Source organism: Falco rusticolus, chromosome 3 (assembly GCF_015220075.1).
Source record: "Falco rusticolus isolate bFalRus1 chromosome 3, bFalRus1.pri, whole genome shotgun sequence".
NCBI classification, from domain to species: domain Eukaryota; kingdom Metazoa; phylum Chordata; class Aves; order Falconiformes; family Falconidae; genus Falco; species Falco rusticolus.
Genome location: NC_051189.1, coordinates 69982407 through 70054495, shown reverse-complemented (window position 1 = coordinate 70054495; position 72089 = coordinate 69982407). Strand labels below are relative to the sequence as shown.

Genomic DNA, 72089 nt, shown 5'->3' with positions numbered 1-72089 from the left:
CGTTTGCCCTGCAGGAGCATGGATCAGGATCCCTTTCTACTAGACATCCTGCAAAGAGCACATCCATCTGCAGAGCGTGTTGCTACCACCACAGCTTGCATGTGATGCAGGCGAGTGGGGAAGGCTAGTACGCCGGACGGGTCTATATTGCATAAGTAGAATTGAGGAGAGAGGATTTGCTTTTGAAGCTTTGGTAGTTCACAGCTACTGTACAGTACAGATAGCGCCTGGAACCATAAGGGCCCTGAGATATGGGCAGCAGAGGCTCACACCAGCCTGCTCACTCATCCAAGTAACGAAACATATAGATAATCCATCTAGGACAGAATGATCCATCTAAGACTGCTCAACCTACCTGCAGTAAATAGTTTATCTAGCTGCTTATCTGCAGCCACCAAAGGCAATAGAAATCTCTCCATTATTTATTGTTAGTACCTCATGATTTGACATTTAATTTAAGTCTTCCACTGTGTCTTGCCCAGCAGCTTTTGCATTATAAAAGGGGAAACTCTTTCCCATTTAAGAACTAGGCACAAAGATTCAGATCTGCTTGATGAACCTTTTCATAAGGCTTGCATTATGTTGTCATAAAGGGGTGATGGTCAGAAGCTTACAGGGTCTTCTGTTATAAGGAAAGTTACCTAATTGCTGAAGGTGCTATTGCTTCAAGGCATCTATCCATGTCCAGCCTTCATGGTCAGACACATTTCTCTCAATACTGTAGAGATGAGGAAGTCGTTTCTTTTGTTTACAGCTGCAAACTTCTTCACAAACAGATTTTTTTGAGAAATTTTATTTCCTTTCTGTTATGAAATTTTATTTTCTTTCTGTTACAAAAGCTTGAACAGCACTTGGGATAGCAGGCATTTTGACACAGATGGCAGTCAGGCTGGCCACAGACAATATGCCCTTGGCACATCTGTGTTGAGTATTGCTGATGGCTTTCTCACGCTTCACGTGCTTAGGTATGGATGCCAAGAGGACATGCTCCATCATCTTTCCAGGGAGGGCTTTCACTGTATGCTTTTCTCACTGTACTTCATCCTTACTCATGCTGCTATAATTGTCTACCCTTTACAATATCTCAGATGCTGTATTACATTTATTTGTAACAACAGTAAGCAGACTCACCAGCTTCAATCTGATGGCACTCAGTCTCCAGCATATCAGTGTAAGTCATATAAACACGTAGCCTGCATTCTCAAAACAGAAAAGTCTAATGCCAAATCCAAACATCCTTCAGATGCAAAAACTTAACAAGAAAGATAAAATAAGAGGTTTTTCCTCATTGAAACAGGCTGTTAGGGCCTAGAAGCGTCTAAAAGAACCAGCCACTCTTAGTGCTCTTCCAAGGAAACCTCTTGGTCCTTTGTAAGCATGGCCTGAAACCTATCCACATATCTTGCAGCTGGAGCTGAGAAGTAAATCAGGCCATCTGGTCTTCATACCCCTTGTTCATGTAACAGATTGGCCATTTTGTCATTAATTGCGTTACAAAGCACCTGTAAAAACACTTCCAGCACTTACGCTTTCATAAGTACTCACTTGTATTAGCATTTGAAACCTCTTTATCTACATTAGATGTTTACATTATGCTTATTACCATAGTGCCTGAGTGGTATAATGTATGTGGCCTCAGAAATCTGGCAAGAGGAAAATAATACTATCTTCAATCTACAGGCAAGGAGTGGTCCATATGTTTTAAGCTCTCTTTCATCTTCTGGTAAGACTTGCCCTTTCATTTCTGAAAACAGGACTTTGTTTCAGTTCCTTGGACCCTGCAGTGCTGACAACAGACACACACGATTAGAGTGCACCCCTTGCATGCAGAAGCTGCAGTAAGGGTCTCCCTTCTTCTTGCTTTTCGTGAGGAAGACAGCTGACAACCCACATAGCAGAGGCCGCTACTGAATTCATGTCCTCTGTCTCGTGCTATAGATGGTAGGCATCACAGCCTGCTTTTCTGCCAGCTGCTTCTCTGTGGAACCAGATCCAGCAGCCCTGCCACAGGAGCATCTGCTGGATCAGGTTTCCTGGCTGAGGGAGCAGCAGCCCTGAGGAACCTGAGCCATTCTGAACTGCTCAGCACTTACCTTGGAGCACATACTGTGCCATGGGCTTATCCATGGGGCACCCATGAACTAAAAAAGGTTCCTATGCTTATATATACTTACTTAATGTTTGTAGATGGTGTATTTTGAAAAGGCTTTATTAAGCCAGCAATTGTGATTACATTTGAATAGCAGTGGGAGCTCAGTGTTGTTAAAAATAGCACTGTGACCATTAATTCCATTTCTTCATATTTTATTTTTGTTTCCACCTCATTTCTTCCAGGGGAAAAAAAAAAGCATCTTACATTCTCTTAAGGGAGAGGTACAACCAATTAGTGGCTTATATACTTGGTCTGTTGCCTTCATGAATCTGCTTCCTAGGTTCCAGAAAGACTAACAATTTTCCTTTATGTCTATACCTCTTGAAGACTGCATGAACTGATTAATACTCTTTTCCTTACTACAGTCTAGAGTAGTCTATATTCCCATAGTCTGAGGTTTTGTCAATATAACCATACATGGGAACACTGCAACCTTAAGATCAAATGGAACTTTTATTCAGCAGATGAGACAGTTCTACCACTTAACTATGTGTTTCTTTTACAGAATAATATATAAGGGAACAATTAGTCTTTATCTTTACCTCCATGTTCAGGCTCGAAGAATAAAAGACCACACTGCTGACATTTATTTGTCAGCTGAAGTAACTTTCCATGCTTTGGAAAATAAGACTTCTAGCCCTAAGGAAAGGATCCTTCAGTGCAGGAATAATGGCTTTTGTTAAATGTCTTTGGGATAAAACATCACTTCACTAAGAACATTAAGCACCAGCTATTCCATGACATATTTCAAGTATCACTCTCCTTGCAGCAGAAACTAACAACCTTGAGAATGATGCCCAGGCTTCCATTTTGGTGTCTCAAAAGCATGTGATAGAAATGAAAGGATCAGTGGAAAGCCCAATGAAATAACGAAGACTTCTTCGGAGACAGAGGACAAATGGGAACATGACTCCATGGCTGAGTGATGCTTCTACTCCTAGTTCCTATGGCGCTACTCTCAAAGGGCTGAATCCTGATCTGGGTTAATCCTCTGAGCTAGAGCATTTTTTTGAATTGAGCAGAAGACTGTTCCTTCTTTTGCAGTCTGTTTTGAGCAGTGCCTCATCTGATCTGTTTGCATTATGGAGCAAAGTCCTGGCATATACCACAACATCAAGACTGACTACACTCACCAATGTAATAAGGTCAAAAGCAGAGGTGCCAGTGTGGGTTAGAATCCAGCCAAGGGGAGTTATGAGGAGCAGAGGTTGGAATTCAGATGTATGAAGTGGATATATGGTAAGATCGTGACATCTAATTCCATTCAAGGTCTAAACTTAGTCTTCTCAGGATACTTATTTAAAGGTTATGCTTCTAGATTTCTAGCTGGAAAATCCATGGAATTTCAGCTGATAGCAGAAATATGCAGTGGGTACAGATGTTGCATATGCCTATAGTTCTCTCTTTAATTGCACACAAAATTAAAACATCCAAGACTGCAATTCTCTTCCCCCCAAAAGCCACCAGTGCAGCTTTATGACTTGTTTCATTTCTAATGCAGGGATAATAATGTCTTGCTTTTGACACATGAAAATTATAATAAAAATCCAAATGATGCCCACTTAGCCTAACCCTGAACAAGGCTCACATATGGAAAAATCAGATTTACCTGTAAACCCCTTTCTCACCTTGGTTGTAAAACCTGTGGCTCAATCACTTCCTACTCTTCCTAGCTATAGTAAATGTCAGGAGTAGGAAGACCAGCAAGTTAAAGGAAGTGACTCTGCTCTCTACCACACAACTCATGAGTACTCATCTTTACCTTAGAAAGACAGTTAACAACGCTGTATTCATCCAAATGAGCTCTAGAAGTTCTTGAGAAGCTTTATTATCTATTTCTGAGGGCAAGTGTGTTTTGCTATGTGATTAGCAATACCCTAGGCGTGTAAATAAAGTTAGAAGGTAAATTTTTTTAGGTATCAGGAATGTCCCCATGAACCCCTGATTTCCTAAGCTATCAGTAGCTCTTCAGCTACTTAAGTCCTAAAGATAGGGTTTTAACTGTGCTTTTTAGATCTGAAATAATGAGGGATCTAAAGAAGATGGAGAATCTCCTCAGGGGTGCACAGAGAAAGGACAACAGGCAACAGACATAAGCTGTAGAATTCTGACTAAATACACAGGGGAAAAGAATCACTATAAGGATGGTCAAATACTGGAGGAAGTTGCCCAGAGATGGATATCCACGGAGATGGATAGAACTCAACCAAGTGCGTCTCTAAGCAAGTAACAGGCTAAGTGCCTGGCTGGACTGGATGACCTCCAGAGCTTCCTTCCAATCTAAATTTTTGTATGATTCTATGATTATGACTAGATAAAGACCTCATTCACATTCACATTCCCATGAATGAGGTGATGTCATTGTGTGAGCTCATATCAGTCCCTTGATGTCACAGTATCAGTCTTGTGAGGTTCATTTCTATTCCTGCTTTATACTATGTCAAACCTGACAGAGACTGAAAATCTTTAAATCAGAACATTTGTGTTTGCTGACCTACTCTAAGCATGACCATGGTCACAAGTTAAATGCTTGTTATGTTAATTAGTATTTTTGGAGAGTTTACCTAATACAACTTGATAACAAGACTCCTAATTTTTCACAGCAAATTCTGGTTTATAGTTCTATAACTAATAAAACTTGTTCTACCTGTATTATGGAGAGTTTCAATGTTTTTGACTTGTGTAGATGGCCTCTCATTCAAGTGGAGCCACTTTGGAAGTACCTTGGAATATGTTTATCAGTTATATGCTGCTTGTATGTATTTCTTCTTGGGTGAAATGAAAAATTTAATTATATGAAAAAAATGCAAATTGCTGCCAACTGTGTTAACTGTGAGAGAGTTGCATTATCTTCTAACGTAAATTGTCAGTGAATTGAAGAAAAGACGTTTTGGAAGCTGATCTGATTACTGTCAGGGAAAGTGCTCAAACTCAATTGTTGGCAAATGTCCAGTACCCATCACTGAACGATCATCACCTCATCATTCAGCCTTCTCAACTGACATGCAAAACAACATCCAAATATTCATTGCACATCTGTGCTGGACAGATTATGCATTAGCAATTCAAATCAATTCAATGTACAGGCAGTTTCTGTAAAGGCGTCTGTTTGGGTGAGATGCCTTGTTGTCTGGGATGGATAATAAGGCAACTCTGTCTAATCTTGGAGAACAATCAACCCATCTTGAGAAGGTGACTGACTACGTATGCTCTTGCCCTGACAGCACTAGAACAATGGCCCCATAATGCACTTGACTCAGCTGGTAATAAAATCTACTTTTGATTAGCAGCCATGGCTTGTGTCAATCACTGCATGATGTACCATTGTCCTCTGGTCCTTAACACAGTTTATTTACAGGGAAACAAAAGCTTTTTGGATATGGCTGCTGCCCAGAGATTGCAAAATAGATTGAGCTGTCAGCCTCACACAGTAGATGAAGATTAATGAGTTGTGCAGACAATAAATATGAAGCAATGACCATAAATATGCTAATAGGTATTATCCATATACACTATAATTGCTACAAAAATTAAAAAGTAGTGTGAAGGAAATAGGTCACAGGGTGACAGATAAATAATCTTGGATGCTGAAGATCTTTGGTTCAGTCAGATTCTCTACAGGTTTATTTCCTTCAATTAGACCCTTCAAAAGAGTAATTGTTTAAAAGCTGTTTGAATAATCTCTTTTGAAACAGAGGTTTATGGGAAATGTTTATGAAAAAGTGACTTCAATGAACATGTTATTGGAATGAAAAAGGTGACTACCAAAAGCAGGCTATGCAGAGTTTAATGCCTGTGATCAGCTGCCCGGCTTCACTATGAGGAAAACACCTCTTAAGTGGCACACTAGTGAGGACTTCAAAGAAAACATACCAAAGAGACACGGCATTTTATATCCACAGATGCAAGTGCGCAAGATCATTTCTGAGCAAAATATAGAAGAGCTGCATGCACATCTGGTTCTGTTGGTTTGTGTGGTGCTTCCAGCTTAGCATGCTTTTTCTCTTTTCTTTTTTCTTTCCTTTTCTTTCCTCTCCTTTTACTTTCCTTTCTTTTCTTTTTTCTTTTCTTTTCTTGTCTTGTCTTTTCCTTTCTTCTTTTAAACTGAAGAAGGGAAGGATGACCACAGCTCAGATTTTCAGAGTACTTCCAATCAAGTCTCTGGTTTTCCAATCCCGTTCAAAGACCACACGGTCTAGACAGTGCATTACTTCTGACACTTAAGGATTTCATTTGAACCTGAAACTCATTAGCTATATGTATAAATGCTTCAGCACCTAAGGCTACGGAAATTGTTGTGACACTGAAAATAAAGGCAGTTGTATTCTTGATATTCATGGCTGGCTGTTCTCTGAGGCTTAGAAGTGCCACTGGGTACTTTTCAGGTCAGCCCATACCAGCCGTCTCCTCTCTTCAGATTTCTAGCTTCTGGAACAGGGGAATTACTCAGATACTCTCCCAGATCCAATTTACTGTTATAATGTCAGGCTTGGTGATACAAATGAGTTATTTTCTTTCTTTCCATACTTTAACTAGAAGTTGCATCAGTTTGGCTCTTAAGTTATCACTGCTTGAATTTTTGGCAAATGTTCCACGAAGACTTACAACTGCCTTACAGCTCCTGTGCCAGGAGTTCCCTGTAAACTCAGCTGGACATCTACTACACTTGCCTAATATCCTGGAAGTTACACTTTTTAACCGGAAATACCAGTAAAACAGAGCAAAAAAAGGTAGGGGACCATTTAGGAGAATGTCTCTCACAAAGCCAGCAGGTGAGAGAAACATGTCTTTCTGGATGAGTAAGTGGAGGGAGAGGACCTCTGGAAGCTGCAGGCTCAGACACTGAGTTCTTGTTCCCAATCCCACTTCAGCAGTGACACTGTTTTTTTTTTAAACTGGAGGCTGTTAACGTCATGTTCCCAGCGTACAGTGAGGCACTGTCGCACCACCCCAAGCAAGGCGAGCACAGCAGACTCAGAGACAGGAGAGTTGAACCAAGAGTCCAAATCATCAGGCAAGTTTGCAGTGATGAGGCAAGTCCAAGGTCAAGCCAGAATCAGGTTCAGGTCTGGTGATGGCAGCCAGGGTCAATCACAGTCCAGTGGTTGCGGGGCCAGTCTGTCCTTGCTAACCAGGCAAGTCCAAGGTCAAGCCAGAATCAGGTTCAGGTCTGGTGATGGCAGCCAGGGTCAATCACAGTCCAGTGGTTGCGGGGCCAGTCTGTCCTTGCTAACCAGGCAGGTCCAAGGTCAAGCCATGAAGGCAGGCTGCAGCTCAGCCTGGGTCCGTGAGGTCTGGCTGTGGTGGAGCTGCAGGCAGTGCACCTAGAGCATTGCTCAGGCAGGGACTGGAGACCCACGGGAGGCTGGCCAGGGTGGCTAAGACCTAATAGCAGACTCAGCCCTGACACAGGTACAAGAGATTGACCTTGTTTTCTTTCATTTTCATAAAAGAGATTGTCCCAGATTTTCATAAGAAGCTGAAAAGAAGTAAAAGCAAACCCATTCCAGGTCAGAACTTCCCCATAACTTACATTTGCCACACCACTTACAGTAACAAGAGCGTACCGGTGGGCAGAACTCAGCTGGTTTTAGCAGTGTCATCTGTGCCTGCTCACATGTTCCTCATGCAACTCGCTGCAGCCACTTAGCAGATTTTAGGGCCACCCCCTTGCTGACTTAGGCCCATGGCACACTTGTAAACAGAGGCTTTCCTTGAATGCCTTTGGTGGTTTCCCTCTCCTCATTACTCTGAGTTTTTTCACCTTGTTTTTGTGAGACTATCAACTTCTCCTGTCCCTGCCACTGTCTCTACCAATCATGAATCGCCTTGAGGTACTTTGCTTGCAATAAAACTTTTATTTTATCTAATTTTAAATATTGTTAGTTAAGCAACTTTGTGTGTATTCATTATGAATTATGTTTTAGGATTGAGTAAAAGGTCATCACATATAGTCTCTGCAACTTTGTGAAGCCTTCATTCCCTGTGACTTTGCCAGACTTTATCATCATTTCCTGATGGGCTGTTTGGAATATTAAATAAATGACATTAAAAAGCACCAAAAGTTTTTAGCATAGCAGTTTTAAAAGGAGGTTCTGTAGCAATATGTACAAAGAAAGTGGCATTTGGGGGTTTATCATCACTTTGAAGAGGGCCTGTAGCACTAAATGTCCTATTCTTAGATGAAATTTTACTTGCATTTAAGCTGCAACATTACATATTTTGTAATATTAAGTAGTAATTCAAAATGGTAAATGAGAGACCTGAGAAATTATTGGGATAAAGATGCATCATAATTACAGAAGCCCCGATGCAAGCAGAGTAGAAAAAAAAAAACCAACAGACATTGGAATTAAAGAAAAGTAACATATTTGAATTAAAGAAAAATTGAACCAAAAAAAAGTTTAAGAAGCAGTGCTGCTCAGGGGTACATGGGCAGACATCACACTGCTCAGATAAATAACACATCTAAGAGAGGAACAGACTTTGTATCCTTTGCTCTATAACCCACCATGTACAAGCTATAGGTACTATACAACTGTGAAAATACTCTATTTTTATTCTGTATATTTCCACTTTGAAAGCCATCCCTGTGGTAGTGTGACCTGATCAGATTTCCCTCTGTACCTAAGGGAGGAGGTCCACGGATTTTTAAACAGCCTTATTTAAACTACTGGCTAAGAAAAGCCGTGATAAAGGAGTGTGTGCCATTTGCAAAGCCCTGTTCATTGAAGAAGGAGGCCCTGCTTTAACAGGATTTGCATGAGGAAGAAGAAAACATCTGTGTCAATCTGCTTGTATGATCCAAGGTCCCCTAGCAGTTCCTTCCATAAAGAAATTAATTTCAAACATCCATTTTTAATTGAGTTCTGATTTCTAGCTCTCTGTAAACCATTTTTTTTTTTTTGAGGGGTAGCTGTACTACAGCTGAATTCTGGGTGCTATAACCAACTCAAGTTGCAGTTTCCACATGAGCATCACTTTATCGCCTTTTTGTCTATTGTCTTTACTCAGAGTTGTATTAATTTGTAAAAGAAGGGGCTATCTCCTGCGAGTAACATTCAATACAATAGAGCATTGCAAAAGAATGCAGAAGCAAAGTTCTCAGCCACATCAGTTGCTAATGAATGATTCTTACACTACTAATTTGTTTTAGTATCATAAGAGGAAATTAGCTGGTTTGCCTAAATTTCACCCTGACAACAGCAACAAAAAGGCATGTCCATAAATTCCAGTTTCATTTCCCAGGAGAGGCTAAGTTTTGGTTTCTTTTCTTTCTGTTTGTGATAGCAGTTTCATTTCTTTGTTGCTAACTGGGCAGTGTATAAAAAGGTTGGCTGAGCCTCACAGTGCTTCACTGGATTCCGCACCATCAGAAAGAGAGATGTCTGACAAAAATGTCCAGAATGCTGGTTTCACTTCCTCTGGGATCTCACGAGGATCGCTTGCTTCATCGATGATGTCCCGAGAAGCAAGAACATCGGGGGGAGGTGTGCATTCTGGAGGTCCTACTGCTACTCTCCAAGGAATGGGTATGAGCAATTTTGTGTGTATGTGGTTTTGTGGTTTAGTGCATAGAGCCAAACAACTTTTTTTTCCTTGAAAATAAGCTCACCAAGTAATCTCTTCTCTCCTATATTCCTGTATTTCACTGAAGACAAAATATTTATTTAACTGCATGTTATGAGTGGGATACTATTAAGGGTGTTTTCTGTGTATGTACATATGCATGAATGTACACATACATATGTGGTATTCATGAGATTCTGGACAATGTTTATTTGAAGTTTGTGCTCTCTCTCCATTCTGCTAGGAATCATCAATAATATGGAAAGTCATGGTAGCAATAAGCAGCGATACACTTATGCAAGAACATGATCTGCGTACCTACATTTCATATAAATTATCCGATTTCCCTTGCTCTTTACTCACGCACATCCATACAGGGAGAACCCATAAAACCTTATGCAAACATTATAGCAGAGGGAAATTAGCTGCAGTCCAAGACCTGAATTCATGAAGGGAATATTTACACATCCTTGACAGCACGTATCGAAGTACTAAAATTAGGCATAGCTGGCTTTCACATGAACTAACCTTGCAGCTTGCTTTTCTGTTGCATGCACAGACCTGACAGCCGTAAGCAGCTTGGCAGTTGTTGAACCCCAGATTCCATGGGATTCCTGCACAAGGTGTGCTCCCTACCAGTCTTGTCCATGTGACCTGATTCAGCAGGTACCCTCTAAGCAGACATAACTCCACAGAAGACAGTGCCCCATGTAATCCTGTTTTACCCAGCAGCACAGTAAGTTAGCTCGCTGACCTTGGATAAAGGCTTCAAAACCCTTTCTGCCTTGGAGTCTTGCACTCACATCTCCCACGTGTCAGGGGTGTGCTGACCAGCAGACTGGTTATAGGTGAGGATCTCTGCCATACTGGTCAGCTGCTGGTCCACTCCTTTTGTAGTAAGCAGCTAGGAGTCTACTAAAGGATGGAGCTGACCCTGACTCTGCCAGCCATAAAATGGGTGGTTGGCCAAGTGAGCTGGCCAGGGTCCAGATTCGGGGCATCTTTTAATAGTAAAAAATGTGATAATTTTGATTGAGAGGAAGTAAGGGGTTTTTAAAGATACAATGTGCGTTGCTGCCGATACTATTTGTAGCGTGAGGCTCTCTAGACAATGAGGGAATAAGTGACATAAGGGTCATTTAGAGAGATACTGCATGTGACTCCTGTGAGGCACTTTTTAATTTTCACTCTGTGTGATCTGATCAGTGATTTTAGGTTACTGAATATGGTGTTATTGAATATTCAATAGCAAAGAACTTAAGGGATGCTAACAGCAGAGAGGCAGAATATGGGAGAGCGAGGAGAGGAAGAGGACCAAGAGAGCAGCAAGAGCTGCCCTCAGGCACCATGCTGCATTAGCAGCAGAAATTCTGGTACACAGAAGATGTCAATTACTTAATCTAACCATACATTGGAGCAGAGCCTTGCCTTCTGTTACAGAGAAGGGTGGCACAGCAGTACCCAGCATACCCATAACCACTGGCAAACCCTTCAGTGGTGATGCCCTACAGACAGCAGTAAGTTGCAGTTTCTAAATGAAAAGACTGAAGACTTGTATCCCTCCCAGTGCTGAGAAACTTTAGAAGAGAGAGAAGCAAAGTAAATGTTTAGCAATACCTGGTTTTATTCTTGCAATGCCTGTGCCAACTATGGGCTTTCATGAATACAACTATTTTGGTGCAGAAGTATCTGCACAACTCAAGGAAACCTTAGCCATGCCTACAGGAGATACTCCAAAAGAGTTTTTATCTATGTGAAAAATGCTAGCTCTGTAACATTGCCAAGACAGGTGTGAGCCTTGGCTCCCTGTAGCAAGAGAGCTTGCCACACATTCTTTGCCTGATTGAGAGCTAAAAGGGCCTGATTTCATTTCCGCAGGTGCTCACTGAAATCTCTCGTTCCTCAAACACATCTTCTTAACCTTTTCATTCAGACTGTAACCCTTCCTCCCCCCAGAACAAACACACTTGAAGGAGCATCTGATTCTGCAGCAGGGCATGAGTATTGTTCAGTATCACTTTACAGAAGATGTTATAACAAGCTCATCACCAAAATATTTGAGCATCCTCCAGGAATGCTTTAAGCATTATCACTAACATTTGTCATCACTAGTGCTTTAGTTCTCTCCCAGGAGAAGAGTTTGCAATGGAATACTTTGCTTGGGGTTTATTTATACAGGGATGGAGATATACATATATGTTAGCCACTGGCTACTACAGCTTTCTGTGTTTGAATTTTACAGGTATCTATTATGTGTAGGTTTATGCTATGGCAAAGTGAAGTGAAAGGAACGTATCCGTCACCTGGAACAGTAAGTGGTGAGGTCTGCAACAATGCTTAGTTCCTGTAGGAGTTTGTACCACAGTCCTCAGGCAGCTGATCAGAAAACTGTGATTTCAGCAAAGACTAACTGTACTGAAACTGTTTTGGAGATCCAGATTTATCAAAAATAGTCTGTGCAAGAGTCGTAGATCTTCTTTATGTTCTGGAAACATCCACGAAACACTGCATATGTCCTTTCCCCAAGGTGGCACCTAAAGGGCGCTATACTGATGGAACGAGTAAAGTAATCAGCAGTCTCCTTGCCTTTTGATACATTTGCTAGCCTTGATTTTCTTTAAAACACGGTAGTTTATAGTTATCCCTTAAGGTTCCTTCCAGTCAGTAACATTTCCTTTGTAACTGTTCTAGGTGCCAGAGGCTCAACCCATTCATCAGGTTTTACTAGCAGTGGAATCTCCAGTGGATCCCGGGCCTCCCAGATGATGTCCCAGGAGGCCAGATCTAATGGCGGTGGAACTCCCAGGGGTGGTACCACTTCCACTGTTCAGTCCGTCTGTAAGTGAGAGTCCTCCTGATAAGAGGGATTAACAGATGACTTCTGAGAAGTCAGCAGTATTTCAGCTCAAGATTACATTTACTAGTTGAAGGGATGTAAGTAAGAGAATTGGCTGCATTGTACTTGAAGCAACATTTCTCCTGTTTGTTGCTTTATACTTGGTGGGAAGCTAAAACTAGGTGATTTGTAGAAATAACTATGCCACAAAGTTGCAAAGATATGAGTGGATAGCAGACAGAAATCTGAAACACACTGACAGACAAAAGGCCAATGGAAGTTTAGGTTATGCTTTCATCAGCACACCAGTGACAGTTCATTAATTTTTTTCTTTAAATTCAAATTCAGGGCCAAACAAACTGCTTTATGTTTGAACACATAAAACATATTAAGTAGGAAGAAACAGTGAAACATGAGAATGGAGTTTTCAGACTGATAGACAGGGATCATGGCTCCACTTCTTGTGGTCTTTTAGAATAGCTTAGCTTTCTTTCCTTTAAAGGAAATTCTTGAGTCAAAAGCAGAGGCATCTACCTGCAAATACCAGCTCAAAGCAGAGAACACCACAAGTTTTCCTCATCACCCTCCCAAGTCAATGCAACCCACACCTAGATAAAACAAACCAAGGTATGAGGGAGCCTAGTCTATACCTGAATGCATCAGCAAGGATCCTACAGGGTTTGGAAGAGAATTGGTGACAGGATTGACGTTCTTAATTTCAAGAAGTGCCTTTCAACGTGTAACACAGAACTTTGATCTCTGACCTGAGGAAGTTTGTAACGAATGCTCAAGTATTCTGTATGTTTCTCTGTAATGCAACTTTGCTTTAAGTTGTTCTCACATGTTTCTTTGTATTTGTCCTTAGCAATGGGTGGCAAAGGAGGAAGGCACTGAACAGAAGAAAAACATCAATCCAGAAGTAAGCTCTGCAAGCAGTTCGTCCTTTACTGACAGAGTCATTTGACAGCTTTTCCCCTTCTTTGCTCTCCCTGTCACTGACATGAAAGGCAAAGTCTTTTTCACATGCACAACTAAAGTTTATGTTAAAATTATGTATTCTTGCATTAAATAAATGGGGGCAGGGACAAGGAGCAGTTTCTTCCTTGATTAAACATTCTCTGTAGCACAGGCACACATGAACACAAGCTGATAAACGGAAGGTACTTTGGACTGCAAAAGTGTCTTATAAAAATGCTGGATTTAGCAACACTAGACTCTCCAATTACAGGTAGCTTGCTTTATTTATTTTACAAGGAGTGATCACAGTGCAAAAGTCACCCTGTTGTGAGAGAGAAGCATAGTAACACTTGGTAAGGGGCATCCAGCAGTTCCCTTTGCATGTGCTTCTAACGGGCTATCAGATTAACTTGTACTTAATTAAAAATACACATAAGCAAATGAGAACAGGTCCAAAGAAATTTCATAAATCATATATGCAACTGATATTTGTATCCCTCTACTATTTCTAAGGTCCCTTTCACATTAATTTAATTTCAAGTCCCTGTTTGTTTATTGAGAGGTGTTAGGATTGTCACAGTTGGACTGAAACTCCTCCTGTAAACTTACGATACCTGAGAACAGACAAGGAAGAGAGCCCATCTTATCTGGTATAGGTCTCACTACTGGGGCTTGCTGTTCTCCACGTGCCTGACTCCTTTCTTTTATATGTACTCATATGAAGAAGTTTCCCCAAATAAACACAATGCTGTCCATTCCCTATACAAATTCCCACATACATACATACTCCCCCACACTTCCATCTTCCTCCTGTTTTTCTGGCCTCTTATCCTCCTGCCCATAGCATCTTCCTCCCTCTGTATTTCTAACAAAACCACACAGTGCAGCTTCTCCTTCTTTTTCCCTATCTCAAGGCAGAGGGAGAGAGTCTCAAACATTCAGGCCAGAAGTTAAGAGGTGCTAGGGTTCATGGTGCTGCAATCAGTGATTTTCTCCAATGGCTTCTGTCACTCAGCTCGAGCAGTTCCGTCTCAGCTGCATCTCTTCACGGCTGGAAGATGTGTTTGTACCCGAGCGCCTTATGCTCTTAGATAGGGCCTTCTCCCTCCTGCCTAAACACCTTCCTGAAAGGACATGAGGACTGAGTGTTTGCCTCCAGTGCAACAAAATTAAATTTAATTACTTGATAGGGGGAGGAGTGCTAGCATGAAGGAGAGGCTGACGAAGAGGGGAAGAAAGGTATCTTCATTTGCTGTGCTATGCGAAGTATTAAAAGACAATTGAAAAACAAGGTCTCCATTTAATGGGATGGAGCTGCTTTCCTAGCAAGGTGCTAGCTTGGGCACATGTTTAAATGTAACCAGGAGTTGAAGTCATAAACTCATAGAAAGATTTAGTTTCAGAGAGACCTTGGTGTGAGGAGAATGGGGACACTTTTCTAGTCCAATCTTTTGCTTAAAATAGGGTTAACCTTAACGTTAGAATTGTTTGCTCAAGGCTTTGCCCAGCCAGGTTTTGAAATTCTTCAAGGAAGCAGATGTCACAGCTCGTCTAGGCAACCTGTTAAAAAGTTTCACCACTCTCACAGCTGAGATTCTTTTCTGTATGTGGAAATAGAATTTCCTTTGTTGCAAATTCATACTTACTCCAATGGATTATTAAGTACATACTTAATGGTGATGTATTTTAGAGTTTTCCACTTAAGAGAAGCACCAATATATATGCCTTCCTGAACTGGCACCTAGGTCTAGAAGTGGTGAAGATGGGACTAGAAACATCATTTACAGAGCTTAGTGCCTCCCAGTGCCACTGCTGAGAACAGACGCGCTATTTGCAAATCATGCACTGTCACATCAACAGGAATGGATGTTTTGTCTCTCCCTATAATTTCTGTACAATTACAGATGTAGAGATTTCTTTGCATAATATGGTGGCTTGTATGTTAGCTTTCATAGTTAAGGATCCTGAACTGTTTTGTTCACTGCAAGGGAAATGCAGCAACGTAATTACACATGGTTGATTTTTCTTAAGGTCAGAGACCTTTTGACTTGACTTTAGTCGTAGTTTACATGTGCAGGTGCATGTGAAAGCTTCCTTGCTCATTGCCTGCATGCTGGCTATCTGCTGCTAAATTTTTACTGCTGCCATAAATATCTAATTGTAATATTGCTGTTGTATTCTGTAATAAATAAAGAAAAGTAATGAAGAACACTGCGTCCAGATGAAAAGAAAAAAAATATATATAAATTAAGCTGTTATGGAGTAAAAAATTGAAGCAATCAGGATTCACAGACAACAGCCAGACTCAAGGGTCTGAAAATCTGGCTGAGAAATGTGGGGCACACTCTCTGAAATGGTATTTTAGATATGATTTTCAGCCTGACTTTATTCTCCTCTAGCATCCCTCCAGATCTCAGCTACCTCTCTGCAACAATGGTTTTCACGCATGCTCCAGTCACCTTTAAGCACAAGGCAAAAGGTTTGACTGGACACAAACAATAAGACCTAGAAACTGGTGTCACTGACCCCAGAAGAGGGAAGGGAGGGGGAAGCTGCTGGTTTTACTCTGATGAATTCCTGTCTGGTTCTTCTGTTGTGGTTGTCCCTGCTTATAACAGGCTTGCCTTTCCCACTGTCCCCACCAAAATAGCCTCCAGTTAAGCACTCCCCTTTCCTTCTCACTTTCAAACCTGCTCCATAGTCATCCTTGATCCCCATTACAGCAGCAAGCTCACAGCTGCTGCAGGACATCAGCAGGGTGCTGTTACCTTCCTCTCCTGCCTTGGCTTGCCCTCTGCGAGAACTGTGTTGGAGCACTTTGCTGGCTTGGGCTCTGCCCCATAACCTCATGTCACCCCTAAAAAAGGCTGCGGCAGCTTTGTCAAAGAGTACTGGGGTAAAGTTAGAGAAAGCTGGCTACGTGCCCAAGACCACAGCAAAATTTTCCTAAAGCGCTTAACATTCCTTACTCCTGGCAGCTTAATCACAGTTCTGCCATCTCTTTACACAGGGGGGAGGGAGCATAAGGTCAGTGTAAGGCAATGTGATTTTGACTGAACAGCATTTTATGTCTATTTACTACAGATTAAAGGATGTGGACAAGTAAAAGGCAAAGGAGAAGCTGCATCCTGTCTTTATTGATTTTTACAGATCACCAGTGATTCTGCTTTTGCAGCTTTGTCGACCCAACGTAATAAAAATAAAAGCATCGAAACTCCAGGCATCTGGCATAGCCTCGGTGCACAGGTGTAAATACAGACTCAGGAGTTTGCTGGTCTTTAAGCCTGGGCTAGTACATGGCTCTAATTAAGCAGTTTTAAACATTCCTCCCAAGGCCTAATGCAGCAGCCTGTGACTACTAAAATATAGCTGTGATCCACCAGCAGATCTTTATTCCCTTCTGTCCCTTAGCACTGACATGAAGTAGAGCAAGGAGGATGGTCTGTACTGGCCTTTCCCCATTCAGTGATTTCCCTGCACATGCAGATGCCACAGTATGCTCTCAGAGAACAGCAAGGACCTAGATTCCCATGGGCAGACATTAAAACACCCGCTTTAGCACTGATGATGCTAAAGTGAGTCATAACAATGAAACGAATGTAAGAATGACAAGTATCAGTAGAAAAAGCGGAGCAAAGGCATAACTCATCAGACACTTTTGTAAACTGAAGCTGTATTATGCAAAAAACAACGTGTGAACATGTCATGACAATTAAAGACCTTGTTTCTTACTTACCTGCAGAGGCAGAAGATTTAAAACTGGGTTTCAGCTTCAGTGTTGTCATTTCTTGACCTCAAATGTTTTTGTCTCGTTAAAAAATGACTGCCATTAGTGGGAGCTGACAGAAGGTATTTATGCCTAAAAGAAGAAAAAACAATCTAAACCAAAGCAAGGATCCTATATCACATATAATTTCACTTTTCTGCGCTTATGTGATTCTAGCATTACTAGTTTTGATTATTTTTCCCATCTTCAGATCTTGTGTTTAGAACTAGCCTAGATAGCTTTACTGAACCAGGGAGCATCTTCAGCTGCATTTGAATTCACTTAACTGAGGCAGCTCCAATAGGTCTACAGGAGAACAAAGGTAAATGCTTCCTTGTGAAAGCCTTACTCGTAGACCACTTAAACCAACTCATATGTACATTACTACAAATGAAGTATTTACATTTTTAACAGAATATAATTGAAAAGGTCAAATAACAACAAATATGGCAATGTAAATCCCTCGCGTCTCTCAATCAATCTTTAGACAACAAATAGACAGAGAGAGAGAGAGAAAGGAAAAGAGGCAGCAGTGTGTGATTACCAGAGCAATAGCAGTGAAGCAATACACTGCAGAAAGCACATAGCTCTTTGCACGAAAATCAATTTCTCCCATGGGATGGGGTCGATAGTTGTCTGACAGGACACTATACAGGCAATTTAATAGCATTTTATCTAAATGAATCTATTCCTCCCCACCCCCCCGCCTCACAGTCCATAAGTCGTCTCTCTTAGTAAAATAGATTTATTTTTTTTTAATCATACAACAGGAAAGTATTTATCATTCTGAAGACACTACTATTGTCTATTAAAAATCATTTAACCCTGATAGTTACCCATTACCCACAACTCATTCCCAACATTGTTATTCTAATTAGTTAACTCATGCATGCAGTCCATAAAAAATACTTTCAGTTACTCTGGAAACATTTTCCTTACCCCAAAATATTTTAAACTATCGATCATCTTTTCAGGACAAATAAGCCCACAAAGTAGGGAAGCTCAGTTGACTTGAAGGAATGCTGGTATCTGAAATGACATTTTTATGCAAGAAAAAAGCTTATTTTTTGAAGAATATGTTCTACAGAGACTGGTTGTCCAGTCTACCTATTTTAATGGTATGTAATAAATAATAAAGCTGAGCTGATCGTATTAGCGGATATCTATGTGAGGCAAATGGTAATGAATGAGAAACCCTAATAAGCATAATACCAAGGATGGATCTTTGGTGCTCTGGGAGTTTGGTATCGTGCCCCAAAGGCTCTTGTAAATCCAGCTGCACTTCTTGCTCATCATTTAGAAGATTAGGGGCTGATAAGCGACAGTCAAGCCTTATTAGAACAGGCTAAGGCAACAGGAAACATTAATTGGGTAATTTAATGCACAAGGAGACAAGAAATGCCTGCATCGTGGCTCAGATGCTGTTTCCTCTATTGATTTGTTTGTATCTTATTTTGCTAAATTCTCACAAATTCTTGGTGGAGAGACTGTAAGACAAAGCCTAAGTATAAACATACCAGAATATTTTTGTTATTTCCTATGGCTTCCCTTTACCCTTTGAGTTAAAGAATGAAGACTATTCCCTTGCCCAAGGACTCCTCCAACAAAGGAAGGGAGAGATCCAAGGTATAACAGCTAACTGCAGTGAAGTGGTGTCTCACCCTCTTACTTGTGTTATGGTTTCATCACAGCATGTGCATACAGCAGGAGCTGTGGGAGGAATTCCAGTCTCTCTTTTCCTCTAGAAAGCTGGGAGTACTTAACAAAGCCCTCTTCTCTTTCAGCATTCTGGAGGAGACGTAGAAATAGTTGCTGAACTGATCTTCCTCTGAAAGTAAGGAAGATGAGAGGAAGCTCCTGACATGGGTGTTTCTTCCCTGGCTAATACCAGAATTAATCCACTTATATGGGTGGATTCACTCAGTCCCCTCAGTGGTGGATACTGGTGTCTGGGAAAACCAAAATCTCTCAGTTACATACTAGCTCCTCATTTGGATCCCATTCTAAGATTTCCCTCCCTGAGATATCTTTCCCACAGCTGAATAGGAGGGAGAAGAACTTCTCTTACAGTGGAAGAAATTCAGTATGAGAAGAGGAGAGTTTTTCCATTACCTAGTTGACCTAGGCACTCTTTCCTTCATTTTGTAGTACTAGAACTTGGAAAATTTGGGTTGATAATTCATGGATGCTTTATTTTAATAATTTACATTTGCAGCAATTTAAATATTAAAATGCAGTTTGAGGTTATGCAAGCATCATTAATTTCAAATGAACATTGTACATTACGTTCTCTTTTAACGGCATTCAGTCTCACTTTTCGTAGCTTTATTCTGCTTTCAAGCATGGCTTTTGAATCATTCCTGCCAAAGATCCCCACTAGATAAAAAGCAGGAAACACGCACATCATCTTGTTGATGCAGGGGTTATTTGTACTTGCACTGCACACTATGCAGGACAGTCAGTGGCAGACCTATTTTGCTGGACACGGTACAACGATAAGTCAAGGCAGATCTCCACATCTCAGAAGATCTGACAGTCTACCTGGAACAAGACCAACACATTCCTTTCAAACCAGCAACTAGGTACCCAGTAGCTGGGTTAAGCTGGTTGGCCCTTTTCCTCTTCTGGAGAGAAAGACACCCCAATACTCTTTCTCTGGGCTTTCATTTTGCTGAAGTTCTGAGTGTTGTAAATGTACTGAAAAATTTAAAATTGTAAGCTGCCTACAACGGTCCATTTCCTTAAGGCCTCACACATTAAAGAGACACAATTAATACTTCAATTTAAGTACAGAATAATACAAAAGATTGTAAGTACATTCCTTTATAAAAATATTCAACATTAATGGTTACAGTAAGTAAAATAGTTTTCCATTTTTCTTTGTATCACTTTGGGGGAAAATGAGCATTGAAATATAATCTGGTTTAATGCTTATCTAATACAAGCAATAATTTATCTAAGTTACCATACTTTTAACCATTTCTTGAAGGTTTGGGGGTTTTGTTTGAAGAATACCTTAATGTGAAAATAAATATATAAATATATTTCCCTTAATGTAATAAAATCTCATCGAAAATATTGTCCCTAAGGAAAAAAAAAAAAAGTGTATGCTACAAAATAGTTCTTAAAATTCAGATGTTGCTTTTTGCAGTCTTTTGCAGTTGGAATTTCCACCCAGCCAAGATTTTTACTGGCCAGTTTTAAGCTACCTCTGCAATTTATGTTTATACATAAACAGCTCTGATTTTAATTGCTATCAACTTCTTATACTTGATGGATGGTCTTAAACATTTTTTGCCTCCAGAGACTACTTACTTTGCCAAGTATTGACACACTTTCAAGATTTATACTTCTCTAAGGAATGAAGTTTACAATAAAATATAATGCATTCCGTGGCTGTGAATGGTAATGTTACTAAACCATCCAGAGATATTTCACAACTGATAGTTATTTCTGTCTTACACCCAGCACTGCACTGCTTTAGTCTCACTATAGACTTAGGGTTTTAGGGAATAGTAAAATGCCTGATTTGCCTAATCTGACGTTTCAGAGATCCAACATGACTTAATTTAGGTTTCCTTCCACTAGATCCATTATTGGACTAATGTTTACACTTTCGTTTTTCCTGATAATTATTTTAAGAGGTTATCTCTTGTGGAAGGGATTCATTTACTTATGAGATCAGAATAACGTCTCACAGAGCTCAACTGCCACACTGCAGTCAGAAATAGGCATTGTGACAGAAGTGTAAAACACAATGTCAAACATACAAGTAGTTACTAATTATTAGACAGACACAACTCAGTGGATGACTGAGTCACATCCAGATCTAAACATTTGGATTGGATCCAGTTTGCTGGTAACGATCATGGGACACATTGCCTAGAGCAACCCCAGAGGACAAGGAAGGGTCCTTAGAAAAACCACGTAATTTTGTACCATCACCGTGCAACTGTGGTTGCAGTAGTGCAGAAGTAGCATCGTCAAGCTCTATCAGTAGTTCTTTTAAAATCAGCTGAAAAGATCTCCAGCACTGAAACAATTCATAAGTGTTACTTTAGTGACAAAGTGCATCTTTCAGCCTTCTAAGAACACATTTTCAAGAGGGAAGATTTCGTTTTCTGATTTTATTTTTCCAGCCATTTCACCTCTTTAATGCAGCATTTTATATTAACTTATTTTGTAAATAGGTAATTTAATGTCACACAGCTCCTTTGCAGAGGAAAAGGAAAGACAGCTCTGGATTGCTCTTTTTATCTTGTTGTTACCACTTCTCAAAGAGGGGCAGGCACCCCAGCAGTAAAATGGAACACGCTCCATGGGTTGCGCCACCCATCTTCCTTGCTGACTGGGGAACAGAAAGGATGCGATCCAAGAGAGTCTGTAATTTCCCTGGGGTAGGTGATGATGCAGCTTGTACAAGAGTAATTTGTTGTGAAGTTTTGAATTTAAACATCCCAGCTCTTGGCGAGACTACAGTTCCAAGTTACTTGTGTTTTGACCTCAAGATGGAGGAGACACACTGCAATTTCCGTAAAAGATATTAAAAATTCTAAGAATAAATTATTTTGACAAAGTAATAATTTCTATAATGACTCATTGGGAGTCTTGCCCTGGCCATCCTTTCTCTCCCAACCATCTTGTAAGGACTTTTTTCTAGAGCAAATAATAGTTTGAACTGCAGACAGAATAAGAACTGAAGCAAGCAGAGGAACGGAATTATAAAGAGACAGAAATGATCAGTTGCTTAAATCTGTTAATAACCAGATATAGAAAGCACAAATGAGAATGGTCAGAAAACTGAAGAGACCAAAAGATGAAATATTCTTGCAGATTTCCTCTTTGTAGGAGAAAGTAATAGAAATGGAGACCTAATTCAGGTTATGATTCAAAAAGCATGTGAATGCTTACTCAAGCACTTACAAGTTTACATAAGCATTTATACACAAATATTAAAAAGTTCTTCATGTTCTGTCAGTGTCAAGTTTGGTTTTACTTGGGCCTGGTAGTTTGCGTTGCAAAGATTTTTTTTGCAATACCACTAGTGAGTTTCCAGCAAAATTTTTGTTAGGAAGTAAATTAACTCTAGAAATCTATTTCAAGATATAAAACAAATAATTCTTCTGCAATGCATTTTATTTATTCCTTTTGATGCAAGGGTATAAATCTGACAGTAATTTTGTATCAGCCCAATTGAGGACTTATAAAGGACAGTGGATGAGATAATTAATTTCTGACTATTCATGTTTATTTTATCTTTAGCATGAATAGCTTATGAAAATCATCTGTTTCGTGGATGGTGCTTAATTTTAAACAGTTAATAGGATTACAAATTAATATAAACTGAGTGTTTCGTAGGGGTCTGCTACAGCAGCCCCTCACTTCTGGAATACACTATAGTCTGTAGTGGCATACAGTGGTGATGCACGGTAACTGCAGCTTTTTCCTGCTGCAGTTTGGGTTTTCTATTCACTGGTAACTAGATTTTATTTGTAATACATGTCATAAACAGGCACAGAGCAAGCTCGCAATGCTCTTGCCCTAAGCTGATGCTGATCATGGAGAGATCAGTTCTCAGAGGGTCCTATACAGATCCAAATGCACAAGGAAATATTTGCTTGCTTTTCTCATATGTAGCAGAATTGCAAAAATTACCTGTTTCCATTTATACCGTACTCCAGGACCGGTGATACTGCACAGTGTCTTTAGAAGAGCCTATTGTAGCCCAGGGTGGCCAGAGGTGATGGCTGTTGTGCTGCCTGCAGGACAGAAGGACAAAGGGAGTGGCAGCTCCTGCTGTACCCTCATCTAAATCTCTAATTTTTTTTTTTCTCCTCATTTTGCTAATTAAATGTATCCACATGAAAGAAATTGGCCTCCTTCCTCCCTTGTTGCTGTTCTGGCTGGGATGACAGGGTAATTAGGTTCTGCTGTCAGGTGCGATTGCCTGACCAAGACACACCTGAAACACCAGTCACGGCTACTCTGAGCAGTGAAGCGAGGGTTGTATAGACTTGTCATCCCCTTGTAGGAGTTTGTAACAGAAGCACTAAGATAGCATGACCGAAGTGCTAGTGGAAAAGGACGCGAGGGCACAGCACAGCAAAGGCTACAGGACCAGCTTTGATTTGTAAAGGACACAGTCAACAGCAGGCAAGCTCCTAAACATTGAAGAAGGCATTGCTTACATCAGGGTCAAAGGGTTGGTGCTTCAGTAAGGCCAAAGTACAGCTTGGTCAGCAGAGGATCTAGACAGAGGGGGGCAATAAAGGCATTTTTTACCTGGCATTGCTCCTCCTGCTCTCCCAACAGGAAGACACAACATTACTAGAAGGATGCCCAAAGCGGGAAATGGAAACAATGCATAGTAAACTATGTTTGATATTTACAGGGTCAGAGAGTTAAATAAGAAATATTCAGAAGCAGAAGCTCATCTCATAGTTCATATCAATCTTTAGAAGCTCAAACAGACCTATCCAACAAACTGCTTCATGATGAGCAGTCTCTGCCTGCAGTGAGGACTCTGCAGCCAGGTCATCCCCCAGGTCACACAGAGGTGCTTCTGCCCACACCTTGTGCACACGTGCATCTTGCTGCGCGTATGCAGGTTTGAGTGAGTGACATCCAGGAAGGCTTTGTACACTCAGTAGCAAAATAAAAGCATTTAGGTTAGAAAAGAAGGCTAGCAAAAAAAAAAAAATCTTATATATCTTCATAATAACTTTTGAGGGGATATTTTAATAATCTCAGTTTGCAGGATGTCTTCACAAAACACAAAGCTTGAGAATTTGATGTACTTCAAGGGCTGGCTCCTGCAGAACGTTAGTAGGATTTTAATGCTGTTACTTGTGCATTTTAAAATCTGCCTTTCAGCTAATGAACAACTTCTGGATTTTGATTACAAAGTTCCATTTACCTAGAAAATTCAGATCCACAGAGGATCTCACGTAGTGCCTCCACTTAGAAGTAGTGTTATGCTTAGTATCGTTCCCTTCCATACTTTCATTCAGAGGATCTCACGTAGTGCCTCCACTTAGAAGTAGTGTTATGCTTAGTATCGTTCCCTTCCATACTTTCATTCAGAGGATCTCACGTAGTGCCTCCACTTAGAAGTAGTGTTATGCTTAGTATCGTTCCCTTCCATACTTTCATTCAGTTCAACTGTTCAGATTTCCAGCGATTTTTACCAGTAATTTTTAATCATTTGCTTGCTAGGGCATCTTTATAACAGTAGGAAAATATTTAATGATGGAAAAAGCATAATGACTCAGAGTGAAAACCAATAACAAGCCCATCAATCTAATACCTAGAAGACAAAAAAAAAAAAAAAAAAAAGGACTGGGTCTAGTCACAATTTCTCTCAATTTTAAGACCTCTTTAGTTCAATGTACCCCATTAGGTTAGCAGATGTGAACCTACTTTACACTCACAGTACCCCTCTGTGAGGCAAAAGATTTTATCTGGGAGCAACTAAGTGCATGAGGAAGCTGAAAATTGCTGTCCATGGCTGTGCAGCAGACGAAGGAACCTGAGAGTTTTTAGATGGCACTGATACAGACCTTTTTTTTCCCTCCTAGAGAGTCACAGAGGCTAAAAATGCACATTTTAAGTCACTCCTATGGCAAGAACCACTGTCTATCCCCACTTCTTGACCCCCGTGCTCCCCTATTGGTGCATTCCAGGGTCCATAGGCAATCCCTGCCAAAATCAGCCCTAGCTCTGCTGCACTCCTACGTGGGCTTCCCTTGTTCAGGATCTCTGGACTTAAAAGAAAAAAATTCCCAAGCAAGGAGCAGCCATAAGCATCTTGAGCTGAGAGGGTAAGGACAGCACCTGAGCACATAGTGCTCTTTGTAACCACTTCTTAACAACACCGGGTCATAGAAATGCTGGCCAGAAGGGACTTCTGGAGGTCATCTCCCACTCAGAGTGGGACTATTGCCCACACTAGATCATGTCAGCTTTGCCCAGTCAAGTCTTGAAAACTTCAAAGTTTAGAGGTATCTTGAAATGTTTTCAAGCATGTCATTGCCACTGATTTGAGCAGAATTTGGAAACTTAAACACATATACAAATCTGTGTTTAAAACAATAAAGCTAAACAGTTCTTCCACCACTGTAAAAAAAGGAGTTGCTTTTTGAGCTCATGATAATTAAATGTACCTAATCTATAACATAGGGTTATCAACATATCTTGTACAGGCTACCTTACTCCTTCCTTATGTGAATCACAGAAGCTTCTGTAGATGGACCCATGCATCTGTCTTATCCCTTGTAAGCAGTAGGAGAATAGTGACAGGACAGCATCCATTGCAGGACTATAACAGTATATCTGCAGCTCATAAAGAAGTGTTTAAATGGATCCCTTCTTGTGATATTTGCAAAAGCAGGCAAGCAGTCATTCATTTCATATGGACAGCAGCTTAGCCCATCCAGGAGTTGTTTTTGACCATTGCTACTGAATGTTACCTGCAGCGAGCTCTCTAGCAAAAGTATTAAACATTAATATATTTCACTTGTGCCTATTGACTGTGAATTTTAAATAGACTCTGCTATTCTGTCCCAGCGGAATTTTTTTTTTCTTTAAGAATATATGGGGCTGTGCTTTCAGTACTTTTTCTTTGTTTAACAAGCAGCTCTTACTGAAAACCCAGTAGACCACAAAACCAGTCAGGGGCTTTTATCCAGGATGTCTGACCCATCGCCTGACAATAATTAGTTCAGGTTAATTACAGCAAATCTGTAGATTTGCAGCCTGAAATCATCTCATCCCCTAAGCTGAACCCTCCAGAGGTTTCTTTTATGAGCTCTGCATCCTAAGGGTGGACTTAAAGTAATGAATTTGTCTCTAATAAGATTCATAGGTTTGTTCCCTAAGCAATGGTGTCAATTATAGAATCTAACACTGATGGCTTATTTTGCTGAAAATAGAGAAATTGAGAGTTTCTAATGAAGCATGCAGGATTTTTAACATTTTTCTTTAACTCTTTGCATTGTCAAAATCTATAAAAATACAATTATGCAAAATATTGTACCACTTTCTATGTTATTTCTGTGTGTGCCAATAGCTAATTTCCTTCTGCTCTATAATGGAAAAGGTTAATGTAATGACTCTGAGATTTCATTTGGAAATGTTCCAGAAGAGCGTCTGAGTATTTGCTGCACTTAATAGCAGGAAGTAATAAGTGAGGTTATATATTGGTGAAAAATATTTCATGTACTGAGAAGATTAATGCTGGAGAGAGGCACAGGGGACACAAGCCTGAGGCTTCCTCCTCAATTCTGACACAATATAATATGTCCATACTTGATACGTGCCCTTCTGTAGTTAGTTCTTAATCATTAACAAAGCAGACAGTAAGTCTCTGGGGGATGAGGTATCAGGAGAAGAGAAGGAACAGGGCTCAGGATTCTCCTTTCTCCTACAAATGAGTGGCAGGCACCTCCAACTGGGAACACTGGACCAGATGGTACTGGTAGCAGCAAGGTGTCTACATAGCAAGATAATGCTATAACACCCTTCAAGGGTTCAACTCTGTCCTGAGTATTTCAATGTCTATGCTAATTTTTGTGCACAGTTATTGTACTTGGAGTTCCTGGAAGACGAACCACCATGTCACAGCTTTATTTCAGCATTTTATTTCACATTAACTTTATTACTTATGAAAAAATGAGCATTATTGCATACAAAAGATTTAGCCCTTTCCTTTACCTCAAACTTTTCAAATTTCCTTGTAATTCAGATCCCATTCCTGTTGTCTGAGACAGTCCAAGTCACAAAACTAAGGTTTTAAGTTCACGAGAAATAGCTCCAGTCATTTATTTTACTCATTTTAATAATTAAATTATTATTTTGCTTTTAACAGCATTGAAAGAAAAGACAAGGTTCTGGGACTCTTGACACCACTGGAAAGATACTGTTGAGGTTGGACCTAGAAGGGGATAAACGTGGCAATAGCTGTCACTAGAAGAGTGAATGTGGCTAAGAGGCACAGTACCCTGTACACCTACAACAGCTCCTAACATTTAAAACACAATTTACCTGAGCAAGATAAATTGCTAAAAAATTTAAACTATCACTCCACTGGTGGTAGACTGCCACAAAATCTTGTTCTGCTCCCCAGCCAGAGGTCACACAGGCTGGTCAATGCAAGCCATATTTTCAGAAAGACTTGTAGATCAGCTGTGGTCTCTCTGTGCCTTCAGCTGGGTGGGAGGGGATCCTCCACGCTCATTTGGTTCTGAGCACACAAATCACCAACCCAAAAGGGGAGTTTGGGTCAGTTGTTACAGGAGCTGGGTACAGACTGTTCAGCTGAACTTGGAGACTTGTGTTGGGTACATGAGAAAGGCATCAGGCAGGACAGGCTGCTGCATTCACTGGTGCTCTAGCTCACACTGGGAGCAGGGATTGAGGGCTGTGTATCTCCTCCCCTACCCCAAGTTGATGAGTTCACTGAATTCTCACTTTTTTCTGACTGTCATGCGTAATCTTCCACTGATCTGTGCTCTGAAGGCTGCTTATCTAATGAAGTCTATTTCAATGCACATTTGAAGCAATAAAGGCATCCATTAGGAAGAATAATATTTAGAAAAGGAAAAAAATACACCAGAGATGCAAGATTAAAAAGAAAACTCCCTTCTCTAGGTTAAGCACTGATCAGATGCTTGCAGTGATGCATTTTTTAAGCTGGAAAACACTGTAGTAATGTATAATGGATTTACATGGCAACATTTGGGGGGGGGAGGGGGGGGCTGCAGGGTGGCTTCTGTGAGAAGGAATAATGGCTACCCCCATGTGAGAGACAGCCAGTTCCAGCTGGTTCCAAGACGGAACCAATGCTGGGCAAAGTTGAGGCCATCAGCAGCGTGGATAGTGCCTCTGTGATAATGTATTTAAGAAAAGGTAAAAAACTCTGGGCAGCAGCTGTGAGAGGGGAGTGACAATATTTGTGAGAAAGTGCCCTGTGAGCCCTGAGGAGAGGAAGGAAGAGATGCTCCAGGCACAGGAGCAGGGGTTCCCCTGCAGCCCCTGGTGAAGACTATGACAAGGCAGGCTGTCCCCCTGCAGCTCATGGAGGGCCACAGTGGAGCAGCTGGAAATGCCCTGAAGAAAGCTGCAGCCCATGGACAGCCTATGCTGGAGCAGGTTCCTGGCATGACCTGTGAACCCAAGGGGAACCCAGGCTGGCACAGTCTCTGCCTGCAGAACTGTGACCTGTGGGAAGGACCCATGGTGGAGCAGTTCATGGAAAACTGCAGCCCGTAGGAAGGGCCCGTGCTGGAGCAGGGGAACAGCACAAGGAGGAAGAAGTGGCAGAGATGAAGTTATGTACTGACCGCAGCCCCCATTCCCCATCCCCCTGCACTGCTTGGGGAGGGAAGGTAGAAGAGTTGGGAGTGAAGTTAAGCCTGGGAAGAAGGGTAGGGGCAGGGAGAGGTGTTTTTAGTTTTGTTTTTACTTCTTTCTACCCTTGTCTGTTATTAATTGGCAATAAATTAATTTCCTTAAGCCTGTTTTGCCAGTGACAGTAATGATGAGTAAACTCCCTGTCCTTACCTTGATCCATGAGCTTTTCATCCTATTTTCTCCCTGTCTTGCTGAGAAGGGGCAGTGAAAGGGTGGCTTGGTGGGCGTCTGGCAGCCAGCAAAGATCAACTCCCCACAAGTACCAAGGTCTAAACCTTTAATAGAAAAATCACTTGATTTCATATTTTCCCAGTGGGCTCCAGGACTGTATTACTGGAGAAGGAAACCCATACCTAAGAAAGCAAATGGATTGGTCACTACTCCATCTCAGATGGCAAGTGCTTTAGTATCAGCTGCTGTTTTCTCCGGGGCAGGGATCTGAACCTACAAACTGGATATTGTACATGGATATCCACTCTGCTTGAGAGAAGAGAGGGTCTACATCAGCCTATCTGTAAGTCAAGCTGCCTCTTACTCATTCAGACAAATAAAAACTCTTTCAAGACAAGCAATTGAAGACCATATCAACACCCAGAAGTTGCAGCACTTGTCTTAAACACAACTTGACCTGAGATTTGTATTTCTGGGGAGGAGGCAAGAGTAGGAGGATCATATTAGAAAAGGCTCCATTTTCTTCGTTCAAATAAAAATTCTACAATCTCTTAAATCTCTCCTAAAAGTAAAAATTGTTTTTCAGGTAGCCCTAGGGACTGTCAAGTGGTATCAATTACTTATAAAACTATTTTGGCCACCTCTTTGAAAACATTTCCATTACATAGTTATCAAGCAGGGGTTTCGTTAGGGTAGGCACATGCTGCACTCTGTTGTTAACCCTGTTAACTCAGCATTACAACATATTTTGCCACATAACAACCTCTTCTCATAGAAAGACCACAAAAAAGCTCTCAGGTGTACAGAATATCCATCTTTTAATCCTGTATTGCAGTCAGAACTCTCCTTACTTGGAACCTGTAACCTGTTAATTGCCTTACCCTCATTTATATGATAAGTGGTTCATTTCCTTTATTGTGATTGAATCCCCTCCCTATATTACAAGAAATCTGGAGCTGCAGAGAGTGCTTGATTGGATTTCATTGCTGTAGGCTATTTCTTAAACAGGTTACAGGTTGACAAACATAGAAGAGGGATCAATATCCATCCTTTGCCTCATTGACAAGCTAATCTTTTCAGTAAACATTTCATCAGTACCTGCCATTTGTATACATACCTGCCTCATGAGGATGGAGAAAGCTCTGCTTTATAAGGTTTAGGTAACTAATAAATGAAAAGACAAGAATATAAATGGGGTAAATCATCAAGATAGCATTTTTAGGAAAATAGCCTTTCATTGCCTGCAGAATACAACCAAGCACGTTCCCAACCATTCTTAATTTTAATTAGGTTGCATTACACTCAGACCTGGTGTCAGCTTCTGTTTCTGTAGCTCATCTTGTACCACCCTCTCAGAAAGGTCTGCCCCTCAGCCTGAAATCTTCAACTGTGTTACAAATGCTTTTGAAGATCACGCTCACCGGAATTAGAGATATTAAATGAGCTCAGCAAATGTAACAGGGGTACTAAACTGTCCCTTTTCAATGCATGGGGCCTGCCCACTTTTTCACTCCAGAGTAAATGAGAAGGACCATCACGCTCAACAAAGTGACATCCTCCAATCTTATCAGAGGTAACAGGACTACAGAACTATTTTGAGTGGGGTTTTAATGAAGTCGAGGCTCCACTAAACACTTAAAACTCATGAGTCATAGTCCAAAAGAAAGCGAGAGAACTATGTCAGGTGTCTTTGGAGACATCTTTTTTCGTTTGCTTTTGTGTCACACGCTGAAGTCTCCTTCCCCCACAATGATGTGGGCTAGAAACTGGCATTGTCTCTGACATAAATGAGGGCCAAGATTATTGCTGTATTTAGGCTTCTTTTACAGTACTGCCTATTCGAACTGCATGGCTGAATGACAAATGCTGCAAAAATTGGCAATGCTGAATTATGGTCAAATCTGAGGCAGAGCATGAAGATATTCCCTGCAGGGTCCAGGGTGAAGGAAAATGGCCAGCAACCATGAAACTTTGGGTTCACAATAAAATAAAATAATTCCGCTGCTGATACTTTAGTAGTAAGTTTATTACTATCTTCCTATCTTCAATATCAAAGAAGCAGATATTGGTGATGCAAACCAGCTGTAAAGCATGGCAGGAAATCAATTTCTCTTACCAGCCCTTCCTTTGCTTCTAGAATCCAAAGCTGCTACTGGCTGTACTAAAGGACTGCACTATTTACTCTTGCACTCCTGAAATACAGCCAGCAGAAAAAACATGCAGAACATGTGCACATGAAAACAGCTCTTTTCCACATAGACAAGTCTCCCTTCATTGCTCCAGACTCTGCCTTTTCACTAAGGCTAACAGCAGCAGGCGTGATGGTGCAAACTGGCCATGGGTGCATATGCTACTTTCTCTAAGGTGCTTCTGATCAAAGTTACAGCATTCCTCTATCTTCAGGCAACGTTAAGGCTTCTAGACTATCTCCATATAAAACCGCCAGTGGATGTTCTATGCAGTCATATCAACACGCCTAGGATACCGCACCAACTCTGCTTATGGTCTATGTTCATTCCTTTTGACATTTTTAATTTGCCATTTTGCCAAGTCTGACAAACTAGAAAAGCCCCCTCCAATCATTTTGGAGGCAAGCTCTTTCTTCAATTTCTCACTGACTTTCCTGTTTCATTTCTTCTGTGACATAAAGACACTCTATTAAACCACACAGTAACATTTACCAGTCAAATAAACTTTGTAGACAGTATAAAATACTAGAGGTGAAGATTACCCCAGATATAACTTTGCTGACACCACAGGAGTAACATTAGAGATATATTTCAGTCCTGCATCTTGCCAATGAAAATTGAGGTGATAACTGTTCAGTGCTTGAGGAATGAGAATAGAGAAAAAATGGGACAGTGTAAAGGACAGGCGAACACATGTATTTCCTTTTCTTCCCAAGGAAGACCTTTCTTTTAAAATTTTAAAAAGTCTTTTAAAATACAAATTAACTAACTGTAAAACACCGCAGCTGTCTGTTCTATCATGTATATATCATAACATTAGGAAGAGCAAGTGGAAAGGAAGAGCTCAGTTAATGTTCAGAAGTCTGGGAAAGGATTTAACGTAACGTATTTCCAGCATATTGGATGCCCTCTTTTCTCATATCAAGACAGTCCATGTAGGTCTGAGAACTTCTGTTTTCTAGCATTTTCACTTAGCAGAAGCAGTGTTAGGATACATCTTTTATTTGATGTGCAGACTAGAATAGAAACGTAAGAGGGAAAAAATATTCCCATAACCATAGGTTAATTGCTAGTAAATGTTGCTCAAGCAGTCTTGGGTATGTTGATTAATGGCCTCAGTGAGCAGCTGAAAAATAGCTATGCTGCTGGAAAGATCATTAGCAATTTTAACTCTTCAGCTATTGTGATGGGCATAGAGAAGCAATTACTAACATTTATAATACATTTCACTGAGTACAGTGGCATTCTGAAACGCAAGTTACAGTGAGGTGGAAACAATCACTGAGTTTTTCTTCCGTTCAGTTTTATAGATGTTTACAAGACTGAGAGAGGCAAGATATTTTTTCCCTTCTTTTTCTAAAGCTTTTAGACACACCCTTGATAAATGCACAGGAAATTTTATACATAAACAAAAATACTCAGTTCTGCTTATTAATCCTATTATTTGAAAGAGGAGAGGGACAAAGATGCTGCATGAAAGGTAGCATGCCAGTGAGCAGACCTTGTTTTAGCTTGTTGAGGCACAGCAATATTAAGCTATGCCTTGCAAGAGCACAAACCTTGCAGTCCAGAGCCCAAAGAAAAGAATTATGGGCTTTCAAGCTGCCTCTGATCTTTCAAACTCTGAATATCACAGCCTTCCTCAGAGCATCCAGGAGACCCTGGTGTTTTTGGGAATTCATGACACCGTGCCTATCGCAGTTTCAGTGAGGGGTTCTCTCAGCAGTCAGAAGAGGGGATTTCAAAGCTCTTATAGACCACTCCAGGCCATTTACACTGCATACAACCAGGGCAAGGATATCATCATCAGCCTTCAGATAGCCACCCAGCTTCACAAACACAGTCATAAATTGCCTTTTTCTAACCTAGTCCTCCGAAAAGAACAAAAGTATCACCTTCAGCCTGATTCTTCCTAGTGAGGCTTCTGCAGGCTAGAGTGTGGCCCCGCAACACCTGAAACACTGCATCCAGCAGGGTGGGAAAATAAGCAGCTAGGCTAAGAAAAAAAGGTCATAGACACACACCTGCATACACAGCGGTGAACATCGCTTTGTTCAGCTATAAAGCAGCCTCTGGAAATGATGATCAGATTCCATGAAACAATGTACCTTTCAGCTGTCTGTGTGGTAGGCAGGGCATACTGGGACACAGGTCTGCCAAAATCAGCTCTGTGTTGCTGAATGCTTGGTACAGCTGCAGAATCTCCTCAGTCTGCCCCACTGCATGAGCCAGATGTGCACAGAATTATTCTTTGCAGTCTTTATTATGTTTTTTTCAACCCTCCCATATTCTTTGGGTCACCTTCCATTTTCAACCCTAGGAATTTCTTGATGTCTTCTGTCCACCAGATCATGTCTTTACTGAGGAGTAGCATATGGGATACACGCTGACGAACATTTTATCACTTTGTAGGCCCTGGTCTAGAATATAATCACCATATAAAGGCTTTATGAAGCATCTGTGATGCCCAGAGCCCTCTCTCCCTGCCCTCTTTCTGTGCTAGCACAGATGTACTTGTGTCACCTACCTTCAGAGACTCCATGACTCATATTAGCATTCAAATCCCAGGAAGGGAAAATAAAACAATCCTGAACTGCAAGACAAAAAGGATGGCAAGAAGCTGAAGGCTATATCTGGCTGATAATGAGACAAGTTCAATTGTAGCAGGCTCCTGGAAAGCTCATCAGGAACAATCCCTCACATGGTTTCAGAAAACATGCAACAGGAAATTACAGCCTGAAGGCACTGTGTTCGCTAGCAATTCCCAACCAAGAAAGGGAGAGAGAGGACAAACCAAAATAATTGAATAAGACTCTTTGAGCTTTGTATACAAGCTCTGCAATTGCCAAGGGAAGTGGGCAAGCAGCCAAAAGGACATAATATATATCACTAATTATCAAATATAGGACAGAAATAGCCTACTTCTTGGAAAAAACAATTCATAGAAACATGGAATTGTTTAAGTTGTAAAAGACCTTGAAGATCACCGAGTCTAACCATTGACCTAGCACCGCCAAGTCCATCACTAAGACATGTCCCTAAGCATCACATCTACATGTCTTTTAAATCCCTCCAGGGATGGTGACTCAACCACTTCCCTGGGCAACCTCTTCCAATGCCTGACAACCCTTTTGTTGAAGAGATTTTTCCTGATATCCAACCTAATCCTCCCCTGGCGCCATGTGAGCCCATTTCTTCTTGTCCTGACAGTTGTTACATGGGAGATGAGACCAACCGCCACCTGCCTACACCCTCCTTTCAGGCAGCTGTAGAGAGCAATAAGGTCCCCCCTGAGTGTCCCTTTCTCCAGGCTGAACAACCCCAGTTCCCTCAGCCGCTCCTCATGAGACTTGTGCTCCAGACCCTTCACCAGCTTCGCTGCCCTTCTCTGGACGCGCTCCAGCACCTCAATGTCCCTCTTGCAGTGAGGGGCCCAGAACTGAACACGGGATTCGAGATGTGGCCTCACCAGTGCCAAGCACAGGAGGACGATCACTTTTCTTGTCCTGCTGGCCACACCGTTTCGGATACAAGCCAGGATTGTTAGCCTGGCACATGGCTGGTTCATATTCAGCCGGCTGTTGACCAGCACCCCCAGGTTCCTTCCTTGAAGCAGATCACCACTCCCCTCCAACTTGGTCTTGTCTGCAAACTTAGTGAGGGTGCACTCGATCCCCTCGTCCCGATCATTGATAAAGGTATTAAATGGAACTGGCCCCAGTACCAAGCGCTGGGGAACACCACCTGTGACCAGCTGGATGTAACTCCATTCAACACCAGTCTTTTGGGCTCAGCCATCCAGCTATCTTTCTTGGCAGTACCCCACCAACAGCCAACTCGCTATTGCAGGGGATTTTGTCTTTTTTGCAGACAGCCTGAGTAAATGTGGGGGAATGAAGAAAAGTGGAGGCAGGAGGAGAGGGGAAGCCATCTACACTGCTTGTGTGGCCAGGCAGGACATTGCTTCCTCTCAGATGGGGGCAAGTGCTACAGGCTTGGCCAAGGCGCTCCGAGGTAGCCTTGCAGCCCCAATTCCACCTGGAGCTGTGGCCAGAGATCTCCTCCTCTGTCTTCTCCCACTCCCAACACATTCACAGGCACCAGTCAGCACACCGACAGGTATCTTGCACTTTCCCTCTGTGCCCAAGGCCAGATGAGGGTATTTAGCTATTGAGGCAGTACTACAAAACAACATTGAGAACTCTATCAGCCAGGACACTAAGAAATGCCAACTTTTCATGTCATACATTTCCTTGTTGTTAGTTTGTTTTCTGGAGCCTATGTTTGATGTGGACTTTGGATGCAGGTACAGACAGAGCAGCAGGCCTAAGCTGTGGTGCCTGAGGCAGCTCTAGGTGCAGACTCCGGGCTCACTGAAAAACCACAGGACAGAACCCAAATCCACTCGCTGCTCCATCGCTGTACCTCACTCTGTGTTTCTATGGGCTCAGCTAAATCCCTTCTGAATTACATTTTCAGTCAAATTCACAGCAAAATCACCCCAACCCTGGCCCATCTTTATTCCACTGGCTTCTGTGATTATTTTAATATATTCCATAACGGAGCCGTGAGATCAAGATCATTAAAAGTTACGCCTAGAGCCAAACCTAAGGTGGCATAGATGGCAAGGCGCCGCGGGAGCCGGGGGCGGGGGGGGGGCGGTGGGACTGGCGGAGGCGGGGAGGGGGGGCCGGCCCCGGCCCCGCTGCCCGCGGCGGGCGGGAACCACGGAGCGACGCTGCCACCTGCCGCCCGCCGCCCGCCGCCGCCGGGCCGGGCCGTGGCGGTCCCGGGGCCGCCCGGAGACAGGCCGCCCGGAGACAGGCCACCAGGAGACAGGCCGCCCGGAGACAGGCCGCCCGGAGACACCCGGAGACAGGTCGCCCGGAGACAGGTCGCCGGGAGACAGGCCGCCCGGAGACAGGCAGCCCGGAGACAGCCCGGAGACAGGCCGCCGGGAGACAGGCCGCCCGGAGACAGGCCACTTGCCGCTGTGGTGGCCGGGCAGCCTCGGATAGGGCCCAGCCACGCCGCCCTGCCCGGGGTTGGTTTTCATACCAAACAGGGGGGTGAAAAACATAAGGGTCCATCCCTTCAAAAGGTTTCAGCAGGCAGGCAGCAAAAAAGGACAAATTAAGTCTCTGACAAAATGGCCAGGGTGAAGAAGAAACATAGGACAGACCCTGACAGAAATCCGTTGGACACCCCACATGTGTGACTGCAGAGCAATCGCTGCCGTTTGTTCTTCTCCAGCACATTAACTGTATTTTACAGCTGTGCCCGCCTTAAGGAAGGGAGAGGCTATGTAACACCTCGGCATGTAGCGCTGGGAGCCTGGGCTCTGCAGGCCTTGCCGGGCTTTGCAGCAGGTGCATAGGGCTGGGCCCAGGGCGGGTGCCAGGCCCCCGGCCCCCCCGCAGCTCCCTGCAAACGGCGCCAGAGGGTGAGCTGGGGAGGGCCTTACCGGCACGGCTGAGGGCAAAGCGGCCTTCGTGATTGTCTCCAAAGAGCGGACAGCCAGCTAGACCTCCCTCCTGACACGCCAGTGAGCACGTCAGAGCTGATGGGTAGGGGAGAAGTTGTTCTGAACATTCCCAGCCTTTCATGATATAACCCCCCATTCTGGATTTTGATGATCAGCTTTGCCCAGGCAGGCTGCCCCCACCAGGCATCACAGAGTAGCAGGCTCTGCATCTTGGCTGTGCTTAAATGTACTCTTGCTCTCTGCAGCTCTCTTTCTTCACCAGCTTCTCCTAGGTTGCTCAGATCCTGGTCTGCGTATCGTCCATGCTGTCCATGCCTGCTTTTTCTGTGTTATTTCTTTCCAGCTCACCTGATGTAACCAAAAGCCAACTGCATGTCATTGCATCGATGACAAGATTCTTGCAGTCCTGTCTTGCTCAGCATTCTCCTAGACCTGCTAGGACAGACAGCTCAGAACAGACAGAGGAATTGGTGTCTGAGCAAAACCAAACAATATAACTTCTTATTAGAGGGTATAGTAGGTAGGACCCTGATAACACTGCTCAAGAAAGTAAACCAGCTCAAAAGAGGAGCCTTGCAAGGCAGATTTACAGTGATTGCTGTGTTGTGCAAGGGTAAACGCAGCCAGACAGCCCTACTCTCCATGGAGGTACAGAGGAACTTTGAAGTGTATGGGGAGGAGCATAGAGGAGAGGGGGTCGCTTGGCCCCCAGACTGCTGTTTGGGGTATGTGGGAGCACAGCGATGGCACTCATCCCAGGAGGGCAGTAGGGGCGCCCACCATCAGAGGGTGTCTCCAGAGACCGGGAAGGGGAGGCTGAGCCAAAGCACTGCTGGAAGACTCTCAGGCCCTCCTTGGCTTTCAGCACTTAATGCTTTTCACAGAGGGTGGTTTTAACAGCTTGAAGAAGCAGGTTATTTCTTAGATTGTGACTTCCTTTGGGCTGATCATATAGGAAATCCAAGGCCTAGTCCAACTCCTGTTTTGTGTTCCTGCCACAAGAAGTGAAATCCCACAGTCTGGTGTGCAGAGTTTTGGGGAGCAGAAATTAGCTTGTGATGTCCCCCAGAAAGGCAAAGGAAGAGCTGAAAGGCACCAGAACTCAGTCTCACTATCTCCTTATGGTATGGTTTGGGAAAGGCAGTACAAGGATGGAACAGCTCACTGTGGATCTGGATGTGCAGACAGGTTTTTTGGTCTTTGGGTTGTGTAAAGTAGACAGAAATAGTGACGTACTTTTCAAATTTCACTTTCCTACTGTTTAATAACTAAAGCAGCCTACTCCTGACTTTTTCGTGTGTTCTCCCTAAAAATACAGGTTTGGGAGGAAGAATTGCCTGGGTTTTGTCCTTTGGGGAAGATAAAGGAGGGAAGCTGGCGAATTAAAATGCATAATGCAGGCTTCCCTTTTTAGCACTTTTTAAAGACTTTTCCCAGTTCTTCCCTAAGTGCTTTGGTATTATTTAAATGAGAAAATTGGAAATGAAGCCTCAGACCAGCTAGAATGCCTCCTCTTCTTTCTCCTTCTGCTGCAAAAAGACCTTAGAAACCATCTGCAGACCTCTAAAGATTTCTGTGGTATCAAAGCTGTCAGATCTGCCTTTTCTTTATTTCCATGGCTTCTATGTGTACAACCTGGCTGAGAAAGCTCTTAAGCACCTTGTTCTTCTCTAAAGTGACAGGAGACAACCTTTTTTTGCCACCTCCCAATCCCTACAGCTCTCCACGATGTGGCGGAGAGTGGAGCAGTACACCTACACAGATTCTGTATGGCTGGTAAGTCAGGTTTCAGTGTACACTTCCCAAAAATCATACGGCTTTTGAGTGAGTCACATCAGGAATGTTACCATTCCCTTTCCATTTGGACTCCTACATACACCATGGTTTACTGTGCAGCCAGAGTTCATTTGCAGAAGGCATCAACATCATGATCTTGGGTCACGAAAAACACACTGTTTAAAACAAATTTTTACAATCATACAATCATACTTGCACGGACTCTACTGAGTAGAGTGCAAGAAATATGCATTAAGTCTATTTGAGTGGCTTTGTGTTTCTTCCATGTCCTAGTACCTCTGATGTCCCCTCAAAATACTCTGCCTAAAAAGCTCTGGAAGTGCAGTTGCCACTGTAATGTTAAACAAATATAACTACAAGCTTTGTTTTGTTTTGTTCTCTCTTTACCTACCTTCCCAGTTCTCTCTGACATTAAAATAAAACCTAGATGCCAGCAGAGAAAAATTCTGACTTGACTCACTCAACTAGCATATATACACTTTTACATCAACCATTCAAGAAATTACAGGGCAAATAGCAGCAATGTCATCAGGAAAACCTAGAATATTTTAATACCATTAGTTTATTTAGCATCAGCTTTTACCTTTATGTCAGTTGCAGCAAGACTGTTCTTTTTAGAAAGTCCTGTTTTCATTCTCAGGGGTGGTAATGCTCTGCACGTGAAACGTTAGCCTATTTGGAGCTGCAACATTTGTCAGCTGAAGGCTGAAGAGAGGAAGGCCCCAAGACTGCAGTTACTGAAACACACACATCTGAGTGGGAGCTGAGTGGGTATTCCTTACTAAGAACACTGAGAGAGGGAGCAGCAGAAATAACATACAAAGCAGGAGTTCAAGACAGAAAGAGGTACACCTCTTCATCTTCAGCTTCAAGTGCTAGCTCAGTCTTTGCATAAAGGGATGATGCATGACTTGCTGTGCGATTTATCCTTTCTTAGAAGGTCTCTTCTTTCTTTCCTGGATTAGAGTACTTGCTGCTTTTATTTGCTCCATGTTGCAAAAGTAATAATGTCCTGTATTAATGTCCTGGAAATGAAATTTGGAGATTATTCCACAAAGACTCAAGTAACAGCAAAGACTTGAGTAATTCATATTCAAAAATATTTAATTTTCAGATGTTGATTATATGTGTTAAATTCTTGGTTACAGCAAGAAGATTGTAACATACAGCATCACAGTGACATATAATCAAGCCATAACAGTGCAGTTTATTACAACTGTGTAAACAAAAAGAAGTATTTCTGTAATGGCACTCTTCATGAACCAAATTCTGGCATATTGAATCTCAGCAGAAGTCAAAAGAAACATTTACAAAGAAAAGAAAACCCCAAATGGAAGCACAGCATATGAACCTGGCCAAAATGGCCCAATTCACAAGAGAAGAAAGTGTCTTTTGAATTTTTGCTTGCTTGCTTTTAAGGAAATTCAGTCTGAAGTTTTTCAAGGCATCAATCCAGCATGTGAAGTATTTTTACTATTGAATGTTACGAACAAAGAGTAAACGTCTTTTAATTATGACCATGTGAATACCTCTTACTGTGACATTATTAAAGGAGACAAGAGATGATTTGGGAGTGTTATTGTCTGTATAGCATGACACCTGAAGATATTCCTTAGGAAATAAAAATAAGTTGAGAAACAAAATCCAGCATGCTTTATCAAAGTAACTTTTTTGTGTGAAAATATCTAAGAGAAAAAGTAGTATTTTACTTTCTTGTAACAGAAGTAAACCATTTGATTATAAGACGATGTACATACTGTAAACTGTAAGATTGGGTTTGAACTTGACATACACTCATCTCAAATAGATTTTAAGTATTAGCACCTGAAATGTAACGCTAGGATTTAAACAATTTTAGTAGCTTTCAGGTCATGCATGCATTATGGTTTGCTTTATAGGTAGAATTTTGCCAGCCATGTTTTAGTGTTCTGTGAGATCCTTTTAATAAAACCATGTAGGTCTGAATTCCACTACATTTTATATGTGTACCTTTCATATGGGAAGTTTTGCATATATTCCATGTGCAGAGAGAAGGCTCCAGAGTAGCAGGAGGTGTAGATAGAGCAAAGTAGTTACAGTTATTAGAAAATACTGGAAAACTGGGACTACATGATGTACTTACAAGCTGGTATCTTCAGTTTACAGAAAGCTATAAATGTACTTTTTTAAAAAGAAAGACATCCAACATGTGCTTACTCACATGCTGACACAGAGTTCATGCAAACTATTAAAAAAAAAGTTACAGATTTTAACCTTCGGAAGTGCTGCATAGACTTCATCCTCAAATAAACTGAAGCCCCCTCAGAAACAACAGGGACCTAATGTGCAGATTGACTCAAGCAACATGTAATTGCTTCCTCTGTAATGAGAAGTGAACAGCAGTATCAAACAGGAAATTTCATTGAATCTTGTTTCATTTCAAACACTGTTAAGTCCAAATCCAGGTTCACTTGTCATTAAGCCATAGGACTACCTTTAAAAAAAAAAAAAAAGTTATTTTCTTGGAGGAAGGACATTTTCTTCATAATAGCCTGGATTTACTACATTTCCAGCGGGATCATATCTAGCCACCACAAATGTTGAGCCATCACTAGCAGATGCTTTTCCAACTCCCATCTTTTTTGTATTCTTCCAAACCATTGCTGTGAAGTGACCTGAAGAAAGAGGAAGAAATATTTGCATTCATTTTAGGTACTAAATCTATAATATTCCCTTTAGCACATGAGAGGTGGGGAAAGAAAGAACAATACAATACTGTTCCTTTCTCTTAACAGGAGAACAAGCTAAGGACACGAAAAAGACCCTACATAAAGGATTTTATCTTGAAAAAGCCTTATCTGATCTGGGTCTACACTATTATTCCCATTTCCATGTCATATATGCAAAATGAGAATACCTAGTAGGAGAATCATGAAAGAGATAGTTTGATGAGTATCTGATAAAATTTGACAAAGACATCACATCACGGTCCTTACTCCCTGCAATATGAATAGCAGTTCGGCCAGTGACTGTTAGACATTTGCTTTAGCCATCTCATGCTCCCCCATGTGTCTGCACGTGCAACTGTTCACAATAACATTTTTTGAGGCTTCTGCCTAGCTGTAATAGTCCACTCTGCATTGTTCTGCTCTGCCAGTTGTTCCCTCTATGCATAGAAAAATCCCATCAAAGAAAGACATTATTTTCTTCATCTGAAACAAGCTCAGGCATATCTCTTGCTTGACCATCGTTCAAGGAAAAATGTTCTATGTTCATCCAACACCAGCGTGTCAATATGCAGTCACTGGCCTGTTCCTCATCTCCAAATTATATCTGAAGTCATCTGTGTGATTGGAGTGATATAATTTGGTAAAATTCACATCAATGTAAACACCAGCATAATACATTTAATAAATACTTATATGATTCCAGTTTATATTTTCTACAAATTAATTTGCTTAAAAATAAGTTGCCTTTTAAAAACTTTGGAGTTGGAGGAAAAATGCAGTATTAAAGAACCCCACAACTTTTGCTTACTTCCTCATTTCTCAGTTGCCTTTTACCCTTCTGTCAGTTTCTAACATAAAACTTTGGGGAAAATCTAATTTTTTTCCCCTAAGAAAAATAGGTAGATCTCTTAAAAATATCAAACAAGTTGGCTAGCCAATTTTTTAAAATAAAAGCTGCATTTTTGAAAAGACAGTGCCTGGTCTGAACTTACCTGTCCCAGAAGAAAACCCTGGGTTTTGAAAGCTGTAATTTTTTATTTCACTGTACCATCTGTCAGCCACATCCTTCCCTGAAAAAAAAAAGAAATCTGCTGTGGAATCATGACATAAACACAGAAGTGTAGCTCCCTTACAGCCCAGCCAGCAAGAACCTCTGTTAATAGCTGGCAAGGACTTCTAGAAATACTTAGAAAGTCTCTATAATTTAAAGAGGTTTTGAAATGTAGGTAACATGGTAGTACATGTATCTTACCAACTTTATTGTTTTTCAATAGCTGTTGCTACTCAGTTATTACGGACTCATAGAAGGAAAGGTTGGAAGAGACCTTTAAGATCATTGAGTCCAACCATTAGCCTAGCACTGCCAAGTCCACCACTAAGCCATGTCCCTAAGCACCGCATCTACATGTCTTTTTAAATACCTCCAGGGATGGTGACTCAACCACTTTCCTGGGCAGCCTCTTCCAATGACTGACAACCCTTTCAGTGAATAATTTTTTCCTAATTTCCAATCTAAACCTCCTCTGCACAACTGGAGGCCATTTCCTCTTGTCCTGTCGCTTGTTACTGGGAGAAGAGACTGAACCCCCACCTGCCTACACCCTCCTTTCAGGCAGCTGTAGAGAGCAATACGGTCTCCCCTGAGTCTCCTCCAAACTAAGCGACCCCAGTTCCCCCAGCTGCTCCTCAGAAGACTTGTGCTCCAGACCCTTCACCAGCTTCGCTGCCCTTCTCTGGACACGCTCCGGCACCTCCATGTCCCTCCTGCAGTGAGGGGCCCAGAACTGAACACGGGATTTGAGGTGGGGCCTCACCAGTGCCCAGTACAGGAGGACAATCACTGCCCTTGTGCTGCTGGCCACACTGTTTCAGATACAAGCCAGGATGCTATCGGCCTTCTTGGCCCCCTGGGCACACTGCTGGCTCGTGTTCAGCCGGCTGTCCACCAGCACCCCTGGGTCCTTTTCCCCCAGGCAGCTTTCCAGCCACTTTTCCTAATTTACTAAGTTACTAATTTGTTCAATACTTTTTGTTAAGCATCTCATGCCATCAGTGCCATCAGTGACTTGAGTTCTGCTTGACACAAGCACTGTCCATCAGTTTATCCACTGGAGTGCCAGGACCATGTGGCTGGCACAGCCTGGCTCAAAGCCTGGGCAGGCAACCCACAAAACACCTGTAGAACCATGTCGAATTCATCCTGTTCAAGGAAGATCTCTGCAGTAAGGTGCTCACCTATTAGGTCAGAGCTGGTGAAGACTACTATACTACCACCAACAGATCAGGAAACAGGACCATCCACCAGTTCTCTACTGTTAGATCTTAACAAGGCTGAAGTTAGGAAAATCTTCAGACAAGAGAGATGTGTGGCACAGCATTTGAATTGAGATGGGGCAGATACCCCTTTAGCCCTCAAATAAATGTCCTCAAAGAAACCATCTGGCAATTTAAGACATTGAGTTTACATTTTGTTCTGCCCAGAACCTTCTGTAACTTTCTTTCAGCCTGGAATATAATGAAGGCACATCTCCTTCATCTTGGATGAGTGCTCCTGTCATTAGGCTTCTACAAACAGCTTTCACGAGATCCTCCCTCTTGGAACATGTTTGAAAAGACTGAAGTGAGCCTTGCCAGATTTTCTGAGCAAAAGGGCACAGGGGTCTTTTCTCCAGGGAGGCCTCCCACCTGTGGATGCAGGTGTATGAATATATCCTCTTACAGCTCCAGGCAAACCAAAGAAAAATGACCCTTCTGACATCCTCTAGTTTTCTGTGTTCTTCTCATCAGCATTTAATACTCCAAATTTCTAAGTGCATTCATTTTTAGGGGTTCTTACTAAGCACTACAGTCACTGTGAATGTCCACTTTGAGGCACTCTTAACTCAGGGTACTACAGATACCTCAAATACACATGCCTAGGAGCAGCTGCTGTGTGGAAGTCCTTGCATCCAGCACTGTCTCATCAAAGGCTTTCACTGACCACGGCTGTATAAGGACTGTGACTATGGCCAGTGATGTAGCACTACATGGCTGTCGGTCTTTAAGGTTGATATTTGCCAAAGAAATAATTCTTCCTCATTTTCTGTTGAGCAATTACAGAACCTGATAGAAAGGAGCAGATTCTGCTAATCTGCAGCGGGTCCCATGGAACAGGCACTCAGAGGGCAGGAGCTCAAACCAGAACTTGCAGATCCTGTGCACTCAAAAGTCAAATGTTACTTCTTTTCCATTACTGGTTGTTAGGAAATTCTTGTGTCAAACACAGGCAGGGGGGAAGGAGGCAGGTTTTTCCTTGAGCTACATCAATAATGAAATTTCTGCTTAGCATTCCAGGAGGTATAACGCAAGGCCGGTTGATTTCATAGCAAGCTGCCAACACTCTTAGGCCTACCGTCATGAAGAATGCTGGTCCCTGATGAACTGTTGGCTGCAGAACAGCAATGACTCATGTTTTGCTATTTTGCAGCAAAAAGTCTTAAACTTGCACTGTTTAATGGTGTTAACATTTTTAAACTTCACCTTCTTATGAGTGCAGTCTGCTAAAAGGATGGCGTTGTTAGCCTGGCTGTCAGAGCCATCTCTTGAGAGGTTTGTGAACTGAAAGTAGTATGAACTTACCTATGCCGTGCTGCTTGTTACGAATAGTGCTCTCTTAGCAGAATCAATTCACATTTTCTACATAAAAAGGCAGTAAAACCTCTCTTGCTTCCCAGAGTAAATGTTTCCAGAATAAAAATAGGTTCCTTCTTTCCCTACTGTCCCTAAGCCAAACAACAAACCATGTATGTAGAGGAATGAAGGCAGTGAGTTGATGAACATTGATGATACACAGCTGTGGCCTTGCTACGTAGGCAGTGGGTTGATTGACATGGACAATGTGCAGCTGTAGCTGGTTCCTGCAAAGTGGTTAAATAGCTCTGAGGAGCATAGGAGGAGGGAGTTTAGATGTGGGAGGGGGTCTGGAGAAGGGAGACCCTAGATGTAGCAGAGACGTGAAATAGGGTGGTCTGGCCTCTGGAGGATGGAGAAACAGCAGGGACAGTAGAATCTGACCCATGTTAAAGCCTTGTTGCAGCCTGCTAGTTTTGCTTGTGCTGTGACACATGTAGACCTGTTTTATGGCTGAAGTCTGTAACATAAATATCTGTTCATTTGTTACTCACACTAAAGCAAAAATGAAGACTGAGAAAAGTGCAAAGACCAATCTTCACGCAATACAAGAGGAAAAGAAAACATACATAGTAAAAAAACCCCAAGCAAAACAAGCAGATCATCCTGTCCCCTCCTAGACTTCAAAACTATAAAGAGTTTAGATGTGTTTTGTGGTAAGCTGAGTGGAACAGAAGTACAGAATGTGACTGCAGACATATCAGGCCTTACGAAGAACATGTATTTTATGTGTATAAGTGCTTAAGTTACTAAACTATGTAAGTAGTGTTTTTACAGATGTAGGACTGCATTCCCACTGCTACCAGCGCTTCATTCCCTCTGTTAACATATCAGTGTGATGTAGTATAAAGAGCAGCTCAAGAGAAAGTCATCCCCACTGCTTACTGTAGCTCTAAGAAGTGTACCTATGCTCCATGTGACAAGAACTTTAAATCTCCATAATGGAAATATTGCAGGACACATGGAAGTTTTGACAAACACAGTATCTCTTCATAATTATTTTTTTAAAATTTAAAGAATACAATCGTGAAAATTTGGTAACTCTTTAATTCAAGGGAGACATCAATAGCATCAGGTAAGAATACCTCAATCGTGTACATGAAAGACAACGAGTATAGTTGGGCAGCACAATCTGTGATGTGTTAATTCCCAGACTTTGTAGATGAAAGCTTGCAACTTACTGCAGCCAGGCAGTGGAAGCCTAGAAGCTGATAGCTATGTTCCATTTTTCTTGCACAGGATCAGGTTATTATTATATGGCATTGCTGTCATCCTTCTTGTATTAAAAGAGTCATTGCATCACAGGATGTGAGAAATTAAAGATTAACTTGTTCCCGGCAAAAGAGAAGGTGACCAAAGGACTAGGCAACATTTGACAGACTCTTACTTGAAATCATGTTAAAGAAGTGTCCTGTAAGTGAAGGGAATGAATTATATCTGTCATATGCACCTCACAGGAGGTGGGGGGGGGGGGGGGGTCCTACGTGGAAGTTATTACCACGTGAGAAGACAGACAGGTACCTAGCGATTAAACACTCTCCTCTGAAATACTTCTCTTCTGATTCTTTGCCCCTTGGGGAGCTTAAAACAATACAGTCGTGGGACACGAGCCAAACCAGTGCCAAAAGTGACAGCTTATATACAGGGGACTAAGGAAAAACTGTTTTGAGCCCAGTGACCCCTGGGCTTCCAGAGAGAGAACAGCAGAGGAGTCAGCAGAGCATGGAGCCTACCTGCTTTAGCAGGAATTTGCATCCTCAGGCTTTCTGGTTCACTGGACTGACCACAGTATTTCCATTTCAGATTATTATGGAATAAGTGATGCAGTTATATTTAGTGTCCTTGTCCCTTGCATTTCGATGTTTCATTGAAAGCAGCTCCCAGTCCCTGCAAAGCTCCCCCAGAACAGGGGCTGGTTGCTGTTCAAAATGCTTTTCAATCAGAAGAAAACAACATGGAAAAGACATCTCACTCCCACCTCTCATTCCCAATAACAGCAGAAATGTCGGAACTTTACTTCTATCAAAAAGCATGAAGGTCTGTCCCACAGTCAGCGCTGCAGCTTCTCTTCTGTTGTTCCACTTGCAGAACCAATTAGTATAGTGCTGGGGTTTTTTTTGAAATATCCTTCCCGTTTGCACTGCTGTAAACCACATTCATAGTTGAGACACTTTCTCCACGGAAGCATAGTTTGACTCCACCCTTCTCCTAGCCATAGCTGATTGATGACCTGCTCGGTTAGACTTACTGGATGTTCGTTTCAGAACCGGCTGAATCTTGGTCTAATGAGTTTCATCAGTGCCGTGACTCTCTGGAGACATCTGCAGTGCATAAAAACTTGGTGCAACAGTCCTTGAATTAGTGTCCAAGTGTAGTTCTGCCCAAGACTAGGTCTAGAATCAGCATAGTGGTTTTATTTTATTTACCTAACATATGAGCTAGTTACGTGGCCATATTGACTGTGCCTCAAGCCGCCTCATATGGCCAGAGGATTGACAATGTGAGGTCAGTCCATACAGAGGACTAAAAGTCCTGGTGTAAAGTTCTGCTGATACCACTCTGAAGGACAGAGAGATAATAAGGGGCCACTGCGCATGAACAGGTCTCAGTACTTTTCCTCTGCTTCCAGCATTCCTCATATAGGTCCTTATTTTATTTTACTTTATTTAACAGTACTGTGTAAGCCTGGTGTTACGACAGCAAGAGATGCATCAAGGCAGGCTCTCAGTCAGAATATGCTCCTCCGGGGCTGGGGCAGAGGGTGTCTGTGCTGCTGTGGCCACTAGACCCCATTTGTAGGCAGACCCATGTTCATCCCGTAACAGATTTGGGTGATAACATACAGTGATTTTCTCTTACAAACTCTCTAGAGTTCATAAACTGCAGTGTTTTCACAGGCAACACAGCACATTCTTCACGACCACACCATCCATCCCAACCAGAATTTAGTCATCCAGTGCTTGCCTTCAGCCTCTCGACACATGAGAAATCAGATGAGACATCCTGAGAACCTGACATACCACAGCTGCCAAGACAGGCTGCGGTCTCTTCATTAGTGGCAGATGACAGCTCACTTATTTGAACACAAAGAGGAGGCTGCCATGGAGCAGTTCCTACAGGACTGCAAGGAGGAAACAGCTGTCAACTCTTTCTTGGATTACAGGAATAAATGTATTTCCAGCAACAGCTTTAGGCTATGTAACTCCAAAATCCTGAATACAATTCAAGGTATTCTTGTAAGGAGAGGAGTCAAACTAGAAGGCTTTTATAGGTGAAAGCTTAAATCTTCTCTGAAACAAGAAATCACCTTCTGGCATTATTACAGAACTCAGTAAGAGCCAAAATAAACAACAGCATCACTTTTAGAGAGAATACAGAGTATGCTAGAGGTTTATTGAGTTTTGCTTTATCTGGGAAAGAAACCAGAAGATACTGCCTGCCTTTGTTAAGCCCTTGAATGGATGCCTTAATACAAATTTCAGCCTCATTGAGCAGGGTACAAATTAACTATCCAAAGGGAGCTATATGAGAAGAAGAGGAAGAATGAACCAGCTCCACAGAGATGAAGACTAAACCCAGACCAGAGAATAACTTTCTTTGAAGAACTAGTTTTCTCATTCCGGTACTTTGAATGATCCTGCTACATAGGAAATGTAGAAGTGTTTTACAGAACAGAAGAGGATGTAGCTTAATTTTCTCAGCAAGACATTCAGTCCTGTGGATAAAAAAATAACAAAAGAATTGCTTAAAACTGGAAAGTTATGTATGGAAACCATGCACTGAAGAAAACAAATGGGATCCAGAAAGAGACAGGCATTATATAATTTAGGGAAAAATTCATGTGTTTTGTTTCCAGCTCCCTAAGTGGGAACTCTGTGACTTTACAGGGAAAGGAGCACAGGCCATTAACACAAACAAGAAGGAAGAAGTAAGCTCAGTGAGTCATAGCTGCTATGCAAACTTTGCCATACATCTGGGTTTTCCCATGCTGCTCTGAACCCTTGCCTCAGACTCTTGCAATGGACAGAATGCCAAATATGAGTAGATCAAATTGTATTTTTCCACCCTGGGTTTCTTTTTCAGCATGAAAAAGTACCTACTGAGAAATAGAGTTAGCACTTGCAGAGGAACCGAGCAGCATCCCTGGGTCTAAAACTCACTTACTAAAATTTCTAGGTCCTTCCTACAGGGCCTCCAGCCTGTAGAAATGAGCTTCTGTCTCCCTGAGGCTGTGCTGGAAATTCCAGGGGTAGATGGGAATAAAGAAAGCAAGTGGTCACTTTTAATACATCCCACCTGCTGTCTCAGCAGGCTAAGGCATGAGCCCTGCCCACTGCAGAAGGCAGGAGGGAAGAACCTGCTGAACATGGCTCCAGTTGAGGACTCCCTGCAGGCTGTCAGCCCGGCCAAAATTCAGCTCCTCCAGCACCCAAACCAAAGGCTGCCAATTACGTGTTACATTTACGATCAGAAAATATATGGAGTATTTTTGTCTTCAAAAATGAAGGCATGAAAAGGGCTCAGAGACTGTTTGCTGACAGTGCGGAAGTGGCTAGATGGCTAACACATTAATTAGCCTCTGCCACATTGGTGTCCACCTCCTGGTTTTGCCCCCACCACTGAACTGCTGTGTAGCATGCAATGGCCATTTTTCCACTTTCCTCACCATAGCTGGCCTGTGGTCAGCCTTCTCTTCAGCTGGACAAACTAAGAATAAAGGCGAAGTTCGGGGGGGTTGACGGCTTCCTTCTCTCCTTCCGTGGATGTACAAGTAACATTCAAGACAGCTCCACAGCAGGGACATATGAAGCAGCCTAGCTGCCAAGTCCCACCTCCAAAGGGACACAGGACACTACCACAGTCCCTTAGCCCCTCTGTGCCTACACGTGCTTCTTGCTCTCAGTACATGTAGGTGACTGCAAACCATCATCCTGTACCCTGGGAGCCTGGGCTGGGCTGTGGCAGATGCATTTTTGGAGGAGTACTCTTGCAACCAGATGCTCTGAGCCCAAAGTACACAAGGCAAGCGATTTATCCAGTGTCTGTGAGACAGCAAGAGAAGAACGCTTACCTGTTTGGTCATAGGATGCCCATGCTAGGTTTTCTCCATATTTTCCATTAGCAGATTCGGAGCTGTGTTTAAGGACCCTCGTGGTAGCCAGTTCTTCTGCATACCTAGCAAAGGAATCCACACATTGAGCCATGGACCACAGCCACCACGAGCAGAGAGAAGGAGGAGCAGGAGGAAGAGGAGGAGATGCAAGCAAGGAATTTTGCTGTGAGATGATGGTTTAAGTCAAGTTACTCAGGTGCAACGCCCTTAAGCCAGGGATGCTTTAAGCTTACAAAGATTTAGGATTTAGGCTAACGGAAGGCCTGGAGGCTATTTTCCCTGTCTTCCATGAGCATCTGTGTTACTGCTGAGAAGGGCTTAGAAGAAATCAAAGGGCATATTTTCCACCACCATGTCCTGCCTAGCACCTGGAAATCCACTGGCCACACTTAGCTGCAGCTGCTGGTGGAAAGGGAAGTACCTGCAGCAATTGCTACAGGTGTCACCTCCTGACATTTCTAGGTCCCTCATGGGAGTAACTTAAATATTCTCAGTGAGATGGAAGAAAGACTGAAGTGGGGGTTGAAAGCAAGTGTAAAACCCCCTACATTTAGAAATGAAAACAAGCCAAATGCAAAACAAGAGCAATGTGCCAAGCAACAGTACAGAAGAGGATAGGACCACACAGAGAATCTGAGGCAACAACTGTGTGCACCAACACAGGGATAAGCAGCCCTGTTTCTATGGAAGCTGACATGTGTGAGAGTGTGGGCTGTATTTTATTATCTTATGACAATAGGGTTAAGAAGAACATCATGTGTAAAACAACTATTCTCTTTATTCAATATTGGAAAGGCTTCAGTACCAAGACAATGAAATTGGAAAGACCATTTGTTATTTCTCATGGCACAAGGAATAGGAGGCAACACATAGAATCATCAGGTCATAGATTTAAAAGTCAAGTAAGACAAAGCACTTTTCCACACTGTGGTGCAGAAGTCATCACTGAAGGATGGTGCAGACACCAAAGCACATGTGAGTTTGAAAAAGAGCTAGACAAATTTACAATGTGTGTGTGTGTGTAACCTTTAGGGCTTATTAAAAAAACCCCAAAACCCAACAACAAAGATGATACAACCTACTACTTAGGAAAACTGTAATTTCCAGGAGAAATCTGTAATTTCCAGAAGATAATGGTGGAAGGACCACCATATTTGTTTTGTCCTGCTACATCTTCCCTAATCGTTAATTACTGGCATCTGCCAGAGTTAGGAAATTGTCCAGCTGAACATTTTGGCCCAAGTTAGTATTTTAGTCATTAGGTTCTCATTTCCTTCTGTCCTAATCCTCCCACCAAAACAAAGTATTTAGCTGCCTCCATTAGTTTAGAATACATGAAAACTTGTTAGTCTGCTAGACCCTGGACTAGAGGTTCTCTAGATGTTCCTTCATGCCATATATCACTACAGTCTTGTAATTTTTCTCTTCAAGCATTCCTACATCCCAAGCAAGAGGTAAGACTAGAACAAAGTACACACCACACATGGACAAAGTTGCCAAGGACTTGGGACAAAGGGTGATTAATTCACTCTAGCTCAGGCAGTTGAAAGCATGGGATTTGCATCTGAGATCATCACCCTATGCTTCATTACAGTCAGAGATAAAGACACCTGCTGAGGGTGACTCATGCTAAAGCAGGGATCCAATAATCAGTTCATCTAACTTGTCACAATTATTGGAACTGAAAATACTAGGAAACAGACCATTTTCAACACAGATAGAGAAGCACAGGGAAGTACCCAGAGGTATGCTAAATATATACCAACGAAGATATCAGATACACCTGAAGGTAGTGTTGTAAGGGTGAAGTTCTCTGAATTTAAGATTATACAAAATTTGTCTTGGCAAATATGAGATTTCTTATATTGCATATATTTTATTCAGATCAAACCATTTCTGGTTCTTGCTATCAACCAGTTTCACCAGTCTCTGAACATTTGTCTTAATTCTTACAAGTTCAGTTACAGACCACAACCAAAGGTTTCCTATTGTTATTCATCATGATGGGGAAAGTCAGCTGAGACCAGAGAGGACTGTGAGGAATTCCAGAGGGATCTAAAAATACCCAGCAGAGGCAACAGCACACTTAAAGATAAATGTGGAGCAATGCATATTTGCAGAATAATCTGAACTATTCATACAAGTTGACTTGTTCAAACCAGCTATAGCACTTTGGAGACACAAGTGTTATTGACAAGTCAATGGCATCTCTTCCTTGTTGTGAGGCATCATGTAAAAGAGAAACAAACCAACCCTTTGAAGAACAGAAGGAAAACCCCAGCAGATTACAAAGGTATGTGGATGAGTCATTGGCATTCCATCTCTTAGAAACACTACATCCAGTTATCATGATGACTCAAGAAAAAAAAATGTGAAAAAATCAAGACAGAATGAGATCTGTTTGCGCCAGAGGGCATGTCCATATATCACATTCATGGCGCGTTGTACAGCACAACACCTGGCAGACATCTGTGGTCTAGGAGTGCAGGAGCTGGTGCATCTCTGTGACAGTGCTGCACCACGCTGGGATGGGACAGTAAGTCGGTTTCTGGAGAGGCTGCAGTCTCTCTGGCTCCCAGCCAGCTAGCATGAAGAGGTTATGGAAGAAAGCCTAATGGGAGATGAGATCTCATGTCTGCAGGGATCAAACGGGCCACTATTTAGCTATTATGGAAAGACATCTATTTTCTGAATAGTTTAATCACCATTTACTCCTTCAGGTATCTCCTTTGTACTGTGAGAATCAGCCTGAAAAAAATGAAGATTTTCAAATCTACTTTGAAAAGATTGCTGTAAAAGGAAAGGAAATAATCTGGTTGTTGTATCTACAGCAAAAAGGACAAGTGGAATTGGACTCAGATTTCTGTAAGGAAGACTTAAGTCAGACAGCAAAAAGATGTATCTACTGTGCATTAGACTGACAAGAAGTTGTGCAGTCTACAGCACTGGAGAAGAGGTAAGATCTGTCCTTCCTGACAGACTAGAGAACAACATATACTGATTTTGCTTTTGGGGGCAGGGAAATAGGCAATTTGATCTGAAATTACTTCCTTCTGATTCCATTGATCTTAGACCAGACATCACTCCCTACCATGAAAGAGTTAGATTCTCACTATTTCAGCAGCAGTGGATATTCTCCTGCAGATGGCAGTTCATGTGACAGAGGTGATGATGAAGCACGTTTTAGGCAACTACCCTCTGCAGTGGAGACATACCAGTGCAGACAGATGCAGCCCATGTCTGGAAAAGGATGCAAGAAAGATTTATATAGTTGTGACCACAGAAGTGTCCATGTGACCAGCCAGTGCTATACGATGGAGAAAGAAGGGACAAAAGAGCTGGGTAGGGAAACTGAAAGAGTCAAGTCCCTCACTTCTCACCCAGTAAGTCTTCACTGAATATCAGCACATCAAAAGACAAATATTTTTTTTTTCAGTATGCACAGTCAAACCTAACAGATAAAAGTGTCACAAATGTCATTAGAGAAAAGAAAGACTGAACTCACTGTTGGGCTCCTCTGTTTAACTTCTTGCAGAGTTTTAAAGGGGGAACTCCATGTTTCTTCCTGTAGTCATTGTGTGCTTTCAAGACTTCTTCGGCAAATTGTTTGGAAGCTGAAATCACATCAAAAAATTGGAAAGGTCTGTCAAATACAGACATTAGTGAAGACAGAAAAAGCATACCCAGTAGCTAAGATGCTGGTGCAGGCTGGACTGAAGAAGAGAGGAATACTACCCTCATTACCTGGCAGTAGGTTGAAATGAACTGCTAATGCTTTCAATCCAGGAATTAACTCTTAAGAGACACTCCCATTGGGATGGTACAGACTTACTAAAGAAGAAAATGTGAACCATATTCCCTACCTCAATAGCAAGGTGATTTAAGGTTAGTTTGACTGACTTTCAAGATTTCAGTGCACTGCATCACCATTATAAAGTCTCAGAGTAAGCAACAAATAGGTCCTTTGATGAGATGCACTAAAAATGCAAATTATTGTCACTGTCTGCAAGAATGTTCTGTATTAGTCAAGACACCACCTAAAGAAAATGAAGATACGAAAATGTTCAGAACTATGCAAGTACTTTGAAATATACACCATTCTTTTTATTCGTTATATAGTACAAATTCATAAAAACTCAAAATGCATCTCTGTTTGGCTCAATACAAATTTAACTGTTCACAAGCAGCAAGTGGTAAGGAAAGAAATGACTGCTGGGGATGATTTTCCCCCTGCCCCCATGCTAATGTGTGTTCAGCAAATATCTGAATTCCAAAGTAACTGCAACATTTTAAAAGAACTCATGTTTATACTTTGGTAAATGTGGGACTTTGAGCAGCACAAGGCAGAGGACAAGCAACAAGTCATACTGCAATTCACTTTGACAGCAATTTCATGTTACCTCCTTTTATGACATTTTTCCCAAGGGTCAGAGGAAAAAAAAATCCTCTCACATTGGTCACCCTGTGGAATTTGCTGCTTTAAGAAAAATTTGAACCTGAAACAGGGCATTGGGACATTTAAAGAGGTATGGATAGCATCTTCAAAACAGAAAGATAGTTTTCACTTTCTCTGCCTTGCTGAAGCTTCTGAACAGGCCAAGACATCTTTGAGTATTTACTCTGCTTTTACCATGACACAAGTTTGTACATCTATTAATGAGTCATCAGCTTCATTTCTGAATATCCTAATTAGCACCACTCCCATCATTTTCCTTGTAAGACACCTTTGAAGCCCAAATAGACCTCATGACTAAGAAGTTCTTAACCTTAGATTTCTCAGCTTCCTCTCACTACTTGATTCTAACAACTATAATCAGTTATTCTCTCCTTTATTAGCATGTACACTATTCTGCTGTTTGCAATGATGCATTTTCCCCACAGCAGAGCTGTCAGTTTCACATACTGCTCTCATAACTTTTTCCTATGGCAATTACCCAACCTGTGCTCATATATTAAGTTATCTTTGGAGTGCTCGCCAGTTTCCCCAACAGCTTTAGGATAATACAGCAGCCTAAGATAATCTCAATATAAATGCACATAGAAAGCCATCACTGTTTCATGCATAACCTTAAACCTTTTGAACACAGTCTGAAGACAGGTTAACCTTTTCCAGACCAAAGTGTCATTGTGGACATATATCTAATATATTCTACATCAACATGCTTTCAGGATCACTTTTTTTGGTATAGAATTGTTGGCATAAGGAACGCTGTTGAGTAAGATGAAATCTGCCCACCACCTTCCTCCTCAGGTTTTCCTTCAGTTTTGTGTGTCACAAGTTGCATATCATCAAACAAAACAGGCACTCCATTCTGCTGTTTAAACACCCACACCCCCTTTTGCTAACAAACCTGTCCCATTGCTCTTATTACCATTGCTCACAGCTCACTAATTCTGTAAGCCGGACTCTGAAATCTCTCATCTGTGGAGTCACAGCCTATTTCTAAAGCATCTATTACAGGTTAGAGAGGAAAGCAAGCCAGCAGCCAGTTCACTTAACTTCACTGATGCAGGAGTCCATGATTCCAGCAGGGACATTTTAAGACAGTCTGCAAATCAGAGAAGTTGAAATACATGGCTTTGGAAGTTGCACCACATACTCCAGGCTGCATTTGTCTGCACAAGACCATCTTAAAGCTTGTGGCTATTATCACCTAGACTTAATATCTCATCCACTCAGCATTAAATAGCAGATAAACAATCTGACCTGCAAGTGTGAAAGTTGCTGTTCAAATTATTTACTCTCAGTGGCAATAAAATTGAAATTCTAAAAATAAATAAATAAATAGAAATAAAAAAGAAGTCAACTTAAATACAGGCTTTGTCAACTGTCAGTCCATCCATTAACAGAAATGTTGCATAATCCAGCTCTGTACTAACATTTTGACTTACAAAGACCAACAAGATGTGGACAAAACTGCATTTCATCTAGGCACAGCAGGCACCGCTATGCTGTCCCTAGAGAACCTCCATCCTCCCCTTTCCTCAAAGGCGGCTGCTAAAGAAACACTTATCTACTGTGACTCAAGCTCATGTGCTGACCGCCTCGCTCTGCATGGCTTCCCCCGTGCATGCTGATGAGTGGAGAGGGACACCCAACTGCCAGATGTATTTCAGATGTGTTTTGAAAGGCATGTTAAGTTTTTCCATTTTACCAATGTTCCATACACTGAGAAACCAGACATTAAAAGTGAGAGTTAATGGGAGTTTTCAGGCTCCCACCCAAATGGGAACAGCTTCCCAGACAGCTTTGGAGACATACTTTTTTCCCTTTGTGCAGGCTGCTTAAACTGCTAGAAGAAATTATTGCCTACTGCCAGGAAGTTAGGTTTGGCCATGGATCATTACACAGCTTAATATGTAAAACAACTAAAGGTATTAGATATAGTTGTTTGCTCCTCATTATTCAATTATTTACCTCTATTTTGAATTCTTCTGGAACATTGGCTAACTTAACGACAACACGTGACAACTAATTTCCAGTGTATGATGTACAGAGCACACCTTATAGTTGTTATGCTTTTGGACTTTCAGTTTCATTGATCAACTTCGTGTCACCACAGAAAACTGAGCAGAAGCGTCTAGGTTGCCTTTTCCAATTGGATTTTTTCCCCCTGAGTGTTCTATTTCTCTGTTTTCTTACTGTCTCTAAACATGGCCAATCTTAGTCTTTCTCAGGTGAAGAACTCTTCATGCCTGAATCCTTTCTGCCTCTTCTCTGAACCCTGTCTTCTCCTGCTTTGTTTTTCCCTTAGTTTGGACATCAAAGGTGGAGACAGTCTTTTTAGCAGGGCCTGTAGTGTAGGACAAGGGGTAATGGTTTTAAACTAAAGAAGGTAGATGCAGAGTAGAAACAAGGAGGAAATTTTTACAATGAGGGTGGTGAGACACTGGCACAGGTTGCCCAGAGAGGTGGTAAACGCCCCATCCCTGCAAACATCCAAGGTCAGGCTGGATGGGGCTCTGAGCAACCTGATCTAGCTGAAGATGTCCCTGCTCGTTGCAGGGGGGTTGGATTGGATGACCTTTAAAGGTCACTTCCAGCACAAATAGTTCTATGATTCTATGAAATGGACTTCATGCAGAATCTTACACAGAAGTGTCCCATTATGTCTGTCTCAATACCTCCTTGAACTGTAACATAGGCCTCAACTCTTCACCCAGTGTGTGCATTACAGGTAAATGGAGATAATGATCCCACCTTTCAATTCTGCCCCAAAATAATTAGAAATGTGCTTGTGTAATGGCTAAAGCAACATATCTGAAGAAAGCCGCAAAATACACTTCAAAGGACCCACCATTTCTGAAAGAGGTAAACGCAAAAACCTGATACCAACAGCCCTGGCAATGTGAGTCATATCACCCAGGATATGAGCCTTCCCTGCCCAGAACCCAGGCAGGAAGAAGCCAAGAGCCAGAATACATACAGAGGACACAAATGCAAAGTGAGCAGAAAACACATGAAGATGAAGAGGTAATTGCATAACTGTTTAAACACTGTGTGTAGTTCTGCTTTAATACTGAAATCCCTTCACGCTCCCTTGATTCTGCAGAATTGCTCTACCCTACTCTAATAGCAGAAATGGGGTGTGAAATAAGAATGCAGCAAATACAACTTTTTATATGTCCAACAGGTTTGTGAAAAAATTCATTGGAGGTCTTAGGGAACTGTAAAGTAATTGTAACAGGAAGTCCTTTGTTAACTGGTAACTGGTGAACTGCCCGAGACAACTGAAGTTACCTCTATTTCTACAAACTTCTCGAAGTATATCAACAGACTGGAAACAAACAAAATTCTTGAGTAAAAGACATACCAGTTTCTAATGACCACATTTTCTTCTAGACCTTTCTAAGAGACCTGACATATTTATTATTCATAATATTTATCCTCACTTGAAATGTAACTCCCTGGAAACTAGCCCTAGCTGAATCTTTCACACTCTTAAGAACGATGTTCCTTCAATGGAGAAGTGATGGATATTTAACTGATAGGAGAAATGTTAAAGAGGACAGCCATGCCTCTGCTCATTTTGACTCCACATAGGTTTGAAGTCACAAACACTCCAGGATGGTCTTATACTGGCTGGCCTCTGCAGTGCCACAGGGAGTGAATATTCCTTGTTTCTTTCTCCATGTAGTTTGACTGCACTTTCTTCATCTTCAAAGACTGGCCCTTAATGCTATTCCTAAATATGTCATTTGAGAGCATGGATCTGACACTCCAATTCAGGGATCACTTCCAGCCATAAAAACTGACCTTCAGTGCTAAATTCTCTAACAAAGCTGGTTGATTGCTTGGAAACGTAAAGAAGCAATGAAATCCCGTGTACGTCCTGGAGGGGAGGCAAGATAAAATGATACTACATTCAGAAAGCATTATATCCTTCATGGGTATACTTTGTCTTCTTTTACACTTCTGAACCAAGAACTCAGTAAATGGGCAACATCTCCATCCCATACAATAGGCATTTATGGGCGATAGCATAATTGTTAGTACACTATTTCCTTTTCAACTTGAATTATCCTATGACCCTACTGAAAGTTGGAAGAGAAAGTATTCCTTGTGGGAATGAAAGGAATTGGAGGTTATAATTAGACATGGGTTTTAATGGGAGTAGTTTCCCAGAACCTTCTTGTGTTTATCAGGCTGCTCAAAATAGCTTTCCCTTCAGCTCAGGAGATCCCTCTTCAGGTAGGTTCTCTGATGTCTTTCAGCAGTGACTTTTGCCTGAAACTTTCTTACATACCTGCTTATCACGGGGGTGAACTTCAGGACAACAGTAAGATGACTGAGTTAATCAAATCTGATGGACAACGTCCACACTCATTTTATTATCTGGGCTTCCTCTACAGCAAACCGGCAACTTAATAACTTTGCATTACCTGTGCCATATGGTGTAACACACTATTTTCTCCCATACCGAATTTCAGGCATATAGCCTGATAATATGAAGCCACCGGTGTAATAATGTTTCAATGACATTAGTCGTGTCACTATTTGAGTGCAAATCCTATTCTTGCTGTAATAGACAGTGTTGATTATTTCCTCACTTAAGGCCTTTTATAAACTGTTAGGCAATTGACTGCCCTGATTAAAAAGGAACACCTGGTAAACTGGAAACAGCACAGCTCTGAGAGGCATCAGAGCCTTCTGTGATATAAACTTTTTTTTAAAAAAAAAAAGCAACACTAATCAGCAGGTTTGAGCATTGACAGAACCAAGTTCTCACTTTCATTGGAGGCAGGGGTTGGGGAGGGGAGTCCTCTGCTTGCAGCCCCTCTCTCCTCTGAACCATCAGACCAATAAGCCTGTCAACAAGTAGTGACTACCATGGAGTGGTCGTCTTGCATAAGGTTGGAACTGACTGCTCATCATATCCAGAGAAGCCAGTGTTGGCTTTGCATGAAAGACAACCAAAAGAATGATTTTTATTATTACTCTGCCGTGGAAGACAATTAAATATTTTAATCATGCCACACACCCACACAAACAACCCTTGTAGGCAGTTCATGTGTAAGCTGCTAACCCTTTTAAAGAGGCTAAGGAGACCCTCTCATAAGTAAGGCTTTGTATTCTTAAATCTAACTGCCACACAATTCTTGGGCTCATACGCTTCAAAATGCAAAGCCACAAGTGACCTGCATGTATTACAACTGACCATACCAAGCAGAAGTGAAGAAATCTTCCCAATTTCTTCTCTTCCTCTCTCCCCAAAAACATATGTGCTTAGAGTTTCTAATTATAGTAATTTATGAAGAAAATGATGTGCGATTGTATTTACTAATGAGTAACACCAGAAATCAGAACTTCTCCACTATCAGATCTGAGCTTCAGCTATTAGATTGTGATTCCATCTTATAACATTTGCATGACAGCAGCATGATACTATACTCTTCAGCAAGTAACAACTCTTCTAAGTCTTTTGTAAGTCATTTGAATGTCTAACTTAAGTAATTTTTGTGGGTCACAGTATTTTGGATGCTGCATATTCTTGTGCTCTGTGGATGGCCAGCAATAGAGACAACCTTGTTGGTACCCAGTGCCAAGTTCATTTTACATAGAACTGTTAGCTGCCTGGTGCCAACCTAAGCCTTTGTAAAGTGAAGAATTTTGCAAAGAAGAACTGAAGACAGATTGAAGAACTATCCCATGTCTCCTGTGACATGCTCTGCCATTTCATACCTCTATCATTTATGTTCTACTATTGCTTGGGGTAGCCATACCTAACTAGCTTTCATCTCATTAGCTCCAAACCCCCCAGCCTTGCTTTTCTGCCAAGGCCATCCAAGCTAGCTAGGACAATGCTTAAAGTAGGCTTGTTTATGCACCTCCCTGAGGCATGGAAATGTGGTCATGCACATTTCTTCCAATCACTGAAGGGTAAACTCACCTATCCAGTAGCCCAGTCCAGGCAGGAAGACACAGAAAACTTTTTTTACCCATATTTATTATCAATTACATGATCTCATTCTCGCCCCCCTGCTCAACAGGCTAAACCCCAGTTCTCGTAACTGAGAATCTTGAAAAACGTGGTCTTTATTTCACAGAATGGTTTGGTTGGAAGTGACCTTTAAAGGTCACCCAGTCCAACCCCCCTGCAATGAGCAGGGACATCTTCAACTAGATCAGGTTGCTCAGAGCCCCATCCAATCTGACCTTGGATGTTTCCAGGAATGGGGCGTCTACCACCTCTCTGGGCAACCTGTGCCAGTGTTTCACCACCCTCATAAAAACTTTCTTCCTCATACCTAGTCTGATTATTATATATAATAAGGATCAGATAGGCATATTGCCCCCACACCACCCTCTGGAAGGTAAAATTCCACCTAAACCCCAAAATCTTTGATTTCACTGTTCCTTCTGCAGCTCCCCGTTGCTTACACACTGGCCTAGCTCTTAGGAACCAAAGATAAAAAGAGACTGCAGTATATGCAAGTAATGTACATGAATGCCTACACCCAGGGACTGCAGTTCCAAAGCGAAGCCTTTTTCGTCTCTCCAGAAAGACAGTGCCACACCTACAACAGTGCAATGGAAATCCTGCCAGGAGGCAGTTCAGGGAAATGTACTACTCATGGTCCTAAGTCCTTAAACAGTGGAGATGTAGAAGCTATAGGAGCTGTCATGTCTAAGCATGTGGAGGAAAAGAAGGTTATCAGGAGTAGCCAACATGCATTCACCAAGGCAAGACCATGCCTGAACAACATAACAGCCTTCTACGATGGAATGACTGGCTGGGCAGATGAGGGGAGAGCGGTGGATGTTGTCTACCTTAACCTCAGCAAGGCTGTTGGCACCGTCTCCCATAAGATCCCCACAGGTAAGCTCAGGCAGTGTGGGTCAGATGAGCAGTGGGGTGGATGGAGAACTGGCTGATGGCAGAGCTCAGGGGGTTGTGATCAGCAGCACAGAGTCCAGCTGGAGGCCTGTAGCTTGTGGTGTTCCCCAGGGGCCAGTACTGGGTCCAGTCCTGTTCAACCTATTCATCACTGACCTGGACGAAGGGGCAGAGTGTGCCCTCAGCGAGTTTGCTGATGGTACAAACCTGGGAGCAGGGGCTGACACACCAGGCGGCTGCGCTGCCATTCAGGCAGACCCGGGCAGGCTGGAGAGCTGGGCGGAGAGGGACCTCATGAAGTTCAACAAAGGCACGTGCAGGGTCCTGCACCTGGGGAGGGACAACCCCACGCACCAGCACAGGCTGGGGCTGACCTGCTGGGAGGCGGCTCTGCGGAGAGGGACCTGGGAGTGCTGGTGGGCAGCACGTTGCCCATGAGCCAGCAGGGTGCCCTGGTGGCCAGGGAGGCCAGTGAGATCCCGGGGGGCATTAGGAGGAGGGTGGCCAGCGGGTGGAGGGAGGTGATCCTGCCCCTCTGCTCTGCCCTGCTCAGGCCACATCTGGAGTGCTGTGTCCAGTGCTGGTCTGCCCAGTTTGAGAGGGACAGGGAACCACTGAGGAGGGTCCAGCGGAGGGCTGCAAAGATGATGAGGGGACTGGAGCACCTCTGTTACGAGGAAAGGCTGAGAGAGCTGGGCCTGTGTAGCCTGGGGAAGAGAAGACAGAGAGGGGATCTTATCAATGCATAAATATCCTGGGCGAGCACCAGGAGGACAGGGACAGGCTCTGCCCAGTGACAGGTCCAGGGGCAATGGGCACAAACCAAAACATGGGAAGTTCCACCTGAACATGAGGAAAAGCCTGTTTGAGGGTGACGGAGCTCTGGAACAGGCTGCCCAGAGAGGCTGCAGAGTCTCCTTCTCTGGAGGCATTCACAACCCACGTGGACGTGATCCTGTGCCACCTACTCTGGGTGACTCTGCCCTAGCAAGGTCCTGGACCAGATGATCTACAAAGGTTCCTTCCAACCCCGACCATTCTGATTCTGTGATCAGGAATCACTTTCTCACCACTAGGGTGACCAAGCACTGGCAGAGGTTGCCCAGGGAGGTTGTGAAGTCTCCATCCTTGGAGATATTCAAAAGCCATTTTGGCATGGTGCTGGGCAACCAGCTCTAGGTGGCCCTGCTTCAGCAGGGTGCTGGACCAGCTGACCTCCAGAAGTCCCTTCCCACCTCGACTCTTGTCTGATTCTAAGCTGAGAGATCTGTTTTAGTAATGAGTCTTCATAAGGGAAAATTCAAAACCAGGTTATACCCTACCACAGTTCACCCCAAATCACTTTCTGAGGATCACTTATTAAGTGCCCAACATGTGCCTATGGCCCACAGAATTCACAAGTGTGACGAGCAAACACATAGGGTATAATTAAGCATGTATTCAATAATTTCTTAACATCTGCCTATCACAAACTATCATCAGAGTTGTTTCATGGAAAACAGGACCCCTTGCCCCCCAAATTTATGTTTACAACAAGGACATGGAGACTTCAGGAACACCTGCAACCCCATCTCAGCCTTGTGACGCACACAGGTGTGTATACAGGGACAGCCTGCACAATCTGTGTCAGAAAATGCCCCTAAACCCCATGCCTACAATGGTGGCATGGCAAAGCTTCAGAAGGACAGTTAACTTACCATTTCATACAGCTCTGCAACCATCATGCTTAGAGCTGAAAGCAAACAAAGCCCGTACGATTTCAGTTCAAAGCCAAGATTTGGTCTAGTAATTCAGTTCCGTCAACTTTAAATTATACAAAATAATGTTTGTGGTGGCCTTAAACAGGCCCATATTATCTTCCTCCACAACACCCCAGACTACTGCTTTCTCCTTATACTTGCTTGCACAGGAGACAGTTCTGAACCAGAGTGGCTGGCCACCCACCTGGCCTCACCTCACTCCCCCTCTGCAGGGCCACGCAGCCCAGCTCTGGCAGAGCTGCTGTTCAGACCTTCAAAGACTGGGCAGAACTTGCTTACATCTGCCTATAAAAACATAACACAGATATGCACCAGCCAATCTGTAGAAGAAGAGCAGGGCCTGTACCAAAATAGTGATCTGAAATAGCCTTCTGGCCTGTTGAGATATGTAATAAACAGCAAAGCAGTTAAAATCAAGAGGCTCATTTTTGCATACTTTTTGCTCCTGCACATCAAGCAGCAACTGAGGCAAATTCAAATTCAGGCAAGACAGACGCTACCAACTGTCTTCTGATTGAAAACTAAGGGTTTGAATGTTTCCAGTAATAAAAGCCTTCTTCGTGCTTAATTTTATTTTTTTTTAAGAAGGATTTTGTGGAGGATTCAGAAAGGAGAAAAGATGTTTTTTGGTTATTGACATGCAACTCTATGACATAGGAAACCTTGGTAGGTTTCTCGGCTACTACAGACTTTCACATTCCATCTTATTCTTTGTGGGCCCTTCATATTTGCTTTGGTATTTATCTGCCTTGAACATGAGGAGCTAAGGCTCCTAATCTAACAGTCAACATGCAACCACTGTTGCATGGGATGGCTGCTCTCTCACTCCCCTCCTCTCCTCCACCAAAACACTGATGGTTCAACAGACAGGTAAAAATTGGGCCCAGAATACTGTTTGACGAGGCCTGATCCTTCCTGACAGACTTTTCTCTATTTGCCATTTATTGAACTTGAACCAAGCAACCAGTGTCTTATACACACAAAAACTAGAGCAGTGTGGAGTTTTTAATTTAATTAACTTGATTTTTGAAAGGCCCTTTTCCCACCACACCTCCAGCTCAGTTCTGGTGTAAAGAGAAACAGCCATTAACTTGTATTGATAATAAGTTCTGCAAATGCCCCCGTTACCGAACATGAACGCACGGTTGCTAGCAGGTTAGTCTAATTAATTTCCTCTGTGCCCACCAGTCCTGTAAAATCATCCAGCAGGAAACACTGTCATTTTGGCAGCTGGCGAATATCACATTTCTCAGAAAGCAAACAGGTCACTTCTCTAATATGCTTGTACTCTTGTTATGACCTGCTACGGCTTTCTCCCACCAAGATGCTAAAGTACAAATTTGCACTTCAGAGCAGTTGAAGATGTAGCTCACTCTGCAGAAAACACCACGGTCCCTTTTATTGTGCTCCAAAGGTACATCTTAAGAGTTAAAAACCAGCACATGCTTTCAAGGAAGATTAAAACCAGCATGGAAAACTGCAGTTTGGTTCCTATCTCTTTTCTTTTTTTCAAAATCCTTTCTCAGCCCTTTTTTTTGTATTTGTTCAACAAGCGGTGCAGTGGGTAACTCCCAGCCCTTTCTCTAGAGTCCCACCCACATTTGCAGAAGGGGAGAAAAAAAAGAAAAAGACAAGAAGGAAAAAGAAAAAACAAACTCTATAAAAAGATAGTCAATATTTAGTAAGCTCGTCCTCATCTTTGACTGCGTCTGCACCCACTGGCCAGAAGAAACAGGCAATTCCCTGGCCGTCACCTCTGCCCGGTTTTTAGGAGGCAAGTGGGGCAAGCTCCCTTCCCCCACCAGGCAGGGCTGGAGGGGAAGCGGAAGAAATGAGACTTTGAGCAGCCTTTTCCTGCCACCATCCCAGCCTTTTTGGAGACTCCCACTGCATTAGAAATCCCCGCGCTCCCGAGCGTAGGAGTGGAGCTGGCAGCCAGCTGCTTCCCGCAGCATCGCCGGCAGCTGCTCACATGGATATCCCCTCTAGGGCCAGGGCTGGCCGCAGGACCCCGGCCTCCACCGTGCACAGCTGCAGGGGTGTCAGAGCCCTGCCAACACGGCAGTCTTAGCAACAGGGCAACAAAAAGCAGCCAGCTCACCATCACCTTGCTTCCCGCAGAAAATACGTACCCCAGCCAGTTCGGTTGGGGCTCCCCGGGATCTGTGGCGACGGGGGCCTGCACCATCTGCTAACCCAAACGCTGCCCAAAAAGAGGAGACCAAGGGGAGGGCACAGGGGGTCCTCATGTTTGGCTTATTATTTCCAGGAGCTATGGCCAGGGGAGGTGTTTTACTAAATCTGATGAGGGAGTTTCAGTATGAATTTGGTATTAGTAGCCTGCAGCTTCCAGGGAAGAAGGCTGAGTCAGACGTCTTCCGACACGCAGCTCGATTCAGTGAAGCAAAACCAACGCTAAGTTTCTAGCTCTGATACTTGTAATGAACATTGCTTCAAATGTAATCCAATAGCTATTATCAACTGTTGGAGAGCTTTTATCGAAGACCTGAGATTTTCAGCAGCAGGATTTCTTTGCCTGGGGCTACTCAGACCTCAGGATAGGTTTACTGAAGACAACAAGTTAAAGAAACTGCTCTGAAAACATTTATTCTAAAATAGTGGCCCTACTCTACAGGAATTACAGCATCCTGAAGTTTACGCCTTCAGGTAATCTCTGCCTTAATCTTTCTGACACAGGAGAGGAGCGAGGACTCTGTTTCGAGGTCAGACAGATCCCAGCACAGAGAAACTTGCCCGCATCATGTCCTCAAGAGCACTACAGCAGGAACAGGAGGTATTTTGCACAAAACACAGAGGAAGCAGTACTCTGCAAAACAGCTGCTCTTGCCCATTCAAAGGCAAACCACACTGAATGATCTCAGACAGGAATTTGAAGACTTCAATGCACTGGAAAGGCCAGGTGGGATTTACTCAATAAACCGATTGTCAGGACAGGATCTCAGTTTCATGATTCATCTAAAAATACCACACGCAGCTCAAAGACATAACCTGGACCTAGTTTACCATTGATTTGAAAAGCATGACACAAGTGACAAAACATTTTTTAAATGTACTTAGATCTCAAGCTCTATTTGTTTACATAACTACTTAGGGATGCAAACGTTACCCAAGCCTCCACAAAAGGAGTTTCTAGTCTGTCATTGCTCCTAAGTGTGGACAATTAACTAATGTGCAGTAATAAAGGTGCAGGAAATAACAAAGACAGTAATTCCTTTCTGACTGTATTAGCAACTTGCATATATTAAACCAAGAGATTTTCATCATTTTGGGATTGGGAGGTGCACAGTGGAATATCTCTACCGCTTTGGCCCAATGTGCTTTGCTAATGTAATGTACAGCTACTAGACTTACCCAGTATTTGTACTTCTTATGCCATTAGCAAAGAAGTGCTGAACTTGATACTTCTCAGCAACTACAATTATTTAAATTGTTGTAAACTTATTTACTAAATCCCAATCCACTTGAAAACAGCTTCCAGGACATGGGGCCAAAACCACCCACTGGCAGCTATATGGTGCATCGCCTGGACTGGGTGTCACACTAGTAAGCCCTTTACAGTCACATTTGCAGACAGCTCTGATCTCATCTAGGATGCTCACCTTTAAAAAAAGAAAAAGGAAAACAACTCAACAAGCCCACGCTGAGGCTCACTAAAGTGTTAGCTGCACAAAGATTTTCCTCAAGTTTCTCTGGAAAAGGTCTATGGTTTTGAGTGAGTAAGTACTAAGTTTTGCTGAGCATGTTCCATACATGCTGTTTACACACAGGACAGACAGACAATACACCACCAGGCTCTGATTTCTCACATAAATAGCTTCCTAACCACAAGAACCAAAATAAGCCCTCCAGTTTTGCAGCTGTTTCAGAAGATCGGCACACATTTCCACTCATGGCTCTCACAGGACAAAGATGGAGAAAGCCCCGGCCACGAGCTCTCTCTTCTTAAGGTCTCTGGCTCCTTGGCAGCTTCAGAGGAGCTCTCCCCCCGCCGAGACTGTCACAGCAGGGCATGCAGACAGCTGGCGGCGGTGGGGAAAGGACCAACAAGGCAGCCAGCAGCAGGGAGAGACTTCACGAACATCTGCACAGCTGGGGAGAGACTTAGGAGCTGAGCAAGGCTATCCTCAGTTAAACAGTCCCCAAATCTTAAATCTAAATCCTCCTGACAGAGAAGGTGATAAGAAGCTTTCCCCACACCCCCAAAAAGCATCCTGCACCCTATTTGCAAGGCAGGTAAGTTTGGTCAGGCAGCCAGACACAAGATAATTTTATTTCCTTTACATATATAATTATTTCGTAGAGCAAAGAAAAGCTACTACAAATTACAAAACTTAAGCTGTATATAAAATACAACTACCTTGCGCAGGTTGGGGAGGGGGGGTCGTTCTGCTTGGTTTTTTAATTTAACCCTGTGTCAGAGAGAAGGCTCCTCCCAGGCTGTACCATGCACAAATGAAAGCAGCTTTCTCGGAGGAAAGCCACTAATGCTTTACAACCCTTTCTGAGCACAAAACCCGGCACGCACATTTTAAGAACACACAGCCAACTGCACAAAGACATTTACTCACCTGATTTTCCCATGATCAAGTGGTGGTTGTGTTGGTTTGTTTGGGTTTTTTTAATTTCACCTGCTGCCTCCTCTCTTGACTGAGTTTCGCTGCAAAGTGCCAGGGACGAAGCGTTTGCAATTTCAGCTCAACTTCTCCACTCGCCTGCGACCGCTGCCGGAGAAAACCCAGCAGCATGAACCCGTCACCGCCCCTCCTGCAGCGCCATGCTGAGCCTGCCCATGCCTTATAAGGGTAGGGACACCGCTATTTTTTGTTAAAAAGATCCTGTTTCGGGTCAGGAGCTATTTCTCCACCACAGTAACCAAGCAGTTCCAAAACACCATATGTTTTCACATACCAAGTCAGCTTAGTAATCATGGCTGCCTTCTGATAAGAGCAGGCTGTGATATGAAATTCTGCTGACAAATAATTCTGCTGCCACAGCCGGCATAGCCCATGAGGTTAATTCATACAGCTAAATACTTGTTAAAATTTTACCCAGTTACTCTACATACAGTTGAAAAGGCAAGTGATAAGGCAGTTTGAAGTATAACTAAGTTTTGTGTCTAAACCAAACCGCTTTCTGGACTGTTACAATATAATCCGTAGAAGGTATTAGTAAAATGCAGCACAAGATTTTGCAGGTTAAACAGGAACTGTGCTGATGGTGTATTCTGTGAAAAGAGAGCTGGATGTGCGTGCGCCTCATATTACCTGTGCCAGCACGCTGTGCCACTGTCACCTACACGCCACATCAAAATACCTCAAGCTAATCTGGCAAATGGTAACTACTTCAACCGCGATGAATGCGATGCTTTGATTTAACTTCGGAAGTCCTGTGTCTCTCCAAACAATAATTCAGTTACATGTTTCCAACTTTCATCTTTTCATCATCACAAAAAATCCTCTGAGGTTAATGCTTCCCATTTTTTTGCAATGCCTTTCAAAATGTCAGGGTTCTACTTGGTTTTGTGCCAAGCCTGCTGGCTCAGCAGGTTTTAATTATCCTTTATCTACTTCTGGAGGCTGACTTCCACAACAAGAAAAGAAAAGAAATATCAGAAATAAAAAGATGTGGGGTTTTGGTTGGGTTTTTTTTCCTTTTTAAGCAAGTATCAGCAGCAGGTGGGGAAAGACAATATCCCTTCACCAACACGCTGCTCCTCCTGAGGCTGCTTCACTGGCAAGGCTGAAACAGAGGCCAAGAGGGTGTCACTATCTAATAGCTGATGGGATCACTAAGAAGAAGTATGGGGTAACTGGTCACTACCCAGAGGAGTAAACCACAGGGCATGAGATCGCACTTGGCTTCACAGCTGTCTGGCGCTTCCCTTCGCTGGTAGCATATCATAGTTGATTGGTGTATTTTATACTGTTTATGTTTTAGATCTTTATAATATTCAGCCGCATTATAAAGCAACATCCCTTCAGGACCTGGACTGCTACTAAGAAAACAGCATCAAGATCTTCAAAAGTGACCAGAGACACTCTCATGCCAGTTTTGTAGCATCCTGTGCAATCATAACTTGGAAAAGAGGGTTTCCCTAATTTGGCAAAAAAACGTAGTGTTACCTACAGGAAAAAATTGGTGCTTTTTCTGATCAGAAAACAAGGAAATCAAAATCACTGGTCAGGAATGAAATATGAGAAGTATCAGTACAAAACAAATACAATGATTCATCAGAGACTGGAAAGCATTGTAAGCTGAAATACACGAAAACAAAGAGGACAGGGGGAGCTGGGCTTTTTTTAGCATTTTAACATTACCTGCTGAAATTTCCACACTAATGAATATTACTGATCTTATCAGGTGGAAATTTGGAGGAAGTACTTAATTATGTACACTAATAATTAAGAATGTAATCAAGTCTTTGAAAATAATGAACATGATTAAATAAAAGCCACTGCTAGGGAAATTTGCAGACTGTCAATTATTAATATCCTTGTACCAGTTTCAGGTAGTATCAACCAATCTGGAATCTGAGATTTCCCATTTGTTTTATGGTGTTTCAGAGCACCTCCAAATGCATGCTTGTTTAATTACTGCATGATTCTTTTACACAGAGAAAATACTAGGATGACATTGGTGTTACCTGATAGTGGGCATTGGAAACCATCTTACAGAAACAGAAATGACCTGGTACAATCAGATCTGAGAACAGCATTCTGCCTCCTATAGCAACACCTACTAAACATTTCTCAAAAAGATGCAAAAAAAGTACAATGTGGATTGACTAATTTTTAATTATTCTGTCTTTCTGCTAAAAGGAAAACAGAACAAAAACAGCCAACTAGAAAAAGTAGCAACTAGTAAAGACTGGCGTAATAAATATTCTTTCTGGAAATAGGTTATACAACACATAAGAAGGAAAAATGCAATTTGAAAGGAAGTCCTTGAATCATTACAATCAAGGAGTTAGAGATAATTCATCTTCAGTAGAGCTATTTTATCTACATCCTGAAAATCTGTGGCTAAAATTTTGGTGTCAAACTGAGTACGTGGCATTCAGATGACAAAAGAGATTCCTCCTTCTACACTGTCTTCCCTTTTCTCCTAGTGAAGCAAATCCATTTCCCCCATCTGCATCAGCCTCTTCTCTTTACCTTGATGTGACTGACCCTAATGCTTGCAGTCTCGTAACCTCCTCTGGTGCCACCATATGTAAACCCACATTGTTTCCCTGCTTTGCTTTCTTGTCTCTTCTGGAAGCTTCCCGCACCCTAGTGCTTTCCACACCACTAATGCTTTCTCCTTGCTGTCCCCCAGCCTGCCCTGTGTGACCGGCTGTCCACATTCTGATCAGCCCTGGGTAGCCACAGGCACCCACAGATTGCCCCTGGGCACACGGACCTGGCGCGGTCAGTGTGGTGGAACTGGCAGTGGGATCTCCAGGCCCAGCTGGGGTTGTGCTGCTGCCTGTGGTCTCACACAGCTTTGTCTTCACAGCCACGTGCTGACCACCACCTGTATTTCTCCAGTACCTTCCACCAGCCAGCCATATCTGGCTAAATCTGCAGAAACTCAAGACTAAACAGGTCCCTTTTTGATAGAGCAAGAAACTCCAGGCAGAGCCCACGTTACTTGCTGCCTTCTCAGAGGTCTGCCTCCACACAGCTGGGTACCCATCCCCATCTGGCAAGGGAACCTACCCAAGCAGGACTCTGCACAGCTGTGTGTCTGTTGCGAGGGCCCCAGTAGCACCACAGATTTCATTCAGCCTGCAGGTGTCTGTTCCAGCAGCAGTGCAAGGGATGAAGTGACAGCTGGCGAGCTGCTGTCTGTGCAGACCCCCAGCTGCTTGCAGATGAACCTTTTCACGTGTGCGCGCTCTGATGGGTCCAGTTGGTGCAAATGCCCATCACCATTAATGTTTTGAACCATTAATTCATTCCATCAGTTGGCATGAATCAGGAACAGGGTGCCCACAGACATGTGACGACACTGTCATACGCAAGCCCTGCCAAGGAGGTGTGCGTGGCTCCCAGCCTTCTTTTAAACACAACACCAAGCAGTTTCTCCACAAGTCAAACCATGCATACAAAAAGTTTGTGAGCGATACTAACTGTATCTAAATGTAACACATCTGTTCTTCCCAGAGACTCTTAACAAGTCACCCTAAGGACCAACAACATTCATATGAATATAAATACATCACATAGGAATAACATCATATATGGTGACATGAGTGAACAGTAAAATTATGCACCAGACTATCAAGCAACTGCAGATTGAGGTAAAAGGAAAATGGGGCAAAAATGACGGCTGAATATTTGAGAATATTCTTCCTATTCTGTTTTTGCCACACTTTGCTTGTGGGACCCAAACTGGTATTGCCATTTCACTTGTAAAGTAATCCAGGCTCTGTAGCAGGTCACAAAAAGTCAATTTTAACACAGTTGGAGATATTAACGTTTCTTGCAAGAGAAGATACTCATCTCTGCTCTCTAGTTTGAGCATGCCTCTCAGATGCCAAAGAAAATTAAAAGAGTGAGCTGAAAAGAGCAAGAGTACAAAAGCAAGGCTATTCCTCTTCTCTGAGAACTGCACCGTTACTGGCTGGCCACATCCACAAAACCCTCACACAGAAAACAGGAGACTGTCACTGCAGAGTAGTCATGGACTTTTAACTTCTTCCTACACATTGCAAGATAAAAGTAGCGTGTGATTAATCACCAACAACAGTCTTAAGGGCTGGATTCAAAGCAAAGGTTTGGGGGAAAAATGTGGGAATATTGTTGCCCAAAGGGGAGTGTGGCACAGGCACGGCAGTGCCTTTCGCTTGAGAGGCCCGGCACCCTCCCCAGGTGACATTCTTCAGGCTCAGTCCCTGGCCATCTGAATGTCTGAGAGCACAGATACACAGAGGAAAACCCTCAGCATGGTTGCTCTCAGCTAGCTCCAGGCAGGAGCCTGCATAAGAAGCATCACTTCCCACCTCTGGAGATGCTCGGAGTGCTGCACGCTGCTGTGGAGAAAGACATGGAGCCCCTGCGGCTTGGTAAGAGGCAGGGGCCAGCTCAGCCTCAGGGTACAGGGGAGCTAAGGTAAAGAGAGGCAGGAGGGGGAACCCTGGAAGGACTTCTGGCACACAAAACAA

The 72089-nt window shown here is 42.6% G+C and overlaps 2 protein-coding genes across 4 annotated transcripts; one reads left to right on the top strand and one right to left on the bottom strand.

Annotated features, from left to right (window-relative positions):
- Nucleotides 1-7883: 7883 nt before the first annotated feature.
- Nucleotides 7884-13648, top strand: LOC119145400 (interferon alpha-inducible protein 27-like protein 2B). Its single transcript, XM_037381839.1, has 4 exons — nucleotides 7884-7986; nucleotides 9466-9684; nucleotides 12413-12559; nucleotides 13423-13648. The coding sequence occupies exons 2-4, from the start codon at nucleotides 9537-9539 to the stop codon at nucleotides 13449-13451; spliced, it is 324 nt and encodes a 107-aa protein (XP_037237736.1). The 5' UTR covers nucleotides 7884-7986; nucleotides 9466-9536; the 3' UTR covers nucleotides 13452-13648.
- A 25766-nt stretch (nucleotides 13649-39414) lies between these two features.
- GLIPR2 (GLI pathogenesis related 2) lies at nucleotides 39415-67878 on the bottom strand. Of its 3 annotated transcripts, XM_037380967.1 has the most exons (6): nucleotides 67510-67878; nucleotides 49780-49883; nucleotides 48873-48942; nucleotides 46687-48423; nucleotides 42032-42109; nucleotides 39415-40985 (listed from the first exon to the last, which is right to left on the bottom strand). In XM_037380967.1, exons 4-6 carry the CDS (start codon nucleotides 46862-46864, stop codon nucleotides 40825-40827), a joined length of 417 nt encoding a protein of 138 aa, XP_037236864.1. In that variant the 5' UTR covers nucleotides 46865-48423; nucleotides 48873-48942; nucleotides 49780-49883; nucleotides 67510-67878; the 3' UTR covers nucleotides 39415-40824. The 3 variants fall into 3 exon arrangements, with proteins under 3 accessions (XP_037236864.1, XP_037236863.1, XP_037236862.1); XM_037380966.1 differs by lacking the exon at nucleotides 48873-48942; XM_037380965.1 differs by lacking the exons at nucleotides 46687-48423; nucleotides 48873-48942 and adding an exon at nucleotides 53327-53435 and having other exon boundaries at nucleotides 67510-67858.
- Nucleotides 67879-72089: the final 4211 nt, after the last annotated feature.

Coding starts and splice junctions, on each gene's coding strand:
- LOC119145400 (XM_037381839.1), top strand. CDS start 9,537: ATGTCTGACAAAAATGTCCAGAATGCTGGTTTCACTTCCTCTGGGATC. Junction 9,685..12,412: donor TGCTACTCTCCAAGGAATGG/GTATGAGCAATT, acceptor TAACTGTTCTAG/GTGCCAGAGGCTCAACCCAT. Junction 12,560..13,422: donor TTCCACTGTTCAGTCCGTCT/GTAAGTGAGAGT, acceptor ATTTGTCCTTAG/CAATGGGTGGCAAAGGAGGA.
- GLIPR2 (XM_037380965.1), bottom strand. Junction 42,110..49,779: donor GGCATCCTATGACCAAACAG/GTAAGCGTTCTT, acceptor TTTTTTTTTCAG/GGAAGGATGTGGCTGACAGA. Junction 40,986..42,031: donor AGGGTTTTCTTCTGGGACAG/GTAAGTTCAGAC, acceptor CTCTTTCTTCAG/GTCACTTCACAGCAATGGTT.